The sequence below is a fragment of the Budorcas taxicolor genome, chromosome 11 (assembly GCF_023091745.1).
Source record: "Budorcas taxicolor isolate Tak-1 chromosome 11, Takin1.1, whole genome shotgun sequence".
In the NCBI taxonomy this organism is placed as follows: domain Eukaryota; kingdom Metazoa; phylum Chordata; class Mammalia; order Artiodactyla; family Bovidae; genus Budorcas; species Budorcas taxicolor.
In genome coordinates this window covers 73,575,696-73,647,784 of record NC_068920.1, presented here as the reverse complement: position 1 = coordinate 73,647,784, position 72,089 = coordinate 73,575,696, and positions in this window count along the sequence as shown.

The window sequence follows — 72,089 nt, the reverse complement described above, 5'->3', positions numbered from 1 at the left end:
GATTAGGTCCCATTTGTTTATTTTATTTCTTTTACCTTAGGAGGCCAATTCAACAAAATATTGCTATGGTTTATGTCAAAGAGTATTCCGCCTGTATTCTCTTCTAGGAGTTTTATGGTTTCCATTTTAGGTCTTTGAACCATTTTGAGTTTATTTTTATATATGGTGTGAGGAAATGTTTTATGTGTGGTTGTCCAATTTTCCCAACACCACTTGTTGAAGATACTTTTTTTTCTCCATTGTATATTCTTGCCTTCTTTATCATGGATTAATTGACCATAGATGTGTGGGTTTGTTTCTGGGCTTTCTAGCCTGTTCCATTGATCTATGTGTCTGTTTTTGTGCCAGTACCATGCTTTTTTCATTACTGTAGGTTTTTAGTATAGTCTGAAGTCTGGAAGGTATAACCTCCAGACTTTGTTCTTTTATCTCAAGATTGTTTAGGCAATTTGGGGCCTTTTATGTTTCTGTATGGATTTTAAGATTATTTATTCTAGTTCTGTGAAAAATGTCATAGGTATTTTGATAGTTCAGTTCAGTTGCTCAGTCATGTCTGATTCTTTGTGACCCCATGGACTGCAGCTCACCAGTTTTTTATTTTATAATAAAATAAATCCAGGAGATCTTCCCTGTCCCTCAACTCCTGGAGCTTGCTCAAATCATGTCCATCGAGTCAGTGATCCCATACAACCATCTCATCCTCTGTCATCCCCGTCTCCTCCTGCTTTCAATCTTTCCCAGCATTAGAGTCTTTTCCAGTGAATCACTTCTTCAAATCAGGTAGCCAAAGTATTGGAGCTTCAGCTTCAGCATCAGTCCTTCCAATGAATATTCAGGACTGATTTCCTTTAGGATTGACTATTTGGATCTCCTTGCTGTCCAAGGGACTCTCAAGAGTCTTCTCCAACACCACAGTTCAAAACCATCAATTATTCAGCACTCACCTTTCTTTATGGTCCAACTCATATCCATACTGGAAAGCCTAGCTTTGACTGTACAGACCTTTGTCAGTAAAGTAGTGTCTCTGTTTTTTAATATGCTGTCTAGGTTTGTCATTTTGTTAGAGATTATAGTAAATCTATAGATTGCTTTGGGTAGTATGGCCATTTTAACATTAACTTTTCCAGTCCAAGAGGATGGGATATCTTTTGATTTCTTTGTATCCTCTTCAATTTCCTTCATCAGTGTTTTGTAGTTTTCAGAGTATAGGTCTTTTGCCTCCTTGGTTAAGTTTATTAGGAATTTGCTTTTTGATAAAGACAGACAGTGGCATAGCCTGACCTCCTTCTTGTCTTGAAGATGGTTGTCTAAGGATAAAGTACCTGGAGTGTGATATCCATTTTGTGACCCTGAGGAGATGACCAAGAGAATCTGAGCGATACCCACATAGCACCTTGAGGTTTTAGAGCTACTGCACCAACCATAGACCTGCCTCCATTCACTTGCCTTTCTATATGGTGTAATTAAATGTCCTTAACGTCTGAGCCACTGTCAGATAAAGCTAATGGTATGGTTGGAAATTTAATAAAACTACTGAAGGTAATTCTTGAAAGAAAACATATATACATGGATTAGGAATAGGGATTAAATTATAATAATCTAGATTTAAAGGCCCAGATTATTGTTATAGAAACTGGGAGGACAAGATGGCATAGAAGGGAAAGTAAAAATGTACTTATTTTGTTATTGTTAATCAAAGAGAATTAACAACTACTATAAAATTATTTTCTTAGATATATAAATTCTTTCAAAAATTTAAAGATAACTAGTAATAGAATTAAAATAGAATGTTTAACACCCAAATTTCTAGAGGAAAACCAGGAGCAGAGAGAGAGGTACAGAGTTAGAAGGAAAAGAGAACAATCAGATGGCAGAAGTAAGCACAAATCTCTATATTCCAGTTTAAAAGGAATAGTTTTAATTACGCTTTTAAAATATAAAGTTCAACTAGAGCTGAGAAACTCACCTATCAGTGATATAAAATAAAAAACTGTAAATACAAACCAAAAGAAAACTAGTGACATGGTAATGAGAAAACTAAACTTTGTTGGAAAACAATGAATTCATATATAAACAAGATTATTTTGGTCAAAACTATTAGAAATGTAAGGAGAACTGCAAAGACAAATTGTCATCCTTTTGTGTGGGAGATTGTCACATTGATGGTCACCAACAACGAATACTTCCTGATACCTTGCTCTTGGGTTGTCCCCGCCCACACTAAGTCCAGGTTTGACCATGTGTCTTTCCTAGTTCAATGGAACTTTAGTTAACAGGAGGTTACAAGCAGAGACTTGAAAAACTCTTGTACATTAGAGCTTGCTGTCTTAGAATCATTCCACCACCGAGGGCAGAAGCCCAATCTAGTCTACTGGAGAATGAGAGGCCACATGGAGCAGAAACAAGCCATAAGTCCTAACGCAGTCCCTATCTGATCCACCTGTTGAGTTCAGCTGTAAGAGTGAGCCTAGCCAACTCAGAATCCTAAGAAATAGTTACATGTCATAGTTTAGAAACACTAAATTTTGGGATGGTTTGCTATGCAACAGTAGATAAGGAATATCATTTTGAAATTGGAACATCTCTATCTGTGGCACCTCAAAAGTAAAAGAAACCTAGCAGGCTTACAATGAATTTGGATAATCTATCTAATATAATTAGTTGATTTGATTAATTGATTAGCTTGATTAATATTAATTTAATGAAATTAATATCTTAATATAATTAATTTAATTTGCACAAATCAAGATTTTTTATTCTACAAGTCTAAATATATTCCTTTTAAAAATCCTTAGAAGATTTTTAAGAAATTGACATAATGCTGATTTTCAAGTGAAACATTAATAAACTCCATGAAGAAAAAACTTTTTAGGCTACAGTCATTAAATATAATTCAATTAAAGTAGAACTTAATGACAAAGAACAACTTAAGCATACAATGAAAACATTTTTTTCCTAAATTTCTCTTGGATCTAAGAGAAAGTTAAAATTATACTTCAAAATAGTGCTGAGCACAAAGTCAAAATATTTGGAATTCAGCCAAAGCTGAAATTTTTAGACACAAATTCTTTTATTATTAAGAAATAAACAAAATGTAGTAACAACTGAAACAGAAATTTAAAAAATAAAAATAATTCTAAGGAAAGCAGAAATGTGGTGTCACAACTGAAGCAGCAACTAATGAATTAGAAAAGGCAAAAACAGGGAGCTCCCTGGAGGTCCAATGGTTAGGACTTGGAACTTGCACTGCAGTTGCCTGGATTCAATCCCTCCTTGGAGAACAAAGATCTGCTGGACATGGCCACCACCCCCCTCCTCCCCTTCCCCCACCTGCGTCCCTTCCCCGCTACTCCATCCCCCCCACCTCGACCCCGGTTCTTCTTGGTCTCGCCACACAGCTTGTGGGGGATTAGTTCTCCAACCAGGTATTGAACCCAGGCCCTCAGCAGCAAAAACTTGGAGCCCTAACCACTGGACAAAAAATCAGAGGATAAATGAAAGAGAATCTTTAAAAAGAATAATAAAAGCATGGCAAGACTAATCAGGCAAGAATAATGGAGTGGGTTGCCTTGGCCTTCTCCAGGGGATCTCTCCAACCCAGGGATCAACCCACGTCTCTTATGTCTTCTCCGTTGGCAGATGGAGTCTTCACCACTAGTGGCACCTGGGGAGCCCTAATCATGAGTGCAGAGAAAATGAAAAATTTGTAGTGTTGGGAATGAGATGTGAAATAGAACACATGTAGAAAAGATTTTTTTAATCATAAGAAAATAGTACATATAACTCAATAAATTTGAAAAATCTCATTAAAATGAATAAATTTTCCGGGAAAAATAATTGCCAAATCAACCCAAGAAGAAGTCGAAACTGGAAAAAACTAATAATCAGAAAAAGAAATGGAAAAGTTTTAAAATAATTACGCCATAAAAGATGCCATTTCCACAAAGTTATAAAGTATTATATTTCTTTTAGACTTCAAAGAATTTGTTATGCCTTTGCTGTTTAAGTGTTCCAGAACATGAAGGAGACTGGGAAGTGTCCCAATTCAGTTATTCAAGCTAAAGCAACCCTAATACCTCAAACTAACAAAAGTAGCAAACACAAACAAAAAAGAGAAAAAAAATCTGTAAAGACCAATCTGACTTAACAGCAAAGATGGAAAAAAGTAAATAAATAAATAAATCCAAAATGTCATTAAAAACTATATATTACCAAGTAGGATTTGTTCTGGTAATTCAGGTAGTATTTTTTAATAAATAATTACATTTAAGGTTGACATATAATTGACATATAACATATTAGTTTCTGGTATACAACATAATGATTAGATATTTATGTTTATTGTGAATTATCACTACAATAAATTTAGCTCACATCCATCCTATCCATAGTTATAAATTCTTTTCTTTATATTTTAAAATCAAAGATAAAACATAATAATTTCTATAGTTGCAGGAAAAATCTTAGATATAGGCAACCTCATTAACATAAGGAATATCTATGTCAAATCAGCATAAGTAAAATTCTTCATATGAAAACATTAGAGGCAGGAATCAAACAAGGATGCTAAACTAACTACTATTCTGTAACATTCTCCATACAATTTGATCTGATGAAGAATCCTAAGGTTTTTGATGCTCATTAACTTTATCCATTCTTTCCCTATTGAAATAATACATTTATCATACCACTAATTTGTAATATTCCTGACCCCACCCACCCTCAGGTTTTATATTCTGCATTAATAATTTCTCTATCTCTGCTCTTCAAGTTGGGCTTCCCGTGGTGACTCAGAAGATAAAGAATCTGCCTGCAATGCGGGAGAGCTGGGTTTAGTCCCTGAGTCTGGAAAATCCCCTGGAGAAGGGAATGGCTACCCACTCCAGTATTCTAGCCTGGAGAATTCCATGGACAGAGGAGACTGGCAGGCTGTTCAATTTACACTCTTTGCATTATTTTAACTTATTATGTTTTTATGGATATTTTAAATCACAAATACACATACACAGGATTACCCAAATTGCCCTACAGAAGCATTTAACCAATTCATGTTTCTACCAGCTGTGGTAGATGGTTTCCTACACGGAATTTTTCCCCAAGCTAAGTTAACATAAATTATTGATTTTTGGAGCCCATATATCTTGCAGAATCTGATGAAAACTATGAACCATCACCCCTGCTCTCCTTACATAACTATATCTTTATCAATGTCTTTATCTGGACAAGGTCAGTTTTCATTCCAATACCAAAGAAGGGCAATGCCAAAAAAAAGTTCAAATTACCACACAATTGCGCTCATTTCACATGCTAGCAAGGTCATGCTCAAAATCCTCCAAGCTAAGCTTCAACAGTATGTGAACCAAGACCTTCCAGATGTACAAGCTGGATTTAGAAAAGGCAGAGGAACCAGAGATCAAATTGCCAACATCTGTTGGGTCATAGAAAAAGCAAGAGAATTCCAGAAAAACATCTATTTCTGCTTCACTGACTACACTAAAGCCTTTGACTGTGTAGCTCACAACAAACCATGGTAAATTCTGAAAGAGATGGGAATACCAGACCACCTTACCTGCCTCCTGAGAAATCTGTACGGAGATCAAGAAGCAACAGTTAGAACCGGAAATGGAACAACAGACTTGTTTAAAATTGGGAAAGGAATACATCAAGGCTGTATATTGTCACCCTGCTTATTTAACTTCTATGCAGAGTACCTGATGCGAAATGCCAGGCTAGATGAAGCAGAAGCTCGAATCAAGATTGCAGGGAGAAATATCAGTAGCCTCAGATAAGCAGATGATACCAGCCTTCTGCCAGAAAGCAAATAAGAACTAAAAAGCCTTTTGTTGAAGCTGAAAGAAGAGAGTGAAAAAACTGACTTAAAACTCAACATTCAAAAAATGAAGATTATGGCATCCAGTCCCATCACTTCATGGCAAATAGATGGGGAGACAATGGAAACAATGAAAGACTATTTTCCTGGACTCTAAAATCACTGCAGTTGGTGACTGCAGCCATGAAATTAAAAGACACTTGCTCCTTGAAAGAAAAGTTATGACCAACCTAGACAGCATATTAAAAAGCAGAGACATTACTTTGCCAACAAAGGTACACCTAGTCAAAGCTATGTTTTTTCTAGTAGTCATGTATGGATGTGAGAGTTGGAGCATAAAGAAAACTGAGCGCCGAAGAATTGATACTTTTTTGTGTGTATGTGTGATTTTTTTTTTATTTTGGCAGAAAAGATGAGTTATTATTTTCCAAATCCTGCTCGAGGGAACCACATGGGTGTCCCCATGGTCAGAGGCTCCCAACTCCCACATTAATCAGAGAATCTCTGCAGGTTTCTTTTTTGGTTTTGGGGCAGGGCTGGGAGGCTTGGTTTGTTTGTTTATGCATTGCTGCTGCTGCTGCTGCTAAGTCGCTTCAGTCATACCCGACTCTGGGCGACCCAGAGACGGCAGCCACCAGGCTCCACCATCCCTGGGATTCTCCAGGCAAGAACACTGGAGTGGGTTGCCATTTCCTTCTCCAGAATTGATACTTCTGAACTGTGGTGTTGGAGAAGACTCTCGAGGGTCCCTTGGACAGCAAGATCAAACCAGTCAGTCCTAAAGGAAATCGGTCCTGAATATTCATTGGAAGGACTGATACTAAAGCTGAAGTTCCAATACTTTGGCTACCTGTTGCAAAGAGCTGACTCATTGGAAAAGACAGTGATACTGGGCAGGAGGAGAAGGGGACGACAGAGAACGAGACAGTTAGGTGGCATCACCGACTCAATGGATATGAGTTTGAGCAAGCTCTGGGAGATGGTGAAGGACAGGAAAGCCTGACATGCTGCAGTCCATGCAGTTGCAAAGAGTTGAACGTGACTAAGCGACTGAACAACAACATGTCCTTATCTATATCTCTATTTGTAGACCAAATTGTGCATATGATTATATGCATTTATAGACTCTCTGAAACTTATGCATGTAATCCAGGTTAAGAACTGAAACAAATATTCATCTATATTTACTCTACCACCTTTTATATTTAATTCTTTAATCCAATTGACATTTTTTTGGTAATAATTTACAATACATCCATAAGCAATGTAAGGTATGGTCCAAATGTTGCCCCTCCCCCATAAATATATTACTCTACATGCATAGAGAAACAGATAATGGCTACAGCTATACTAAATGTTTCACACTTATGTCTGGGTGTTTAAATTGAGTGATTTTTTTTTTTTTTTTGGTCTATTCTTCTCTCTTCTTCTCTTGACTTAAACATTCCACAGCGAATTTATTTCACTTTTGTAATAAGAAACAAACTGATTTCTCTCAGGAAGGAAGGCAGTGAGCACAGTTTGACGGGTTTCAGAGTTGCCTAGAATGAGTGATAAGAGGGTGTCTCTCTTTTTTGTTGAGGGGGAGATGATTACGGGGGTCGGAGAGAGATGAAGTTTGAGCATCAACTGTTTGCACTGCTGTACCACATGGTGGAATGGAGGGCCTATCCTGCGGGCCCAGACACAGGGCCCTCAGTGTGCACTGGGGCTTGTGATGGGCAGATACCGCACTCCTGAACAAGGGCCCTGTGTCTGCCACCATCCAACACAAAGGACAGAGGTCCCCTGTTTACTTTGGATCAGAAACGTTCAAATGAGAGACAGCAAAAACATTTGAGTTTTCCCTCTTTTCAGTTTCTTACAAAAAAACAAATTGTAGTGAGTCGGGGATTTTCTGGCATCTTCCCTGAATAAAAATCAATCAGACTAGATTGCTGAGGAAGTCTTAAAGAGCTTCCCTTGTTTATTATTTGTTTTAAATTTATGGCTTAAAGGCTGGGAAGTAGCAGTGACTGACGAGGCCCCTGAATTGTCCATTCATTTCCCAGGAAATGGGGCATTCCCAGTGCCTCAGTCAGCTGGAACAGGTGACCTTTGACCTTTTGCAATAAGCTCATTCTAGGCTGGAAGCACCCACATATTCATGGCCATGCCTCCTCCTCCTTTCCTTCCACCCAACCCCTTACACAGTGAAATCCTCTTTCCTTTCAGATACTCATTCAAACCCCTGCCTCTTAGAAGATTAGACCTATGGAGGGATAGAAATTTTATCAGACAAAGGAGTCTTTAAATCATAAAAGTCAGGATGGCTCTATATTGAAAGACTGTGGCTGGGACTGTATGGCATGGGCTCTCGAAAGCCACAGTGGTATGGTGGGAATCATAGACTTTCATAATTTCTGAGTTCAAATCCTAGCTCCAGCACTAATGTCCCAAGGACAACTTTCTGAACATTTCCAATTGGCAGGTTTCTTACCTATAATATGGGGATGATCCTAACACTCAGCACATAGAGTCTTTAAGGAAGATTAAATGAGATGACCTGTGTTAAAGGTGTCATCAGAGCCAGTGGCATGGAAACCGCTCAGTACGTGGTGGATGTCACTGCTGTGACTGACAACTGTTATCACGTCGCATGGGATAGAAAGGTGCAGTGTCTGCCCGATTTGGGAAGATGAGGTCAAAATGGTACATGTGCAGGACTGGCAAAGTACCATTTGCAGTGACGGTGACTTTCTGTTCGCTGCTGGCTTGTTCTCGAGTAACTACCAATGATATCAGTAAAGGAGATGAATATGGAAAAAAATCCCCTTGGGGGTGGGCTTTTACATTCACATCTGATCTGCTCTGAGCTGGACTTGCTCTTCTAGCAGTAAGAACAGATTGAGAACAGCCACCCATGATGAGAGATGTCCCCAGCAGGGGAGTGGTATGCAGATAAACGGTATGGAAAAGGGAAAGGTGAGTCAAGCACATGTACCGTTAGGTCCATGTTGTCGTCCTCTGACCTGTCCAATCTAACCTATTACAAACATCGTCGGGGTAAATATCTGAACTGACGTGTACTTGTCACATTTCTGATCCTAAGGATTCCTTAGTCAGCTCTTCTAGGGATGCTACTCTGAGCTGAATCACTGAGGATTTGACACAAAACCATGGAATAGCTGTCCAGTAGGGGCAGGACGTGCCCACTTCTTTCTCTCTGATGAGTTTTATTGGCCATCAACAGGAACATAGAAAAAAAGTAAGGCAACAGATTCGAAGTTACAGCTGCGCTGTGCTGTGCTTAATCGCTCGGTCCGGTCTGACTCTTTGTGACCCCATGGACTGTAGCGCACCAGGTGCCTCTGTGCATGGAATTCTCCAGGCAAGAATACTGAAGTGGGCTGCCATGCACTCTTCCAGGGGATCTTCCAGCAAAGGGATCAAACCCAGGTCTCCCACATTGCAGGCAGATTCTTTACCATCTGCGCCACCTGGAAAGCCCAAGAATACTGGAGTGGATAGCCTATCCCTTCTCCAGGGGATCTTCCAACACAGGAATCAAACTAGGCTCTCCTGCATTGCAGGAGGATTCTTTACCAGCTGAGCTACCAGGGAAGCCCGAAGCTACAACTACCGTTACCCAAAGAAAATACCTAAAAGTTGAGCCATTGCTTCTCATATCACAATTTTCGAGAGTTCCAGTGGAAACAAACATTTCTCCTTAATACAGATAGATGAGCCATTTCTAGACTCTGAAAAATAATCAGAAAACCAAAGTCAGTAACAACTTATTTGGAGGTCCGTGCTTCAAGTAACAAGAGCAGTTTCTATGGCTCTATTTCCTCTCCTCCTCCTTGCTCCCCTTGCGTGCCCCTTCCCCTGCCTCCCTTCCCAGCCAACTTTTCCTGTTCTTTTCCTTATTCTGCCCATCTCTCATTGTCCATTTCTCCTTTTCTTTACTGGCAGTAAAAGAAACTGAGCATTCATATTATTTTTTTTTATTTTATTGAAGTATAGTTGATATATAATGTTGTGTTAATTTCTACTGTATAGAAAAGTGATTCAGTTATACATAACTACATATAGTCTTTTTCATATTCTTTTCCATTATGGTTTATCACAGGATATTGAATATAGTTCCCTCCACTATATAGCAGAACCTTGTTATTCGTCCATTCTATATGTAATAGTATCTGCTGATTCTGAACTCCCATTCTGCCTCACACTTAACCACAAGTCTGTTCTCTGTGTCTGAGTCTGTTTGTGTTTCATAGATAAGTTCACTTGTGCCATATATTCAGTTCCCCGTGTAAGTGATATCATATGGCTATCAAATGATTTTTATTTAATTTTAATTAAAGAGCACATGTTGATCTTTTATCTTTTCTAATTTCAAAAATCTAAATTTAGTTGGCCTTTATTCAGTGATTCGCATGATTCACTTACTTCTTTTGCCCTTTTAGTCTGAATGTCATTCTAAATTAACAACAGCAACAAAAATCCTTTGTCTTCTATCCTGGTCTGAAAGATCCTGTCATTTTATTTCTTACCGTCTGGATCTCTGGATCTTACTCTCTGAAACTTTTTATTATTATTTTTTCCTGTGAGGATTTGTATAAATGTTCGAGCTCACGTTTGCAAATATAGTAAGAAGTAGTTCTTCAGAGTCTGGTTCCTGCCCACAGCCCAGCCTTTTCTTGTGCCTGAAATGGCACCCCAGCTCTAAAAGCAGACGTGCCTGCCCACAGTGTCTCTTGCCCAGTCCTTTACTTACGTATCACTAGAGATCTGGTTTGCCAGCTATCGTGGGTCTCCAGATACCAGACAGGGATCTGCCAAGTGACCTGCTTCTCCAGTTGGGCGATACCTTGGAATTCCCCCGGACGGGACCTCCAGGTAGAGCAGGTTCTATGATGCTGTGATTGGATCACACTAAATAAGATAACCAGCCATTCTCTCTCATTGGTACCATTTACAAGGTGCTTCTGAATCATTATTTCATTTGATCCTTCCATCAACCTTGTGTGATGAAGCTACCAGTGTATCCCCATTTTACAGATGTATAAACTGAGACCAGAGAAATTAAGTGATTTGTATAGGGTCAGACACCCAAATTCTTGTCAGAGCAAGAATTTGAACTCTGGCCAGTGAACTTCAAATCCAGGGCCTGGCACAGAGTTGACTCAGTAAACATTTGGCCCTCTCATTATACCCACCACAAGCTAAACAAAGGTCATTGCTTCTCTCTGGCAGGGCCATCTCTCCAGGAAAGAGTGCATGTTTGCAAATTTAGCAATAAATAGTTCATCATAATCTGGTTCCTGCCCACAGCCTAGCCTTTTCCTGTGCCTGAAATGGCTGGTTATCTTATTCAGTGTGATCCAACCACAATATCATAGAACCTTACCACCACCAGGACCCTTGGCAAAGGGGCATTGAAGACACGGTCCTGCTATAAAAATAACTATTCAGATCTCAGAGCTCTCTTGGCCTCTTTGGAGTCTCCCTTCCAGCTCAGCTGATGACACCACTGTTTTATGCACTAGCTTCATGGAAAAGAAAGGAATTCCCCCATTTCTTTCAGAAGAAAATAGTCAGTAGTTACTGTCATGATATAATAGAAATGTTAACAATCAGATTTACGGAAGGACTAAGAGATCCTGGTGAATCGTCTCTGCCTCTGTCTCGCCCACATTCCACTCTGTCCTTCTGTAGTTTGCTGGGTGTTGGTGTGGGTAAGCTACATAGCAGTTTCTGAAAATAACCAAGAAGGCTTTTTCATTTTGAGTAACAGGAGAATCGGCATAATTGGAAATGAGAATAGAACTTGAACCAAGTCAAAGAAGATGGATTGTATGTTGAGAGCTGTTGAAAATATAAGAGCTGGTTGTATTATTTGTGTATATTCAAGCTTGGGAAGGTTAAATTCCATTATTTTTCCATTTGTTCTGCATTTTGATTCTGAAAAGAAATCTGACTTTGCCCCTTTTTTATTTTTTAAAACTTGTGAAAAGAAGAGAGAAAGAATGATTTTAAAAAATTGTTTGAGAACATTGAAATCAAAAGAAGGTATAAAGGCACTAGATAGAGAACCCAGTGACTAAGAGGTTGGGAATGATGAGTATGCCTCCCTTTGGGAGGGGTTCTACCTTTATAGATTTCCACACACAGAAATCTTAGCACTAAGCGTGTTGTCACATGTGTGGTGGTGCTGAATGATTTGAAAGAAATCATAGTCAGAACAAAGGAGATTCTGGAACATGTTTCATGTGTAGATCATTCTACACAACCAAAAATTTGGGAAACATATGCAAATTCCCTGGAAAGTAAAAACCAATACCTGTTGCTCTGGGGGTATCCAGGCTAGAGGAGAAGGCTGATGATTAACACCATCTTCTCTGGAGGGGCAAGACCTCCAGGAGACCATTGCTGAGGTACTATGTAATCCAGGCAGAGTTTGCACACCTGAACCCTTGGTGGAAGCTCTCATTGGTCAAGCTTGCATAGAAAGAATAGATTCTCCAAAAGAATGCATCACTGTTGCAGGACAATGTCAGTCAAAGTGGGAGCCTCTGAGCCTGAGGAATGGGCCCTGTGCTATTTTCCTGCTCTGCTTGTTATCAGTCCCACAGTAGCAGGGGTCATCAGGCTGAACTTCATCAACCTGGGCAATCTCTCCAGTAGGATTTAATTTGATTTAGGAGAAGTAAAAGATCTCTTCCTTCATCTAAATTCATAACAATAAATATTCTACCCATACCACAATTACAGCACACAAGGACTTCCAAAATTGTTGGTTTTATGTCTGTCTTTCCCCAGTATAAGTTTATGTACCTAGTTCAGTCTCAAACATAGTTGATTATCAATAAATATTCATTTAATGAATGAGTGAATTAATCTTTGAAAATTTCTTAAATCTTTCAATAATCCCCAAATCCCTTTTTGGAAAATTTTACAAAAATGAAATTGTAAAACTATCACCACACAATTTGTTTTTGAGATATTTATGTTAGCCCTGCAAGTTTGAAATCACAGTTTTTGAAAAACAAGCTTTTTTTAAGATAAGAATAAAAGTAAGAACGGGCTTCCCTGATGGCTCAGTGGTAAAGAATCCGCTTGCCAATGCAGAATGAGTGGGTTCGTATCCCTGGGATGGGAAGATGCCCTGGAGAAGGAAATGGCAACCTACTCCAGTGTTCTTGCCTGGAGAATCCCAGGGACGGGGGAGCCTGGTGGGCTGCCGTCTATGGGGTCGCACAGAGTCCGACACGACTGAAGCGACTTAGCAGCAGCAGCAGCAGCACTACTATCTATTTGCTGCTAGCTCCTCCTAGGAAATAACTGGGCAGGAAGTGTATGTATATGTGGGGGAGGGCAGGAGGAAGGAGAACCAGCAATTTTGTACTATATCCTGGGAGGTGCAATATTTACAAGGTAAACACTAGAGGCAAAGGTGGAGACAGGAAGATCTCTAATAGCAGTACACAATATCAATTGCAGTGTTGCAGGTGAGCAGTGGGTCAGAGGAACAGAGAAACGGGTGGAGGAATGTGCTATCTCAGTAGAATGAAACCATGGTAGGTGATGCCTGCTAGAAACAGAAAATTGCTCTGGATATTCTGCATGTCAAATTGTACTCCAGGTCTGAAAAAAAGATGCTTACCATGCAGTAGATTGGCAGTGTGGCCAAAGGTACCACAGTTCCACTCACTGATAACTAACATCTAGTCTGGAAAAACTTTGTCTTAGTTGGAGATGAGAACAAAACCAAATCCTACTGTTTATACCTTAAAACTAGGCTTGCGGTGAAAAATCCTACAGAACAAAGAAAAGGGAATATAATTCAGAAGACTGTTATAGAACCAGAAGAAAAACTCAGGAAGGTTACAACTTAATAATAAAATGTAAATAATAAAATAAAATCATATAAATAATAAAATGAAAGAAGATATACTATTTCCTATGGTGATCATTTAATTTAACTTATTCAGAGTGAAAGGAAGCACTATTAATAATTATCCAAGTTATGAGCCAATATTTCTTATAAAAATAAAAAATTCTAAATAAAAATTTAGCAAATAGAACCCAGAGAGTGTATTTTAAAAGATAATACATCCAGAACAAATGGGATTTAGTCCAAGGATGTAAGTTTGTTTTAACATTGCAAACGTCAACGTGTTTCATGTCCTGTTAACAGAATAGAGAAAAAATAAATTTCAATGAATGAAGAAAAATAATTTGATAAAATTGAACATATATTCATGGTAAATCTCTCAGAAATAGAAATTTCTCTTAGAAATAGAAGGGAACGTCACTGATCTAATTAAAGTGTATTTCAGAAAACCTACAGCTTGTAATAACTGATGCAATAATGAATGTTTTCCCTCTGACATTGACAACAAGGCCATGATGGCCGCTGTCAGCGTTTCTATTCAGCATAGCACTGCAAGTCTTGGGAGGAGGGGTGGCGTATAAAGCTTAGAATAAAACTTTCATTATTTGTAGATGACATGATTGTATACATATAAAATTCAATAGAATGTATACAAAATTAGAATTAATAAGTGACTTTAGCAAGGGAAATATAAAAATCAGTTAATTTCTATGTACTGGCAATACACAATTTTAAATGCAGCAAAAAGTGAATTAAAATCATCAAATACATAGACACAAATAAATATAACAGAAGATATTCAAGATATTGTATTGAAAACTATAAAATATTGAACAATAATATCTGAAGACCAAAATAAATGGAGAAATATACCATATTCATGGGTCAAAACACATAACATTGTTTAGATATCAATTCTTTCCAAATTGGGTGGTGTTCCCAATCCAGATCTCACATGCTCTTCTACAATGTGACTTTGCCACTTCCCTATCAATACATGGAGTCTAATTTTCTTTTCTTTGAAACTAGATTGGCTGTATGACTTGCTCAGTTCAGTTTAGTTCAGTCATTCAGTCGTGTCCAACTCTTTGTGACCCCATGAATTGCAGTACACCAGGCCTCCCTGTCCATCACCAACTCCCGGAGTTCACCCAAACTTGTGTCCATCGAGTCGGTGATGCCATCCAGCCATCTCATCCTCTGTCGTCCCCTTCTCCTCCTGCCCCCAATCCCTCCCAGCATCAGGGTCTTTTCCAATGAGTCAACTCTTCTCATGAGGTGGCCAAAGTATTGGAGTTTCAGCCTCAGCATCATTCCTTCCAATGAACACCCAGGACTGATCTCCTTTAAACGGACTGGTTGGATCTCCTTGCAGTCCAAGGGACTCTCAAGAGTCTTCTCCAACACCACAGTTCAAACGCATCAATTCTTCAGCACTCAGCTTTCTTCACAGTCCAACTCTCACATCCATACATGACCACAGGAAAAACCATAGCCTTGACTAGACGGACCTTTGTTGGCAAAGTAATGTCTCTGCTTTTCCATATGCTATCTATGTTGGTCACAACTTTCCTTCCAAGGAGTAAGCGTCTCTTAATTTCATGGCTGCAGTCACCATCTGCAGTGATTTTGGAGCCCAAAAAGATAAAGTCTGACACTGTTTCCACTGTTTCCCCATCTATTTCCCATGGAGTGATGGGACCAGATGCCATGATCTTAAGTTTTCTGAATGTTGAGCTTTAAGCCAACCTTTTCACCCTCCTCTTTCACTTTCATCAAGAGGCTTTTTAGTTCCTCTTCACTTTCTGCCATAAGGGTGGTGTCATCTGCATATCTGAGGTTATTGATATTTCTCCCAACAATCTTGATTCCAGCTTGTGCTTCCTCCAGCCCAGCATTTCTCATGATGTATTCTGCATGGAAGTTAGATAAGTGGGGTGACAATATACAGCCTTGACGTACTCCTTTTCCTATTTGGAACCAGTCTGTTGTTCCATGTCCAGTTCTAACTGTTGGTTCCTGACCTGCATACACATTTCTCAAGAGGCAGGTCAGGTGGCCTGGTATCCCCATCTCTTTCAGAATTTTCCACCGTTTATTGTGATCCACACAGTCAAAGGCTTTGGCATAGTCAATAAAGCAGAAATAGATGTTTTTCTGGAACTCTCTTCCTTTTTCCATGATCCAGAGGACGTTGGCAATTTTATCTCTTGTTCCTCTGCCTTTCCTAAAACTGGCTTGAACATCTGGAAGCTCACAGTTCACATATTGCTGAAGCCTGGCTTGGAGAATTTTGAGCATGACTTTACTAGCGTGTGAGATGAGTGCAATTGTGCAGTAGTTTGAGCATTCTTTGGCATTGCCTTTCTTTGGGATTGGAATGAACCTTTTCCAGTCCTGTGGCCACTGCTGAGTTTTCCAAATTTGCTGGCGTATTGAGTGCAACACTTTCACAGCATCATCTTTCAGGATTTCAAATAGCTCCACTGGAATTCCATCACCTCCACTAGCCTTGTTTGTAGTGATGCTTTCTAAGGCCTACTTGACTTCACATTCCAGGATGTCTGGCTCTAGGTGAGTAGTCACACCGTGGTGATTATCTGGGTCGTGCAGATCTTTTTTGTACAGTTCTGTGTATTCTTGCCACCTCTTCTTAATATCTTCTGCTTCTGTTAGGTCCATCCATTTCTGTCCTTTATCGAGCCCATCTTTGCATGAAATGTTCCCTTGGTATCTAATTTTCTTGAAGAGATCTCTAGTCTTTCCCATTCTGTTCTTTTCCTCTATTTCTTTGCATTGATCGCTGAGGAAGGCTTTCTTATCTCTTCTTGCTATTCTTTGGAACTCTGCATTCAGATGCTTATATCTTTCCTTTTCTCCTTTGCTTTTCACTTTTCTTCTTTTCACAGCTATTTGTAAGGCCTCCTCAGACAGCCATTTTGCTTTTTTGCATTTCTTTCCATGGGGATGGTCTTGATCCCTGTCTCCTGTACAGTGTCACAAATCTCCGTCCATAGTTCATAAGGCACTCTATCTTATCAGATCTAGTCGCTTAAATCTATTTCTCACTTCCACTGTATAATCATATGACTTCCTAGGCAGGGGTAAATGACAATGCAGCTTCAATATTTGCATTGCATTTCCAGTATTTACTGGAATAATGAATCTTTTAGACTTTAGTTGCCATGGGAAGTCATGCTGTGAGGAAGCCCAAACTGGCCTATGTGGAGAGATCACATAGACAGACCCCCAAAACTGACTAAATGAACGCCAGGCTAGCCCCAGCTACCTTAGTTCCCTGATGTTCCAGCGCCAGCCATCATCCAATTAGAAGTGAATGAGACCCCAGAAACATTGGATTAAGCCCTCTCTCCATTTCTAACCCACAGGATCCAAGGGAGACAATGAAATTACTGTTGTTATTCTAAGTCACTACATTGTTTTTAATGTTTTATTGAGGTATTATTGACTTATAGAATGCTATACACAACTCAAGTTTGAGGATTAGTATACACCTGTGAAAGCACCATACCATCAAGGCCGTTGACATGTTCATCACCTCCTAAAGTTTCCTCCCACACCCTTTATTATTATCTTGTGTGTGTGCATGTGGTAAGAACACTTAACATCTATTCTTTTAGCAAATTTTAAGTATACAATACAGTATTGTTAGTAATAGGCACATGCTGTGTAGTAAATCTCCAGAACTTATGTTGACTGAAAGAAAATGCTCATTGTAAAAGTTGAGATTTTTTGTTTGTTTGATCGTGCCAGTGGCTTATGGGGTTTTAGTTTCCTGACGAGGAATTGAACCCAGGGCCTCAGCAGTGAGAGTGTGGGGTCCTAACCACTGGAGTATAGGCGAATTCCCAAGGATTATTTTTTCATTTGAGGCATCACTGAGGACTTCAGTTCATGATACAGCCTCTCAAGTAGCTCTGAGGGACTGTTCCAAAGAGATATGGGACGAGCCAGTATCCTGGAGTTTTTGCAAAAAATAAATAAATAAATAATGAAGCAGGTAATCAAACATGAAAATATTGCTGCTAATTAAAGGGGGAAAAAAAGCCCAGACATCTAAAGTTAATTAATTTACTGTTTTTTATTAGTGTATGGGAAGGTGCAAGACTCTGGGTTTATTGAAATTATTCCTTTGATATGCGCCTTGGATATCTAGGGCCAGTCTACCTCCATCCTGAGTTTCCCTCAGGGTGCACCATTGTGAGTGGCTGCTGTGGCTGAAGGCTTGATGGCCACAACACCATTTATTTACTGAAATACTGGTAATGTTCTTTGTCCCTTGTTTTTTCTGTGATCCAACGAATGTTGGCAATTTGATCTCTGGCTCCTCTGTCTTTTCTAAATCCAGCTTGAACACCTGGAAGTCCTTAGTTCACACACTGTTGAAGCCTAGCTTGAAGGATTTTGAGCATGACCTTGCTAGCATGTGAAATGAGTGCAATTGTGTGGTAGCTTGAACATTCTTTGGCATTGCCCTTCTTTGCTATTGGAATGAAAACTGACCTTTTCCAGTCCTGTGGCCACTGCTGGGTTTTCCAAATTTGCTGGTATATTGAGTACAGCACTTTAGCAGCAGCATCTTTTAGTACAACTAAAGTTTTGTCCCCTTTGACCCTCACTTCCTCATTTCCTCCACCCCTAGCCTTTGGAAACCACCATCCTACTTTTTTCTTCTATGAGGTTGATCATGCCACATATAAGTGAGATCATTCAGTATTTGTCTTTCTATGTCTGGCTTATTTCACTTAGCATAATGTTCTCCAGGGCCACTCTTGTTGTCACAAATGCAAGATTTCCCTTTTTTCGGAAAAAAAAAAAAGGCTGAATTATACTCCTCTGTATGTGTATTAGTCTGTTTGGCCCGCGATAACAAAATATCAAACAGTGATATCATCTAAACACCAGAGATTTATTTCCCACATTATGGAGGCTGGGGAGTCCCTGATCAAGATGCTGGCAGATCCAGCGTCTTGTTAAGATCCACTTTTTGTTATAGTTGGCGTATTTTCACTGGGTCCTCACATGGAGGAAGGGGAAAGAGAGATTTCTTGGGTCTCTTTTATAAGGACACTAAACTCATCTATGAGGACTCAGCCCTCATAACCTAATTACCTCCCAAAGACTGCATTTCCTAATACCATCACCTTGGGAGTTACAGTTAACACATATGAGTGGAGGTGGGGCACAAACATTCCATCTATAGCAATATGCATATATCACTTTCCTTTACTATTCATCTGTCAGTGGACCTTTAGGTTGTTTCCATATCCTGATGATTGTAAATAATGCTGCAATAAACATGAGAGTACAGATATCTCTGCAAGATTTTTATTCCAATTCCTTTGGATAAATACTCAGAACTGGGATTGCTGGATCATATGGTACCTTTAATTTTTTCAGGAACCTCCAAATGTTTTCCATAATGTCTATACCAATTTGCAGTCCTACCCTCAGTGTGTAAGGATTCCCTTTCTCCATATCCTGAACAACATTTAGCTTTAAAAAAAATAATAATTAAAGCCATCATAGTGGAGTGAGGTGATATCTCACTATAGTCTTAATTTGTATTTCTCTGATGATTAGTTATGTTGAGCACCTTTATATATACTTGTTGGTCATTTGTAGATCTTCTCTAGAAATGTCTATTGAGGTCCCTTGCCCATTTTAAAATCTGGTGTTTTGTTAAGGAGGTACAGAAGTTTGTCATACATTTTGAATGATACATGATTGGCAAAGGTTGTTGCAAATTGTCAACTGAAAAAAAATGTACAATCTAAAAGTTGAGAATTATGTTTTATTTGGGGTATTACTGAGGACTTAAGTCTGGAATATCATCTCTAAGATAGCTCTGAAGGGCTGTTCCAAAGAGGTAAGGAAGGAGCTAGGATATATAGGACTTTTTGTTAAAAAAAAAAAAAAAGAAGAAAAGAGAAAAAGGAACAGTAGTTGAACATCAAAAGATTATTGCTAATTAAAAAAAGAACAGATGTCTCGAGTTAATGAACTTAGTACTGTTCTATGTATGGGAAGATGAAAGTCTGGGCTCATTGAAATCATTCTTTTCACATGTGCCTTAACTATCTGGGTCCAGTATTCTGTTTTTCTCCATCCTGAGTCCTCTCGGTGTGCATTATTGGAGGTGGCTGCAGTGACTGAAGACCTCTTGGTCCCAACATCATTTGTATACTGATATGGTAGGCAATATTTTTTTGTCCACACAAGACATATGTCAAGTTCCAGTCCAAGATGGTGACATAGGGGGCTCCTGAACTCACTTCCTCCCATGAACACACCAAATCTATATCTGCACGTGGATCATTTCCTTCTGAAACAAATCTAGAGACCAGCTGAATGATTTCTACATGTTGAGCAAATAAGAAAATACATGAAAACAGGTAGAAAAGACTGAGTTCTCTTGCCATGCACCTTATCTTCATCACAGCAACACACAGTTAGGAGGGAAACCCTGAGGAGCAAAAGGTTGTGACTCAGAATCTAGCACCACAACTTTTAAGGCTTCCACCTGAAGGGTGGGCCCCCCAAACACCTATTTTAAAAGCCACTGGGGCTTGTGTCCACAAAACCCACTTGATGATAGCAAACAAGAAACAGTTCTTAATAGGCTTAAGAGAACTCAACTGTGGCTCTCCCCTCTAGGGGTCATCACAGAGGTAGCAAACAGAAGGGCCCATCTCCCAGTCTTTCTCAAAAGAGGCATATTTGCAAAAGCTGATGCAGACATCCAGGATTCTAATTTAGCATACATTTATGATTCTACCCAGAGACAAGGAGACTGGCAGGTTTGGTTCCCACATTCTCCCTCTGGCCTGCTCCAGGTCATTGGTGTCCTACTGGAAGAAGATAGTGCAAATATCTGCCACATTTGCTTTTGTAGCTGCTGCCCAGATGACACCCTCATGATTACCCTGTTCCAGTGGCCAATTTGGCTTCATCTGTGGGTCCCACAGGACTGTAGCAAACAAAGAAACAGTTTTGAACCAGCTATCACCCCAAGGCTCAGCACAGAAGGACCAGATAGTAAAGCCCATCTCCCAACCTTTTCCTGAAAGAGACCATGCATTCTTTACAGGCTACTGCTTAAGACTCAGACTTCTAGTTTAGCACACATCTATAGGCTGATTGCAAACCTCCCCCGAGACCAGGGAAGCCAGCAAAAATCATCTCTGCATTCTCCCTCAATCACATTCCAATCCACTAATATCTCCCTGGAAAGAGTTTGTGCATACAACTGATGTCCCTATTTTGTGGCTGCCACCCAGGGAAAGCAACCCTTGATTGTTTGGCTCTGGTGCCATATTTGACCATGTTAGACCAGATGGGCTTAACAGGTAGTTACAGAACATACCATCCCAAAGCAGCTGAACACACATTCCTCTCAAGTGCACATAGAACACTCTCCAGGATAGATCATATGTTAGGCCACAAAATAAGTCTTAATAAAGTTAAGAAGATTAGAATCATATCTAGCATCTTTTCCAACCATAATGGTATGAAACCAGAAATGAGTTATACGAAGGAAACTGGAAAATTCACAAATGTAAGTAGATTAAACAATATGGTCCTGAAAAACCAATGGATCAAAGAAGAAATAAAAAACAAAATAAAAATGTATCTTGAGACAAATAAAAATGGAAATACAACATACCAAAACTTATGGTATGTAGCAAAAGCAGTCCTAAGAGGAAAGTTCATAGTAATATATGCCCACATTAAGAAAAAAGAAAGATATTCAATAAACAACCTAACTTTATAGCAACTGAAAAAAAGAAAAGAAAACCCAAAGTTAGTGAAAGGAAGGAGATAGCACAAATCAGAGTAGAAACTAATGAATAGAGACTATATAGGCAATAGAAAAGAACAATGAAACTGAGCTGGTTTTGAAAAACAACAACAAAATACATGAAGCTTTAGCTAGACTTAGAAAGAGAGAGAGAAGAATATTATTCAGCAATAAGAAAGAAGGGAATTCTGTCATTTGCAACAACATAAATGAATCTGGAGGGCTCATTCACTTATGCTAAGTGAAATAAGTCAGACAAAGACAAATATTGCATGCCATCACTTAAATAGGGAATAAAAAATAATGTCAATCTCACAAAAACAGAGAGTAGAAAGTGGTTGTCAGGGACTGAGGAGTGAAATAGGAAGCAACTATTAGAAAGCTAAACTTTCAGTAATAAGATAAATAAGGTCTGAGGATCTCATGTAAAATATGGTGACTATAGTTGATAATACTGTATTGTATAGTAATTAAAATTTGCTAAGAAGATTAGAACTTAAATGTCCTCACCAAAGAAGAAGATGGAGAACAGAAATAAGTGAGATGGTGGGTATGTTAATTAATTAAATCAGGAGGAATCATTTTACTCATATACACATGCACACACACAAAGGACAGGAAAAGACAAGGGTTTCCCAGTGCATTTCTCAAAGCTGGTATAACCCTGACCCCAAACCTGACAGACTGTGCAAAAGCAAACAAACAGAAACAGTACCTCAAATTTGCCCTATCTCTGAGTACAGATTCTTTAAAAATCATGAACAAAATGCTAATAAATTGAAACCTGCTATAAGTTGACCAAGTAGACCTTGTTGAAGTAATATAAGAATGATATAATTATGACAGATAAAAGCTTGATTTATCATGTTCTTAGGTCAGAGAGAAGAAAGCAGTGATAGTAATAGATTAAAAATAATTTGATAAATATCACTTATCTATTTTTGATTAATCCTTTAGCTAATTGGGAATAAGAAATTCTTTTTTAATATGATACAATGTTTAAATAAAACCAACTGCTAATATTATTTTTAATGTGAACACTAAAGGTATTCCATTAAAACCAGTAAAAGGACAATGCTCACTCTATTACTTTTACCATTTTTCTGGAAGCTGTAATGAATGAATTCGATTTTTCAAAAAGTAAGAAATATGACTTAGAAAGGGAGAGAGAAGATGAGCATTTTTAATATAAAAGCAAGTTTTCTACCTGGAAAAGTATTAGATTGATGGGGTGAGAATTCCTCCTTGTGTGCAGGTAATAAGAGGGTATATTGCCTATTTAGTATTTTAAAGCAATAATAAATTGACTTAAAGACTGCCTCTTTTTATTACCACTTTACACTGGAAACTCTAAACAATATCAGTGATAAAATAATCTTCTGTGAAGAAAATACTTTGCTAAGTTCTAAAGAGTTGTGGCAGTTATTTTTGGGTATGTGTATATATATATATAAAATACATATAAAATTATGTGTGTGTATTATGTCATATATAGTAAGTATATATACACACATACATATAAATATGCTTCAAACTAGCAGATTTTCATTATTTAATCTTTAATAAACTTTGTATCCTATGTGGAAATTAATTCAGAGAACTTCCAGTTAAACAGTCAGTCCTACCCACATGGATTTAGTCACAGATTGTTTGGAGAGGAAGTTTGTAACCGTTTAGAATCATTTGATCTTGCTTTAGGAGAATTATGAGTCTTCTATTCTGTGGTACTACTTAATTGGAAGAGTGGATTCACAACAAACAATAACGGCACAGTTGCTCTAAGAATATAGAAACAGGACTTGACTTCTTCCATCTGGCCACGTAACCATTGCCAGAAGCACTCCAAAGAGGAGATCTGACTGCCTGTATCATTTTCACCGAGACTGCAACGTGATTCTAGAGCAATGGCTCAAATCATGGCAGTGTTTGCTATCATTCACCTTTTCTACAAATTTTTTACAGAAAAAGAAAAACTTTAGGAAAGTTTTTCTAAAATGTAAACAGAAATGTATAACAAATTTCCTGGTGATGATATTTTAGTTACAGTATTGCAGCTTTTGGAATTGTAATTTCTACCAAATCTACCCTTGTCATTTAGACTTTTGCCAGCTATTTGTGTATCTGGTGCTCTATGTGGCAGAAACTTTTGAAATTAAAATTTACAACTTTAATCAACTATGAATCTAGCCATATTGCCCAATGAACATGAATATGCAAACATTAATTTTGATGAGGGCAGTGACAAACTTGTAGAAGTAAAAGCTCAAAACCATAAACTGTAATTCTTATACATTATTTCATCATTCATTCCTATGCCAGGCTGATTTGTAGGTATATGTTTTCTTTCCGAAGAACACATTAATGTAATTAAGATGTATTAATCTATTACTTTTCTGGTACAATAATATTTTATTTCAGGGCTTCCCAGGTGGCACAGTGGTAAAGATTCTGCCTGCCAGCGCAGGAGACACAGGTTCAGTCTCTGGATCCGGAAGATCCGCTGGAGAAGAACATGCAACCCACTCCAGTATTCTTTTTATTTATTTATTTATTTTAATTGGAGGCTAATTACTTTATAATTTTGTAGTGGGTTTTGCCATACAGTGACATGAATCAGCCATGGGTGTACATGTGTACCCCATCCTGAACCCCCCTCCTATACCCTCCCTCCCTATCCCATCCCTCAGGGTCATCCCAGTGCACCGGCCCTGAACTCCCTGTCTCATACATCGAACCTGGACTGGCAATCTGTTTCACATATGGTAATATACATGTTTCAACGCTATTCTCTCAAATCATTAGAAAATCCCATGGACAAAGGAGGCTGGTGGGCTACAGTCCATGGTGTTGCAAAGAGTCAGACATGACTAAGCAAAAGTAAGGTTGTTACTGACATGATCATTTATAAAAGCTTCAAAAAGGAAAATTTTTATTGTGCCCTCTGTCATTATTATAATTTGTTTCATTTCATGATTATTACTCAAAATAATTTTATAGTATACAAGGGAGGGAATAAAATCCCAGCCTGCTTCAGGTATCAAATATTCTAGATACACCATTGACAATATTTTGAGGGTATTTCACTCATAACTCTTCTTCTCTCTGAGAGAGAATCAAGCCCATTACATTGATTCTTTCACAGTCTTGATTATCTACACAGAGCTCTAATACTTTAAAGCTGGCATAGGTTTCACAGAATTCAGATCCTTGATTGTCCTTTTTGTATGTAGAAAATAGCTCTTGCTTCCAGGAAATCTTATAACCAACTTTATTGGGAGCAGTCTTCATGGGTCAAACACCACAGATGTTTAAGCCTTAATCCTCTGTGCATCCAGCCTCTGCAAGGTGACATACTGTCCGGGTCATTTTCCCAAGTGATAAATGTCTCATATATCAGCCTCTATCATTATAATTTGACTAATGAGTAACACAAGACAAATTTTCAACATAGCATAGATGCATTTCTGAATGGATAAATACTTGTTTGGAGAAAGAAATGGCAACCCGCTCCAGTATTCTTGCCTGGAGAATTCCATGAACAGAGGAGCCTGGCAGGCTACAGTCCATGGGGTCGCAGAATCAGACACAACTGAGCAACTAACACACACAAATACATGTTAAAGGGAGCCTACATCTTTGAACATCCCCCATATGTTTTCTTTTCAAAAACTTTTTCTTATTCTATATTGGAATATAGTGGAATAAAAATGTGTTAGTTTCAGGTTATAGCAAAATGGTTTAGTTATACATATACATGTATCTATTCTTTTTCAAATTCTTTTCCTATTTAGGGTATTACAGAATATGGAGTAGAGTTCCCTGGGTTATACAATAGATCCTTGCTGGTTTTCTATTTTAAACATAGCAATATGTACATGTCCATGCCAAACTCCCAATCTATCCCACCCCTTCTGTTACAAAACAGATTCACAGATTTAGAGAATGAATTTATGGTTCCCAGAGGGGAAAGGGGGATTTCTTAAATGTACATGTTGCACAAATATAGAATGACCAGTCGTCCAAATCTGCCTGCATCTGAGGGCACCGGGGATGCAGGATTTCCAGTGCCGACACCGAGAGAGTCCAGGTACATCCGGATGGATAGTCACATTAGGTTTAGGATTAGTTCACCTGTCCCGTATATATATTTATAAAATTTAGAAATGCTTTTGGTTGCTAGCTAATAGGAAACCCTCCCAAAACCATTTAATCAAAGCAGGTGATTAAATGAATTCCACATTCTCACATAACAGGCAGATAGAGGTGGACAGACCAGTTACTGTAGCTACCGCACAATGTCATTAATGCCCTAGGTCCCTCCTGCCTCTCTGGTTCACTGTGCTTCACATTTTTTTCTATTGATTTCATGATTACTAGAATGTCTGCATACCTCCAGACATCCTTTTCATTCCAATGCAGAAAGTGGGGGAGGATAGAAGGATGTACGGATGTGGCCGACTTCTTCCCCTGTCTCATTGGCTAGACTGTCCTGTGGACACCCCTGGCCACACAAGCAGCTGAGGAACCTGGAATTCATGTTATAGCCTCTAGAGCAGGAGGTGGCAAGGGAGAAGGGCTGGAAATGGGTTCTGAGCAAGCCAACATACAGGTAAGGTTTGCTGCACTATCAAAGCCATAAACATTTGTCTATAGGATCTGATTCAACAGCCTCCAGAAACATGAAGGATTGTCATGATCTGGAAAATGTATAGAGTAGGTTTCTTAGGACAAGCCATGTCTAAAGTATGACTCAGAAGAAATGTATTTACACATTTTCTTGCTCCCAGACTGATGTACGTTATCAGAAATAAAAAGTGCAGTCACAGAAGAAACAGCAGAAGAGTGGGTCATAGTTCTTTCAATTTGTCGGTGATCCACAGTGATGGGAAAATATACGCAGCAGTTCTGAGTTTATTCCTGAATGGAGAGACAGTAATCACATCCACTAGCACTCAGAACACTGTTTCCTGGGCAACACCCTGACTTCTGTGAGGTTAAAGCATAGGAAACTTTCAGCCATTTGTTGACTCCCGGAGCAAAATGTTCCTGTCCTCTCTGATTGTTAGAAAACATGCAATCAAGGGAGCCAGAGCGCTCGATTTGTTGGGAAAATATCAAAGTTCATCATTCATTTGTTCGCCAGCTTTGAGCACTAATGGACCAGATGCTGTTCTAGTTGCTCAGCACACAGCAATGAACAAAGCAGCAGACAAAATTTCTTGCCCTCATGTAGCTTACATTTCTAGTGATGAAATAGATGATAAATGAAATACATATATATGTTAGTAATAAGCACTATGGAGAAAAATAAAGCAGAGAAGGGGAGAGGGGATGAGGGGTGAGTAGTTATTGTTAAAAGGGTGATTTTCACTAAATGATGATATTTGAGTGGGAAATGAGGGCATAAGCCATACAAATATGTGGGCAGGAGGAGCCCCTGCTAATAGTATGTAAATGCAAAGATCCTGAAGCAAAAGCATGCCTTCCTCTATGGGGACAGCAGGTGAGCAGAGGGAAGCAGTGGCAGCAGAAGAGATGGGAGTTGGGGGACATTGTGCAAGACCCTAAGGATCATTGTAAGTGCTTTGCCTTTTATCTGAGTGAGATAATTCGAGCCACTGACGGTTTCAAGCAGAGGAGTGACGTGGTCTGATTTATATTTTAAAAGGCCCATTGGTTGCCGTGATGAGAGCAGGGATGCAGGAGTGCGTTACACGAGAGCACACACAGGGACAGCAGGCAGAAGACTCTTGCAAGAATGCAGGCGTGGGACTTTCCCGGTGGCACAGTGGATAGGGATCTGCCTGCCAGTGCAGGGGACATGGGTTCGATCCCTGGACCAGAAGATTCCACATACCATGGAGGAACTAAGCCCACAGACCACAACTGCTGAGCCCGTGCAGCTAGAGTCTGCACTCTGCAACACGAGAAGCCACTGCAGGGAAGCCCACACACAGCAACCAAGAGTGGCTGCCGCTCCCTGCAGCTAGAGAAAGCCCATGTGCAGCAACGAAGACCTAGCGCAACCAAACACATTTTTTAAAAACAGAAGGCAAGTGGAAGAAGGTGGGTGCTTGGACCAGGGTGATACCTGTGGAGTTGGTGTGAAATGGGGGGATTTGGGGTAAATTCATCCTGCTGGATTAGCTAACAGATGAGGGAGAGAAAGATTTTTGGCCTGAGCAAAAGGGAGACTAGAAATGCCATTCACTGACATAGGGAGGACAACAATAGTGGTGTACAGGCATTGTTTTAGTTGCCCAGGAACTAAAACAAGTTTTCTGTGGGGAAGGTCAATTTTTAACAAGCTAAGTTTTAAAGTAGATGTCTAAGCGAAGATGTCAAGTAGACAGCTAAATATACCGGTCTAGGCTGGAGGTAGGAATTCTTAGAACTTCAGGAAGAGGGTCTGCTTCATTAGCTGGGATTTTGTCCCACTTGTCCTAAAAACAAGCAGAAAAACACAAATTATCATCTCTGTAATTAAAACTTTCAGGGTTAAGTAGTTTAATTCCAATCACACAGCTGTAAATAACAGATTGCATCCATCTGGGGCTCCACCCGCGCGCGCTTCAAACCACAATTGTGTTAACCTTAACATTCACAGGCCTTCACAGGTGGCACTATTGCTAAAGAATCTGCCTGGCAATGCAGGAGACATAAGAGATGAGGGTTCAACCCTTGGATCAAGGAGATCCCCTGGAGAAGGGCATGGCAACCCACTCCAGTATTCTTGCCTGGAGAATCCCAGGGACAAAGGAGCCTGGCAGGCAACTGCCCATGGGGTCATGAGTGAAGTGACTGAGCATGCATGCAACATTCACAGGAATTGTTCTACAGCACAGTGAAATGTAATCCAGGCACACATGTCCAGTTTTTAACTAGTGTGGTATCAAGTGAGTTAAGTCAAAGTGATGCAGCTGAAGCTAAAAAATATCCTCAGGATCAATGAAAAGTCACCCATAAATGCTATAGGCCTTTGTTATAGGACCCAGGTTCAACAAATAAGCAAACTGAAAAAGTTTGAATATTATCCATCAATTTTAAAATTATTTCTGTGCCTTTTTCAGACTTTTTCCTTTTAAAGGAAAAAAACCCATGAAGGTCAAAGTCAAGGTCAGAAGGTTTCCAGCAGTCTTCAGTGGTTCTGATGCATATGCATGCAGGTGTCTCCAGTCTCAGCCTAACTGTCTCTGCCTGCTAAAGCCTGGTTTGGGTACCAAGGGCAATACTAGGGTTTCCTGAACACAACTGTAGCTCGTAATTAAGACAATGACAATTTTGGCAATCACGGAGGCTGTGCTGCCGCCTGAAACCTATGAATAATCATTTCACATTCCTAACAGCACTCTGCAAACTACTTTTTCACCACCTTTTTTCACCTTTGCCAACTTTTAATTTGCATTTCTTTGTATACTGGTGTAGTTGATAATTTTCTCAGTATACTCATTAGCTCTTCTTTTTACCTCTTTATATCCTGTCACTTTCAACCAAGGCACCCTGAAGCCATAGTTTAGGTACTGCCATAAAAGAATTAATGTATACATGTAGCTTTCTCTTGGAGAAGGCAATGGCACCCCACTCCAGTACTCTTGCCTGGAAAATCCCATGGACGGAGGAGCCTGGTGGGCTGCAGTCCATGGGGTCGCTAAGAGTCGGACACGACTGAGCGACTTCACTTTCACTTTTTACTTTCATGCATTAGAGAAGGAAATGGCAACCCACTCCAGTGTTCTTGCCTGGAGAATCCCAGGGATGGCGGAGCCTGCTGGGCTGCCATCTACGGGGTCGCACAGAGTCGGACACGACTGAAGCTACTTAGCAGTAGCAGCAGCAGTAGCTTTCTCTATAAAGCTCTCTGGGATGTATTGATAGCTTGCTGATGGCATGCAAGGAAGAAACTGAACAACAGAAAAATCCAGCTTGGCTCACCACCACAGAAAGGGTGGAGTTTTAAATCTCTGAGAAGAGTTCTGCATTAAACTGTCAATCTGAGTACCTGGTGCTAAGAGAGGAAGAGTTGACTAACAATCTAAATTTATGAAGCTGTTTTTCAGCTTGAGAGCTGATGCTTAGAGATGTCCTGATGGGACATTAAGGCATCCAGGGAAACTCCCCAAGCCAGTGAGTCCCTTGATGAAGTCTATCCCAATATCCCCTCGTTCTGTTGCTTCCATGCATGCATGCGTGCTAAGGTCACTTCAGTCATGTCTGACTCTTTGCAGCCCCATGGACTGTAACCTGCCGGGCTCCTCTGTCCAGGGGATTTCCCAGGTTGCCATTTCCTTCTTCAGGGGATCTTCTTGACTCAGGGATTGAACCTAGATGGATTCTCTACCACTGTGCCACCAGGGAAACCCCAAGTGTGTGTGTGTGTGTGTGTGTATACACATATACATATATATATATATATGCTTACAGTATTATGCTTGTAAATATATATATACAAATTCTATGTAAATACATAATACATAAAAATACATAAATGTGTGTACACTTAGTTGCTTAGTCATGTCTGACTCTGTGGCCTCATGGACTGTAGCCCACCAGGCTCGTGTGTCCATGGGATTTTCCAGGCAAGAACACTGGAGTGGGTGGCATCTAGGGGATCTTCCCCACCCAGGGATTGAATCTGTGACTCTTGTTTCTCCTGCATTGGCAGGTGGATTCTTTACCACTGAGCCACCTGGGAAGCCCAACATACATAAACATATAGATATAGAATGGGCTTCCCAGGTGGTGCTAGTGGTAAAGAACTCATCTGCCAATGCAGATGGCATAAGAGATGTGAGTTTCTGCTGGGCATACACACGGAGGAAACCAGAACTGAAAGAGACGCGTGCACCCCAGTGTGCATCGCAGCACTGTTTAATATAGCCAGCACATGGAAGCAACCTAGATGTCCATCAGGAAACGAAATGGATAAGAAAGCTGCAGTACACATACACAATGGAATATTACTCAGCCATTAAAAAGAATACATTTGAATCAGTTCTAATGAGGTGGATGAAACTGGAGCCAATTATACAGAGTGAAGTAAGCCAGAAAGAAAAACACCAATACAGTATACTAACACACATATATGGAATTTAGAAAGATGGTAACGATCACCCTGTATGCGAGACAGCAAAAGAGACACAGATGTATAGAACAGTCTCTTGGCCTCTGTGGGAGAGGGAGAGGGTGGGATGATTTGGGAGAATGGCACTGAAACATGTATATTATCATATGTGAAACGAATCGCCAGTCCAGGTTCAAGGCATGATACAGGATACTTGGGGCTGGTGCACTGGGATGACCCAGAGGGATGGTATGGGAAGGGAGGTGGGAGGGGGGTTCAGGATGGGGAACACATGTACACTCTTGGCGGATTCATGTCAATGTATGGCAAAACCATTACAATATTGTAAAGTAATTAGCCTCCAGTTAAAATAAATAAAATTTTACTAAAAAAAAGAGAGAGAGATGTGAGTTTGATCCCTGGGTCGAGAAGATCCCCTTGGAGGAGGGCATGGCAACCCACTCCAGTATTCTTGCCTGGAGAATCCCCATGGACAGAGGAGCCCGGGGAGCTACAATCCATAGGGTCACACAGAGTTGGACATGACTGAAGCAACTTAGCATGCACACATGAATAAATATAGAATATGTTGATATATGCTAAATATCTCTTTATTTATAAACATAAATTCCCCTTTAACCAGCTTATAGAATAATAAAAATATGTTTCCTGGTAAACTTTAAGCCATTGTTTAAAATCTGAGGATAGTTTTATCTCCAAACATCACCTGAGCATTGTAGTCAAATGGGAAGCATCAGTTCAGTTCAGTTCAATTGCTCAGTTGTGTCCAATTCTTTGTGACCCCATAAAACTCATAATTTCCACTCAAGGCTGACCCAGCAATGCTGGGTGTAGAGCTCTTGCTAAAGAGGAGAATCTGAAAACTTCACACCAGGAGACAGAGCTAGAGCTTCTTAAAAGCTTCCTAGGTTTGTGTACATCTCTAGGTATCTTTGGTCACAAGCCTGACGTTGGAAACCCTGGGATGTCATAAGGGGTTTGGTTTTTCAAAGTGGACTGTGTTGTCATGGAGAGGATATGGCAAGTCTATAAATTATAGTAAGGGGCCCCAAGCAGAAGGCCACCTTTCCTCTCTTCCTTCTTCCTCTTCACCACTCATATCTTCTGAACACTGAATTCTGAGGTTAACTGGTTTCCCATCAGTTGACCCCCTCTCAGTAGCAGAACCTCACTCAGTGTGTCTTCTGCAAACCACAGAAGACCTCCTTGTATTCCTCAAAACTTTTTTTGTGCTTCACTCTTTTTACCTTCACCTTCTCCTCCTCTGATGCTCTTCCTTTCTTTATGTAGATCTGAGTTTCTGACCTACAATATCTTCCTTCTCTCTAAAGAACTTCTTTTCACATTTGTTACAAGGCAGGTCTTTGGGAAAGAGGGATGGCTCTGAAGGGTGTATATGGGAAGGACTGGTGCAGAAGAGGATGGGAAACTGTTTACACTTGGCTTGGAAGTCAGCTTCATATTTGCTGTCCCGCATTTGCTGAGAGTTTAGGATCCTTCATTTCCTATTTTTCAAGTCTTTTAGAAGTCTCTTTATTTTATTAAAAAAAAAAAAATTCCTCGAACAGCTTGAGAGACAGGAAGGTAAGGTGGTTAGAGGCTGATGAAACTTTAGATTCAGATGGAAACCCTAGAGGAATTTCAAACCTTTTCCTGAGCTTTATTTTCATTTTCAGGAAGATTTCCTCAACACTTACCTCCACTACACCCCCAGAAATAGTCATTTCAAACTAGAGGAGGGATTGAAGCACTTTCTGAGAAATAGATTGGGTAATGGTAGTTTTTGGTAAATCTTTCAACAAGTTAGGAGGGTAAGAAAACTTACATGTCTTGATTTAGTTTAAATGTAATGGCTGCAGGCTTATTTATGGAAGAAGGATTTAAAAACATAACCAAAAGACATGTGTGGAGGTGGGCTAAAGTGGGTGGCTGATTAAAGGATTAGCTTGATGATATTAATATGGAAGTTGGTAGTGGAGTGGGGGAAATGATGGAATTAATTTAAAACGTATGGCAAGTGTAGTGTACTACAGATGTATTTTCACAGTTTGAGACTTCTGGTCCTGGTTAGGGTCGACATGAAAATAATTCCTCAGGAGGTAGTCATTCCTTCTGAAGCTCCATGTTTGTTGTGCATCCAGCAAACAGGATGCAAGTATCATCCCCTGAAAATTGTGGGGGAAAAGTGAACACTGGCCATGCCACACATTTCCATTTCAGGACCCACACAAGTGGCTGCATCTTTATACAACTCTCTTGCTTCCACTGCATCCCACCACGCCCTGGACATTGATTTGGGAAGGCTTTCACTGGCCTCCAATCACTGCAGAAAAGGCTTTTGCCTAAGATACCCAGCATCCGTTACAATTCACTGCAATCTGGGGCTGACATTATTCTTGATCATCCTCACTTATCACAATCAGGTGAGCAAGAAGAGGGGCCTCTTTTTTAAAAAAATTAAAAAACAATCTATCTACAATGTTCAAAGGTGGATCATAGATTCCCTCCTCTCCTAGGCATGGATGATCCCTGGTAGACTGAACTTGTGAGTGCGCACGCTAAGTCGCTTCAGTCATGTCCAACTCCGTGAGACCCTATGGACCATAGCCCGCCAGGCTCCTCTGTCCATGGGATTCTCCAGGCAAAAATACTGGAGTGGGTTTCCATGCCCTTCTTCAGGGGATCTTCCCCATCCAGGGATCAAATTGCATCTCTTATGTTTCCTGCGTTGGCAGATGGGTTCTTTACCGCTAGCGCCACCTGGGAAGACCCCGATAGACTGAACTGCTGCTGCTGCTGCTGCTACTGCTGCTAAGTCGCTTCAGTCGTGTCTGACTCTGTGTGACCCCATAGACGGCAGCCCACCAGGCTCCCCCGTCCCTGGGATTCTCCAGGCAAGAACACTGGAGTAGGTTGCCATGTCCTTCTCCAATGCATGAAAGTGAAAAGTGAAAGTGAAGTCGCTCAGTCAAGTCCGACTCCTAGCAACCCCATGGACTGCAGCCTACCAGGTTCCTCCGTCCATGGGATTTTCCAGGCAAGAGTACTGGAGTGGGGTGCCATTAGTCACATCAAAGGCTCATTCAAGAGCACATTGGCTAGCTTATTCAAAAGATGCTTGCAAAATACATGGAATCTAGAAGAATGGTACTGATGAACCTATCTGCAGGGCAGATTCACAGAGGTAGAGAATGGACTTCTAGACACAGCCAGGGAAGGAGAGGGTGGGGAGAATTGAAAGCATTGACAAGTATACATATATAAAATAGCTAACTAGGAAGCTGCTGTATAACACAGGGAACTCAGCTCTGTGCTCTATGATGACCTAGAGGGATGGGATGGGGGGCAGTGGGAGGGAGTCTCAAGAAGGAGGGGATATATGTGTACTTACAGCTGATTCACGTTGTGCAGCAGAAACTAACACAACACTGTAAAGCAGTTATCTCCCAATTAAAAGTTTAAAAAAACATTTGACGAGAGAATCAGCAGCACAGAGACTCAAGACTGGGGCACAAAAAGAGGAAAGGAGAGAACAATGTCTAGACACAAAGACTATTTTAGTCTCTCTCTCTCTCTCTCTCTCTCTCTCTCTATATATATATATATATATATATATATATATGAATATATAAGTGGCACAATTTATGATAAAATACATGTAAAAAAAAAAATAAAAGATGCTTGCAAGTGTGTTGGTGGAGACTGGCCAAGCACACAAGCACCCAGCCCAATGAGGGTGTGTTAATGTCTTTGACCTTCAGCCCTCTGCAGCCTCTAAACCTGGGTTAGCCTAGATTCTTTAAAACTGGGCCCAAAGGAACAGAGAATAGTGTTTTAAACATTAAAAAAAAAAAAAAGTATGGGGGCAATAGTAGCCTCAGAAATGGTCAAGAGACTTATCTTAGCTGTAGGCCCCCGTATAAAACAGGTCCTGCCTTAATATCAGGAAAGGGATTTTGACCATTACAGAGGCCCCCAAAGTAAAAAGAATGCTGTATCTGCAGGCACTCTCTGGTCCTGGCTTCAAGCACAGGGCTGAACCAGGGACTCTGCTGTGTGCCTGGTGATTATTTCCAGCTCAGGGGTTCAGGGATTCCACTGTTGCGGTGGGGAGATCCCTTTTACCAGCTGAGGCTGTGATTGTTCATCCAGAAGCCAGATGGTCTTTGCAGCATTTCTAATTCACCCGGAAGGGGATGTTTGTGTGTTGCCCTGAGATTTGCTGATGAAAGCAGCCAGAGGAGCACAAAGGCTCCCCAAAGACCTAAATAACAGGAACTCGGCAACCCACAGACTGCAATTGTGCCTCCACAATAATAGTAATTACTGCAAGATTGATAATTTCATTTTCAATTTCCTATTGCCACTTTTGTCTTGGGCAGCTCAGAAGCCCAGCAGAAAGAACTTGAGCCACTTTTGGGGTGTGACCATATAGTAATATTTTCATGTTTGTCTGTTTTAGCATTTATTGGTTTTTTTAAATTGCAAAATACCTGTTGCCTGTAAGAAATTGAGAAAAGGCAGAAAGTAAATTAAATGAGAATCCAACAACCCAGTGATCACCACTAGTGACACATATCATTTTATCTTTTTACAAAAATAAAAATGTGGTATGTGTTTAGTAAACTGATTTCTAATTTAACAGTATTTTTTTCAGTCTTTCCAAGTCACTAAATAAAATAAATTTAATTAATTTAAAACCATTAATTTTAATAGTTGCATAGGATTGTATTATACAAATACAATACATTAAATATTAATATATTTAAATACAAATATATATTAATATATTTAATCCATTCTCTATTGCAGATTTAGATTATTTCTAATTATTTTTGTTATTGACAATGAATTTTTTAGGTCAAAGCCTTTGTTTTGAGGCCAAAGTGCTTATTTTAATAAATGCTCTGGACATGGACACTACCTGTAGAATTTCTGGTTCAAAAATACGTGAACATAATTCAGGTTTTTTATATTTATTTTCAAATTATCCTTCAAAGAATTTGTGTCTGGTTATACTCGAACCCAGATTTCCCAGATAGCTCAGTGGTAAAGAAGCCACCTGCAAGGCAGGAGCCACAGGTTCGATCCCTGGGTGGGGAAGATCCTCTGGAGGAGGGCATGCAACCCACTTCAGTATTCTTACATAGAAAATCCTACGGACAGAGGAGCCTGGGGAGCTGCAGTCTATAGGGTTGCAAAGAGTTAGATGCGACTTGAGCACGCACACATGCTCAAACCAGCAGAGTATAAGAACTCATTTCCCCATATATTCTTTAATTCTAAGTATTATTATCATTAGTAAATATTTGTCAAATAGGTAGTTATACAATGGTATCTCATTCTTTAAAATTTGCATTTTCCTGGTCATTATTGACTGTGACCATCAACAATAGCATTTGCTTGTATTTCTTCTTTTGTGAATTGCCTGCTTATTTCCTCTGTTCATTTTTCTGTATGACCATTCATCTTTATCTTATTGATCTACAAAAGCATAATCTGTGCCATAAATATCAACCCTTCACTTTCCTTACAAGTTGGAAATATTCCACCCCCCCATTATTGTTTGCCTGTTAATCTTATTAAAGATCTGTTTTGATATACAGATTTTTAAAATATTGTCAGTTCCTTTATGATTTGTGTCTTTGGTATCATTCTTAGGAAGCACTTCTCCACTAAAAAAAAAAAAAAAAATATATATATATATATATATGTATATACATAACTGTTTTCCTTGAGGGTTTTTATAATTTCTCTTTTTACACTCACATCTTTAATCTGTCTGATAGTGATATTAATTTATTGTGTGAAGTAGAAACTTTATTTTTTCCCCAAATTGTTAGTCATTTGGCCAATTACTGAAGATTTTTATCTTCTATTTAACTGGTTTGAAGTGTCACCTATATCATATGTTAAAATTTTATGTATATTTTTATCTGCTCCTGGACTTTGCAACTTTTTTTTAATCAATCTATCCATCTTAGCTGTTGTTGACCCCAACTGGTGTTATTTTTTATCTCAACTGGTGTTATTTTTTGTAATATATATTGCTTTGTTGTACATTGTATTAAGTGAAAGTGAAAGTCGCTCAGTCATGTCCAACTCTTTGGGGCCCCATGGACTATACAGTCCATGGAATTCTCCAGGCAAGAATACTGGAGAGGGTAACCTTTCCCTACTCGAGGGGATCTTCCCAACCCAGGAATCAAACCCAGGTCTCCCGCGTTGTGGGCAGATTCTTTACCAGCTGAGCCACAAGGGAAGCCCAAGAATACTGGAGTGGGTAGCCGATCCCTTCTCCAGAGGATCTTTCCAATCCAGGAATTGAACCAGAGACTCTTGCATTACAGGTGGATTCTTTACCAACTGAACTATCAGGGAAGTCCTGGATTGTGTAGTTGGGGAAATTGCTTCGTATTTCATTTGAAGTTTATACTTGGATATTTTACAATTTCTGTAACTACAGTCATTGGGAACCTTCTTCTATGAGATGTTTTGAAGTAGTTATTGCTGATCTCTGGTAAAACCCTTGATTTTTAATAAATGCTTTAGGACATCACAGCTAACCACTCCCTTATAGTTCCAATATTCTTTCACGTTGCTGTTGGTAGTTCAGTCTCTAAGTCTTGTCCAGCTCTTTGCAACCCCATGAACTGCAGCATGCCAGGCTTCCCTGTCCTTCACTCTCTCCCGGAGTTTGCTCAAACTCATAGAAAGCAGAAAAATAATTTATTCCAAAAGGTGACAGATCAATCCTGAAGACAGAGTTTGGTGTGATTCCACCACATCAGGACAGATTTTCCCTCTAGACGTATTCTCTTTCTGATTGTCCCACTGGAGTGTGGAATAAACCCTTATCTGAACACTGTGTGGTATATTTAAAAATATATATGGTTTGAAAATTCAGTCATATTTTATTTAGATAATTTACCCTTGTGTTGATAAAAGAAGTCTGTAATTTTTATTGTCATTTTGGCCTACAGGGATATTTTAGATTTTCTTTTATAAATTGAGTTTTATTGATAACTTTTTTAAAACTTCAAAAAAATTTTTTTCTGAAAGGCTTGAAATAACTCTCCAGTACATTGTTTGAATCTGTCCTTTCAGAATGTTACATCTCAAGTCACTGGCAAATGTCCCCCATTAATGAAACATCTCTATCCATCCTTATATTTCACATCCCCAGGTCTAAAATCTTCAGAGCTCACTCCCAAATGTGCTCCCTAGGAGTCAGATCCTGCAATTCTTCTGGGAGCCAAAAGAAAATTCCTATTTGCAGGCTTGTCTGAGACAGGGATGAGAGTTGATATTACAAGGTACCTGCCTCAAGGGAAGTCTTTGCAGGGTTTTCAGGCAAGAGGAGACTGCTCTCCCTGCTAATGGAGAGACAACCGTTCTCCCACTACAGACAATTCAGTGGAAACTAGGGATTCAAGATTTTTAGGGTCATTCATACAAATGTCCCCATCCCAGTTCTCACCGATTTACCCTTTTTGTACCAGGGTCCTGACTCTAACATGGGGCATCTATTGTGGCTATAAGTTGTCTCTTTCTCTATTTTGCTACCTTTATAATTAAGATCCTGGACCTGATTTTTGACATGGTCTGCCCTATAGCTGGTTTCCCTGGTAGCTCAGCTGGTAAAGCATCTGCCTGCAATGCAGGAGACCCTGGTTTGATTCCTGGGTCAGGAAGATCCTCTGGAGAAAGGATAGGCTACCCACTCCAGTATTCTTGGGCTTCCCTGTTGACTCAGTTGAAAAAGAATCTGCCTGCAGTATGGGCTGGAAATGATGAGGTGTCTCTAACTGCTTCTTTAGAAACGACCTGCCTTACACGGCATGCTTTGTGTATTGAGAGTTGTCTCTCCTGATTCTATCATTTTCTAAGACTTTCAATGTAATTAACAAAAGTTAGACAAAGAATTAACAACAACAAAAAGAACCAACCTCCCCCAACAACAACAACAAAAAAAAACCCAGCTTTCCTGAAACTAACAAGTGATTGTATCAAGGTTATGGAACCCAAAGTATACAAAAGTCAATCACTTTCCTATATACCAGAAATAAATATGTGGAATTTGAAACAAAGAGCACAATACCACTTACATTAGGGCCCCCAAATGGAATATTTAGGTATAAATCTAAGAAAATAAGTACATAGTCTATATGAGGAAAACTACAAAGCTTTAATGAATAAAATTGAAGAATTAAATAAATAGATATTGCATGTTCATGGATAAGAAGACTCGATATTGTCAAGATGTCAGTTCTTCCCAGCTTTGTCTAGAGATTCAATGCAGTCCCAATCAAAATCCCAGCAAGTCATTTTATACAAACTGATTCTAAAGTTTATGTGGAGAGTCAAAAGACCCAGAATAACCAGTACAATATTAAAGAAGAACAAAGTTGAGGACAAATACCATCTGACATTAAGAATTACTATAAAGCCATAGTAAACAAGACAGGTGTTATTGGCAAAAAAAAAAAAAAAAAAAAAGGCAAATATATCAATCAAACAGAATAGAGAGTCCAGAAATAAGCCCACTGATCTTTGACAAAGGAACAAAGGCAATAAAAAGATAGTTTTTCAACAAACAGTGCTGGGAACAACTGAACACTCATGTAAGAAAAAACGATCCTGCACCCAGAACTTACATCTTTCACAAATATTAACTCAAAATGAACCACAGACCTAAATGCAAAATGCAAAGTTTGAAACTCCTGGAAGATAACATAGGAGAAAACCTGGATGATCTTGGGTTTGGTGATGAATTTTTGGATACAACACTAAAGCTATAATCCGTGAAATAAATTCTTAATAAGCTGGATTTCATTAAAATTAAGTTTCTGCTCAGCAAAAGACAATGTCAAGAAACTGAGAAGATGAACCACAGACTGAGAAAATATTTGCAAAGACCCACCTGATAAGGGACCACTATCTGAAGTATAAGAATTCTTTTTTGTTGTTGTTGAAGTATAAGAATTCTTAACACTCAACAATGAAGAAACAAACGACCCAATTAAAACATGAGCTAAAGATCTTAACAAATACCTCACCAAAGAAGATATATACAGATGGCAAATAAGCATATGAAAGATGCTCCACATCATATGTTACCAGAGAAACGCAAACTAAAGCAACAATGAGATATCACGATGCACGTTTAGAATGGCTACAAGGTGGAACACTGACACTACTGAATGCTGGCAAGGATGCGGAGCGACAGGAACTTCACTCACTGCTGGTAGGAATGAAGAAATACACAGCCACTGTGGAAGATGGTTTGGCAGTTTCTTACAAAAAAAATATTCTTACCATATGATCCAGCAATTTCACTCCTTGGTGTTTACCTAAAGAAGCTGAAATTTTATGTCCACAAAATAACCTGTGTATGTCAGCTACATTCATAATTGCCAAAACTTGGAAGCAACCAAGATGGCTTTCAATCAGTGAATGGATAAACTGGGATACATCTAGATGATTAAATATTATTCAACTCTAAAAATAAATGAGCTACCAAGCCTTGAAAAGATGTGGAAGAAAGTTAAATGCATATTACTAAGTGAAAGAAGCCAACTAGATAAATTTGGAATCTCTATGATTCCAAATATATGACATTCTGGGAAAGGCAAAAGTATGGAGGCAGTAAAAAGATCAGTGGTTGTCAGGGCTGGGGGTTGAGGGGAAGGAAGAATAGGCAGAGCACAGAAATATTTTCAGTACAGAAAATTCTCTGTATGATGAATTCATTATAATGAATTCACTGAATGTACAATACCAAGATGAACCTAAGGTAAACTATGGGCTTTGAATGATTATGATGAGCCAATACAGGTTAAGCAATTATAACAAATGTTCCACTCTGGTAAGTGATGTTAATAATTGGGGAAGCTATGCATGTTCTGGGGCAGGGAGTATATGGGGAATGTAAGTATCTTCCTCTCCATTTTGTTGTGAACATAAAACTGCTTTATAAAAAATAAAATCTTTAAATACATACCCACCAAATCAGGTGGTACAAATATTAAGTTGATACAAATCCAAATATAATAGTAATTCCATTAAATATGAATGAATTAAATCAGTTCAGTATCAGATCAGTCGCTTAGTCGTGTCCGAATCTTTGAAACCCCAGGAATCACAGCACGCCAGGCCTCCCTGTCCATCACCATCTCCCGGAGTTCACTCAGACTCGCATCCATCAAGTCAGTGATGCCATCCAGCTATCTCATCCTCTGTCGTCCCCTTCTTCTCCTGCCCCCAATCCCTCCCAGCATCAAAGTCTTTTCCAATGAGTCAAGTCTTCGCATGAGGTGGCCAAAGTCTGGAGTTTCAGCTTTAGTATCATTCCTTCCAAATAAATCCCAGGGTTGATCTCCTTCAGAATGGACTGGTTGGATCTCCTTGCAGTCCAAGGGACTCTCAAGAGTCTTCTTCAACACCACAGTTCAAAAGCATCAATTCTTCGGCGCTCAGCCTTCTTCACAGTCCAACCCTCACATCCATACATGACCAGTGGAAAAACCATAGCCTTGACTAGATGGACCTTAGTTGGCAAAGTAATGTCTCTGCTTTTGAATATACTATCTAGGTTGGTCATTACTTTCCTTCCAAGGAGTAAGCGCCTTTTAATTTCATGGCTGCAATCACCATCTGCAGTGATTTTGGAGCCCAAAAAAATAAAGTCTGACACTGTTTCCACTGTTTCCCCATCTATTTCCCATGGAGTGATGGGACCAGATGCCATGATCTTCATTTTCTGAATGTTGAGCTTTAGGCCAACTTTTTCACTCTCCACTTTCACTTTCGTCAAGAGGCTTTTTAGTTCCTCTTCACTTTCTGCCATAAGGGTGGCATCATCTGCATATCTGAGGTTATTGATATTTCTCCCGGCAATCTTGATTCCAGCTGGTGCTTCTTCCAGTCCAGTGTTTCTCATTATGTACTCTGCATATAAGTTAAATAAGCAGGGTGACAATATACAGCCTTGACGTACCCCTTTTCCTATTTGGAACTAGTCTATTGTTCCATGTCCAGTTCTAACTGTTGCTTCCTGGCCTGCATACAGATTTCTCAAGAGGCAGGTCAGGTGGTCTGGTATTCCCATCTCTTTCAGAATTTTCCACAGTTTATTGTGATCCACACAGTCAAAGGCTTTGGCATAGTCAATAAAGCAGAAATCAATGTTTTTCTGGAACTCTCTTGCTTTTCCCATGATCCAGCGGATGTTGGCAATTTGATCTCTGGTTCCTCTGCCTTTTCTAAAACCAGCTTGAACATCAGGGAGTTCACGGTTCACATATTGCTGAAGCCTGGCTTGGAGAATTTTGAGCATTACTTTACTAGAGTGTGAGATGAGTGCAATTGCGTGGTAGTTTGAGCATTCTTTGGCATTGCCTTTCTTTGGGATTGGAATGAACACTGACCTTTTCCAGTCCTGTGGCCACTGCTGAGTTTTCCAAATTTGCTGGCAAATTGACTGCAGCACTTTCACAGCATCATCTTTCAGGATTTGAAATAGCTCCACTGGCATTCCATCACCTCCACTAGCTTTGTTTGTAGTGATGCTTTCTAAGGCCTACTTGACTTCACATTCCAGGATGTCTGGCTCTAGATGAGTGATCACACCATCGTGATTATCTGGGTCGTGAAGACCTTTTTTGTACAGTTCTTCCGTGTATTCTTGCCACCTCTTCTTAATATCTTCTGCTTCTGTTAGGTCCATACCATTTCTGTCCTTTATCGAGCCCATCTTTGCATGAAATGTTCCCTTGGTATCTCTAATTTTCTTGAAGAGATCTCTAGTCTTTCCCATTCTGTTCTTTTCCTCTATTTCTTTGCATTGGTCACTGAAGAAGGCTTTCTTATCTCTTTTTGCTATTCTTTGGAACTCTGCATTCAGATGCTTATATCTTTCCTTTTCTCCTTTGCTTTTCGCTTCTCTTCTTTTCACAGCTATTTGTAAGGCTTCCCCAGGCAGCCATTTTGCTTTTTTGCATTTCTTTTCCATGGGGATGGTCTTGATCCCTGTCTCCTGTACAATGTCACGAACCTCATTCCATAGTTCATCAGGCACTCTATCTATCAGTCCAATGTAAAAACTGAGATTTTCAGACTGAAAATAAAATCAGAAATCACCTGGGGGTAAAAAAGCAAAGCCTGAGACTAAGGTTTAGGTATAATTATTAGGGAATGTATTAATAGCTCTAGGGCTTGGAATGGAAATGAAGAAAGAATAGCGAAAAGAAATAGGCAAAGAGGAAAGTCAAAACAAGGATGTGAAGAGTAGACATATGTGTATGTATAACTGACTGATTTTACTGTAGAGCAGAAAGTAACACATTGTCATTCAACTATACTCCAATAAAAATTAGTTTTAAAAAAACAAGAATGTGTTATCAAGGTGACTAGCTGCTACAGGGTGTTCGATCACAATGGATGATCTAAGATGCTTTATGATAAGCAGCTAAGATCCTTGGGAAAGAAACAGGGGAGCATTTATCCATTAACCACCGCCGCCCACCACCTTTTGCTGAGGGTTGTTCCAAATGGCATTAACAGCTTCTTACGCATGTTGAGCAGGCAGGGTCCCACTGGTACCGTACACTGAGGAAAGAGCTGGGGCCGAGAGAATCCCAAGTAATTCCCAAGAGGTGTCCAATAGACCATCCAAACATTGGGACTGGAAGTTTTCTTCTACAAGTTTAAAATTTTCTTTAAGGATTAGTCATCAGATTTATATCTCCCATTTAGTTCATTTTGATAACTTACATGTTTCTTTGAGAATCATCCCATTTCATCAAGTTCCTCAAATAGGCACCATAGTTTTTTTGCTTGTCTGTTTTTGATTGTTTTTGGCCACACGACATGTGGGATCTTATCCTCAACCAGGGATCGAACTGGGCCCCCTGCAATAGAAGTACAGAGTCTTAACCACTGCACTGCCAGAGAAGTCCCCTAGGCTAGAATAGTTTTTCTCTCTCTTTTTAAGTATACTTTTAGGAGGGTGTATAATATGTTGTTTATGGTTTTATGTTACAGAAACAAGCTTGGATTGAGTTATTAATGATACCTCTCTGTTTTTCAGTGAATTAATTTTTGCTTTCATTATATTAGTACTTTTTAACAGGTTTACTTTACATTTACATTAAAAATTTTTCCTTCTTAGTCTAAAATATGTCACTTACAAAAACAGAATATAATGAGGGCTGGATGGGGGAAGAGGGAAATGGGGAGATGTTGGTCAAAGGGTAAAAGTGTTAGTTATGTAAGATGATGAAGTTGTGGAGGCCTAACATACAGCATGGTGACTATAGTTAATAATACTGTATTGCATACTGTATACTCGATATTTGCTAAAAAGGTAGATCATAAATGTTCTCAACACACATACACACAAAAGGAAAAGAAAAACTGGGAACTATGTGAGGTGATAGATATGTTAACTAGCTTGCTTGTGGCAATCATTTCACAGTGTATATCAAAATATCAAGTTGTACACCTTAAATATGTATAATTACTATTTGTTAATTATACTTCAATAAAGCTGGGGGAGAAAGAGAATACACAGACAATGAAGGCTGTTGGGTAGAGACCAGCAACTAAAGAGATGAACACCTTGAAATACAAGGTTAAGAAAAAACCAAACAGCAAAAACTTTTCTTCTTGAAATAAATGCTTAGCTCACGTAGTTTCATTATTCCTTTTAAAAATAATGTGACAGCAACAGCATTTTAGAATATGGTTTCTTTTCTGAGTATAGCTTTGTCACATGCCAGAAGTTTTGAAACCTGGTATTATTATTACTGTTATTTTCAAAACTATTTAATTATATGTTTTATTTCCTTTGTTACCCAAGAGTTATTTACAAGAATATTGCTTAACTTCCTGGTGTTTGACATTTTCCTTACTAATTCTTTGTTTTGCTGGATTATGGTCAAAGAGAGTTTAAATCTAAGAATTTATGGAAATTTCTTTTATGACCTAATGTATAACCTCATAACCAGTGGCTATTTTCAAGGTATATGAATCAGGTGTTTGTGGACTATAAATGCCAGAAAGCTTATTGATTATATTATTTGATTCCTTTATTTATGTGTCCACTTGATTCATCAAAGTGAATAAAGAAATGATAGTCCTAACAATTTCTTCTTGATTTCTAAGTTTTCATTTTTAATATTTGGACACTATTTTACATAGAACATAAACATTCATGAGTTTTATATCATTTTGTGATTTATATCTTATATTGGTATAATAGTCTACATAACTTTTTTCTTTAATTCTTCTTTGATATTAATATTGCCATCTATATTTTAGCTTTGGCTTTGTTTCCATCAATGTTGAGCATTAATGTTGTTGTGAATAAAGTAATTCACAACATTAATGTACTATGTCTTTGTCATCTTTTAAAAGAAGAACTTTACGGGTCACTTAATTTTAGACTTGCCTTTTGTCAACAACATGTATTACTCAGATTTCTGTGGAGAAAATAGAAACCACCTTATGTGTTTCAAGTGGAAAAGGACTTAATCCAGGGAATTCTGTGCTTGTGGAGGCCTTTGGGGTGTCTGGAGGAGTGGAGACTGGGGCCTCCCCTGGACTACTGATTCCAAGTCACTGCAGGGAGATCAGGAAGCTATTGCTGCTGCTGTCAGGACAACTGTCTCTCGCCCATCTGAGTTAGCGACCAGATGCTGGAACACAGTTCCCACCAGCTTAAAGCTGTTCACATTACCTGACAGCAGGAACATGGCCTCCACCTCACCTCCACCTACCAAAGCAGCACAACTATTTCAAGGGCATCTTATTGGCCTAGCTGACTTATGACCCTCATTTTGACAGTCTTCAAAAAGGGTAATTTTTAGATTTACAACCTCTCCAAATGGAAAGTGAATGGAATGGAAGTTAGGAAAGCCAGTCTAAAAATCTGCCATACAATAACAGAGCGCTGGATTTATCCTTTGGAATTATGAGAGACCTTCTGTCTCAGATGAGGGGGTGTAGTAGCTCAGACACATTTATTCTAACAGATACTACTGATCTAACTTCTTTACTCTTAGGCTGACTTGCATTTCTACTCTTCTTCTTTTCATACTTTTGAACATATGGATCAACTTTCATTTGCTTTTTTACTAAATAGTAATTTTTAAGTCTTATATTCCACTTCATTCTACTGCTGATTATCTTCAGATTAAAAATATTAATACATAAAGGAACATGTTTCATTCATATACATATATTTAGGTTAAATATGTATTTATATATTCATACACACACACATATATATGGGCTTTCCTGGTATTTCAGCTAGTAAAGAATCCGTCTGCAATGCAGGAGACCCCAGTTCAATTTCTGGGTTGGGAAGATCCCTTGGAGAAGGGATAGGCTACCCACTCCAGGATCCTTGGGCTTCCCGGGTGGCTCAGATGATGAAGAATCCACCTGCAATGTGGGAGACCTGGGTTTGATCTCTAAGCATGGCAACTCACTCCAGTATTCTTGCCTGGAGAATCCCCACAGACAGAGGAGCCTGGTGGGCTGCAGCCCATGGGATTGCAAAGAGTCAGACATGACTGAGTGACTAAGCACAGTATATACATAGATATAGACTGCAAGGTTAATCATAAATTCGTTTCTATTGATAAGTGTTCTAGTCAGGGACTTTGTTGGCAAATAAGAGAAACCTTCTACTAAGTTTTAAGATTTTAGTGGAAGGCTATTTGGTAGATTATAGAATTGGTGGGAGGCCTGGACAGTAAGGCTGGGCAAATGGGCAGGAGGCTAGGAACCTAGAGCCAGGCCATACCCAATCTGTTTAGCATCCTGCTGCCATCCCCACAGCCCCAGGGCACAGGCCTCCTGACTCCTCCTCTAGGTTAAATCCTGGGCAGGGCTTCCTGTGAGCTGATTTTAGGCCACCCACCTGGGCTATCGAAGATGAGTACTTGGCTTTTTTAACATCAGTGGAGAAAGGCTGGCCTTTGAACCTAGGAAGGTGTGCGCCCCTTTGGGTGTGCACTAGCACTCCCCAAAATGACTGCACACACCCATGATTGTGAAATATGAGAGATGTAGTCTGTTTCCCTTCTTTCTTCTCTTTTATCTCTTTTATCTGATCAAGAAGCCCTTATTGACAGTCTTCTATGATCAGAAGCTATTGTAGGCACAACATATGGAAATCAAGAAACCAATTCCTGTCTTCAAGGAATATATCATCTAGCATGGGAGAGTTAGATGCTTAAAGGTATGTTTTAATGCCATGAGAGACAAGTAGGAACATGTATGTTCACAGAATGGGAATGCAGTGGAGGAAAAGGATGTTTAGTCCAGTCTGAGTGGGAGAGGACTAGCTGATTTCAAAAGAGGAGCATTTCCAGGTTTCCATGGAGCAGAAAGACATGGAATCCAGAAACATAGGACCCCATGGTGCACTGAAAATAGACACACTTTGCTGTGGCCAAGTGTGAAATGCAGGGTGGGTCTAGGGTATCCAAGGCAGGAGAAGTGGATGGAGCACCTTGCGCCAGGGGAGGGAGACCCAAGGGAACATGGATCCTTGCCACCTCCTTCACACTGGGGCCTGGTAACTCTCTGTCTCTGAGGTATGATAAGTCTTTGAACTGCATGTTCAAAGTATGACATACCATGACAGTTCAAAAGTATGACAGAGCTTCTAACCCAGCTGGAGCCTGGAGGAAGTGGTGGCCAAGGGATAGCGGGGCTGCTAGAAGGGCGCGCACAGGACACTGCACTTCTGCAAAATTGTGAGGGTTTCCCACAGTTCAGCAGACCGCAGAGAGGGTGGCTAGGTTTGGGCATCTTTCAGGTGAGGGGACTCCAGTAATATTTTCTGAGAGGGGGACCACCTGATTCAGGGAATTTGCATGGGGGAGGCCTTATAGGCCCCAGAGAGGACAGCATTTGGATGTCTGACCCACAGACGCTACCAGAGGCCCATCAGTTGCTACTTTTCTAGTAGCAATATCCACAGAGGGGCCACAAGAGAGACCTCTCCTCTTGAGTGGTCAGGCCACTCAAATGGCTGTTCTCTTGTTCTCTTACATCCCTACTCTACCAGTGCCTGCTTCGCCTACACCCTACTCACAGGAATGACCTTTCTGCACACTTGCCCCAGGCCGAGCTAGTGATAGTTCTTATCAAAGAGGTGGTGAAGGGCATGCCCCTCTTTCAGTTTCTCGGATAACCCAGGACCAATCTGACATCATGTAACTGACATCTTCATATAACTGGCCGTCTTCCCATCCCTCTGGGAGCAAAGCCTGCCCCCATGTCTTGCCTCCTGCACACATAGGATGTCACTCCAGGACCTGACTTCAAATACACGAGCTCCCCCATCCGTTAAACCATTGGTGACTCTGTTGCTGACTCTGGCCTCTTTCTTCTGTCTTAAAGCTGGGCGAGCACAGGACTTGGAGGCCTGTGGAGGACAGTTCAACACCCACCCCCACCCAAGCCTACCCTCTTCTCTAAGCTGCTGTAGCCACAACTGTAGTCTGTCCTGGAGTTTTTGGTACTGGAGTGAGACTGTTTCAGTCATGAAAAGTGATAAAAAACAGTTCTGGAGTCTTAACAAGCTGTCAACAGAGGAGCTGCTAGCCAGTGGGGAAGTATGACAGAGTACACAGTTAGAGAACAGTTACTGAAAAAAAAAAAAAAACACCCCATGCCTGTACCCGGGGAGCTGAGCCTTCTCAATAAACGTGTTTGGTCTGCGGTTGCCGGTGGCTAATGAAGTGCTGATGAGAGAGCTGGTTACTCAGCATGGACACTGTATGCACGCTCAGTCGCTCAGTCATGCCCAGTAGTGTCTGACCCATGTGACCCCACGGACTGCAGCCCACCCGGCTCCTCTGTCCATGGGACAATCCAGGCAAGAAACTGGAGTGGGTTGCCATTTCCTTTTCCACAGGATCTTCCCAAGGCAGGGATCGAATGTTCATTTCCTGCAAATGGATTCTTTACCGTTGAACCACCTGGGACAGGCAGTGTTTCCTAAAATTCTCCCAAGAATCTCTTCCCCCTCGCAGCGGCTGCTCAAAACTCCCCATCCTCTTTCTCCACCCCCTAAATCTTTTTCCTCCCTGTGTTTTCTCATGCAAACCAATCTACCTCTGCCATCGGCTCGTCCCCACCCACCAAACCTGTCTTGTGGGGACCTGACCTCCGCCGGCTGAGTCACACCCGCCTCAGCGCTGGCCTGACGCCAGGCCCTCATCCCGCTTCCGGCCCCGCGGTGAGCTCCAGTCAGGTTCCCTGAGGGGAGCCGCTTTCTCTTCCGCCTTCTGAATTAGATTCCCCAACAAGTAATCAGGCTTCCTGGGGGAAACTGGAGTTTGCTCGGGAACGTGACCATTAATTGTTGCTGGGGTAGCTGAGCCCGCTGTTCCTGCCTTTGCAAACAGCGCCGGGCCGTGCCCTGGAATGAACTGCTGCAGGGGCCCGAGGTCCTGACCGCAGACCCTGCTCCCGTCCCTCTTCCCTTTGACACACAGCGGTGAACTCTGAATTCCAGCACGTCTCCGCTCTGCTGTAGAGCCTTTCTAGGGCGGCAGGCATTCCGCCAGAGCCCGTCTCTGTGGCTTTGTGCCCACAGGTAATTATTAGGGCATGGCCCCACACACCCTGTTAACCTCTTTGACTTCCAGTCTCGGGGGTCCGCCAGCCCTTCGGCGTTTGGAGGCTTGTCTAACCGCGGCATGGTGGTGTGAGGTACAGTAGGGGGTCTGCTGGGTGGCTGGTCCCTCGTGACCTTCTGCTCTCCAGTGGCCAGACCTGGGTTCTCAACATGTCCAGTCATGTCTGCCACTGACCTCTTCATCCATGGAAGAGTCTAATATCTGTGCATTTATATACAATACTGAACAAATGCTAATTCCTAGCCCGTACTTGCTGAGAGACTTTGACTCTCAGCCTCGCTGCCATAAAGTCACAGAAGTGTGGCTCTCCATGTCACAGATCTGGGTCCATGCCCCCATGCCCTAATTCTGATGGTAGAATAGCCATTTCCTTCTTTTTGAAGGAGACTTTCTAAGGATGGTGTCACACTTATCAGACCAATCTCTGCTTCCTGGTACCATGAGCATAACAACTGGATGATCATTGTGAAAGCTCATTCTCAGCACAGTTCTACAGAAGTAATTTACCTAAAAGTCCAAAACCCACACACACCATCCAACATGACTGAAACGTTCCAGGCTTCCTTACAGATCATTGTCATGGTATCAGATCCAAATAAATATAGATCCCACCTTTAAAAGAATTGACAAGTAATGCAGGTCTTTGCTGAAGTATTCTTCTAGACCCAGAGGATAGGGTTACACAGGACAAAAATATCTCCTAAAATCCCTAAACTATGATTTCTCATCATTTCTTATGGGAAGTGCTCTAAATCTAGATGTCTCCTGTTTTTCCTCCTTTCTTTGCCTCTCTATCCCTTTGTTTCTCTCTGCTTTTCTCTTTGTCTCTCCCTCTGATCTGTATGATTACATCTCCTTAGCATTTCATCACATCCAGCTGGTCTGGTCAACAAAGCCAAATCATCTTCCCGAGACTCCTCACAAGGAGCACAAGAGATACACTTTTTTCTGCAGTTACTTTTCAATTCAATTTTTTATTTTGAGATAAATGTAGATACACGTGCGGTTGTACAAAATAATGCAGAAAGATCCCCTGTACCTTTCCCCAGTGTCTTCAGTGGTTACTCTTTCTAAACCGTGTAGCACAATTTCACAATCATGATATTGTCATTGATAGAGTCAGGATACAGAACATTTCTATCACCACAAGGAGTCCTCGTGTTCCCCTTTCATAAACACACCTACTTCCTCCCCAGTCCTCTCATTAGCTCCTGGCAGCCACTAATCTGTTCATTTTTGTCACTGTGACATTTCAAAGCTGCTGTGTAAATGGAATCATATAGTTTGTAATTCTGGGAGATTGGTTTTTTTCACTTAGCAAAATTCTTCGGAGAGTCATCCATGTTGGTGCATGTGTCTGTATTAATAATTCCCTTTTATTGTTGAATACTTATTTTTGCCCACTTGAGCTGCTATAACAAAATATCATAGACTGTAAAAAACAGAAATTTATTTCTGTGGAAGTGGGAAGTCCAAGGTCAAGTTGCCAGCATGGTCTTGCTCTCACAAGGGCCCACTTTCTGGTTCCTAACCAGTGCTTTCTTGCTGTGTCCTCACATAATGAAAGGGGCAAGGGGTCCCTCTGGAGCCTCCTTTACAAGGCACTAGTCTCACTCATAAGGGTTCTATCCTCATGACACACACAACTCCCAAAGGCTCCACCTCTAGTAGTACCATCATCTTTAGGGGTTAAGATTGCAGCACATGAAATTGTGGAGCATGGTACATTTCGATCACAGTACTAGTGCTCCATGGAAAGGATTTATCACAGTTTGTTTAACCATTCACCAGTTGAAAGACATCTGGGTTAATTCCAGTTTTTGCCTATTAGAATAAAACTGCTATAAATATTTGGGGCCAAGATTTTGTGTGACTCTAAATCATCATTTCTCCAGGAGTGCAATTCCTGGAGCATACAATATTTGCAGGTTAATTTTTAAAGAAATTGCCAAACATTTTTCCAGAGTGGCTGGACCATTTTCTATTCCCATCAGCAATATATCCATTTTCTTTACATCCTCACCACATTTTATGGTGTCATTACCTTTTGTTTTAGCAATTCTGGTAAGTATATAGTGATATCCCATGGTTTTAATTTGAATTTCCTGAGGGCTAATGACATTGAACCGGAGAAGGCAATGGCAACCCACTCCAGTACTCTTGCCTGGAAAACCTCCTGGGCAGAGGAGCCTGGTAGGCTGCAGTCCATGGGGTCGCTGAGGGTTGGACACGACTGAGCGACTTCACTTTCACTTTTCACTTTCATGCATTGGAGAAGGAAATGGCAACCCACTCCAGTGTTCTTGCCTGGAGAATCCCAGGGACAGAGGAGACTTGTGGGGTGCCGTCTATGGGGTCGCACAGAGTCGGACACGACTGAAGCGATTTAACAGCAGCAGTGACATTGAACAACTTTTCATGTGCTTATTTATCATCTGTACATCTCCTTCAGTGGAACATTTCTCCAGGTCTTTTGTTCATTTCTAATTGGATTGTTTAATTTTTTTACTCTTAAGTTTTAAGAGTTCTTTATCTAGTCTAGATACAAGTCTTTTGTCACATAAGTGGTTTTAAAATATTTCCTCCTTCCCTGTAGCTTATTTTTCATCCATTTAACTTTGCTCGATGAAAATAAATTCAATGTCAAATTTATCAATTTTTCCTTTTATCAGTTGTGCTTTTGGGGCTAAGTCTAAGAACTCATTCCTTCAGTCTAGATCTCAAAGATTTTCTTCTGTGTTTTTCTTTCCTAAGTTTTACAGTTTTGCATTTTACGTGTAAGTCCATAATCCAGTTTTGAGTTAATTTTTGTATAACATGTGAGACTTAGATATGGATTTTTTCTTTCTTTTCTTTTCTTTTTTTTTTTTGCTTTGCTTTTTATATCCAATTGTTCCAGCATTTGTTAAAATGGCTATCTTTCTTCTATTAAATTGCTTTTTCATCTTTGTCAAAAATGAGCTGGGCAAATTTGTAAGGGTCTATTTCTGTGTTCTCTGTTCCATTGATCTATGTGTCTATCCCTTCAATTCTATCTTGAACTTTGAGTACCTCTTAAACAAAAGTGGAAGAGACATTCTTGCCCTGTTCCCAATCTTAGGAGAAAGCATTAGGCCTTTCCCCATTAAGTAATGTTTGCTGGAAGTTCTTGTAGATGCTCTTTGTCACATTCCTATTCTTCTCCATTCCTCCTCTACTCCTATTTTTCTGAGAATTTTTATCAAGAATGGGTACTGACTTTTATCAAAAGTGTTTCCTGCACCAACTGATATAATCATGTGATTTTTCTTCTTTAGCTTCAGTAATTTGATGGATTATATCGACTGATTTAAGATTTCAATGAGTCTTGCTTGCAACCCTGGAATAAATTCCACTTGGTCATAATTCTTTACAGGGATTGCTGAATTTAATTGTGTTAAGAACTTTTGCACCTACATTTTTGTGGGATACTGGTCTGTGTTTTGCTTGTTTTATACTGTCTTTGGTTTTGGTATCAGAGTAATATTAGCTTCATAAGATGAGTTGGGAAATGTTTCCTTCTTTTGTGTTTTCTGGAAGACATTATGTAAAATGGTATTAAATCTTGAACGGTAAAATTCTCTAGTGAAATCGTCTAGACTTGGAGACCTTTTTTGGAGGAGTTTAAAAAGTACAGATTCAATTTTCTTAATGGTTATAGGACTCTTCAAATCTATCTTTTTATTGGTAAGTTGTGATAGTTCATGGGATGGTCCATTTTACCTAACGTGTCAGATTTGTGCATGTAGAGTTATTTGCAGTATATCCTTAATTTTTATGTCTGCAGAGTCTGTAGTGATATTTCTGTTTCACATCTGATATTGGTAGTTTGTGTCTTCTCTCTTTTATTTGTCAGTCTTGCTAGAAGTTTGTCCATATTATTGATCTTTTCAAAGAACCAGCTCTTTGTTTCATTAATTTTATTGTTTTTCTGTTTTCAAGCTTCTTTCTTTCTTTCTCTTTGCTTGCCACATGGGGAGTGTTGGCTCTGAAACAAAGTCCAGACTCCTAGTCTTCTGAGTCTGGAGACATGGAGGTAAGGATGAGGGAAAAGTGAACGCAGATGGGAAACAAGAAAGGAAATACACAGTTGGCAGGCACCACCCAGATTATCTTGATAGTGTGGGTGCTAGGTCTTCTGCTGGTGTATTAGCTAGGAGGTTGGTTGAATAGGGAGCTTGGAGACAGTGCTGAGGACTTGGAAAAAGAGGTGCTTGACCATGATGAGGTAAGGGGTCATGAGCTGGACGTCAGGACTCAGCTCATGTTGGATACATGGAACTGGTAATGGCAACCTACTATTAAGAACCACCGTGGTTTTCCAGCTGAACTAACAGGTCAGTCTCAGCCATATGGTAATTCGTGACATGTGGGCCAAGGCAGATATAAACTCTCAGCAAAAGAAAGAAAGAAGACATTTTAGTGATGATCTTTCAACATAGAGAAAAATGTTAATGTGGAGTTTGGTCTGTAAGATATTCATTTGCAAATACCACTGGCAGCAGGCTTGTATAGCTTGTGTTGTGTAATTATTGTGAAAGAAAGAAAAGAATTCCATGAATTGCCTATATTTCAGTGTTTGGGCACAGAATCAACTGAGGTCAGGTAATAATAAGCAGTCTTGCTCCTAGCCTTATTCATCTAATCATCTCTTATTCTGCTGAGACAATGCTCCTCTTTATGCCACGTGGAGGCCTGGATGCTGTGATTGTAGGAACTCCCGCCAACTCAGCACTTGGCTTGGTGAACTGAGGTTTCTCAGGTCACATCATCAGAGACGGCTAGTGCCATGGACACATCCACTGTCTTGCTCCCCACACGATGGCCATTGAAAATCCCAGGGTGGGGACTCACTGCAGAACCCCTATTCAGTTCACGCGTAGCCCCAAGGAGGGCAGGACTGACGTCAGCCTGGGAGGTGAAGGGCCCAGACTCAGAGAAGGCACGCTGTGTTCCAGGACATGACAGTTACTATGGAGACAAGATGTATGGCTTCCCTCTGCTGTAGCATGGCTGAGCTGCAGAAGCAGTGAAGATAAGTCTTCTGAGGAGTTCATGCATTGTTTAGGAGGTTGCCGAGGAAGGCTGTGATGGCAGAGGGAGAGGGGAAACAAATCATATATTTTCAAGCTGAAGGCTCCATTGCGCAGCCAAATTCCTTTTAGAGAGAACCTTGAGCCTGCACACCCGAATAAATCCAAGAGTAAGGGAAGTCTGGGGTGATCCGTTTGTCCCCATCCAGTGCAAAATCCTCTATTAGTCCCAAATTACCTCGGATCATCTCTTCCTTCCACTGTAGGAAGGAACAAGAACAGACATTTATTTAACTGCTGTGGACATGAGCTTCCCTGGTGGCTCAGTGGTAAAGAATCAGACTACAGTATAGGAGATGCAGGAGACGTGGGTTCAATCCCTGGATCAGGAAGATCCCCTGGAGGAGGGCATGGCAACCCACTCCAGTATTCTTGCTTGGAGAATCCCATGGACAGAGGAGCCTGGCAGGCTACAGTCCATGGGGTCACTAAGAGTCAGACACAACTGAAGCAATGGAGCAAGCATGCACGCACGTGGACACACTCTTGAATAGACCTTCTTTAATCTTCCCAATAACCTGTGAAGCAGATCTGAGCAACCCCTTTCACAGAAGGGAATGTACAGTCAAGCAGCTTGAGGAGCTTCCTATGACCACTGCAGTCTCAGTGGTGGGGCTGGGATTATTAGAACCTAAGCTTTGTGACCTCGAAACCTATACATACTCTTCCCACTATATCCAAAGAAATCCATCAAGTGATGTGCTTGGTGTTTCTTTCTGCTCAGAGTGCCAATTTAGACATCATAAAAATTTGCAGATCTAGACTGAATGACCTCAGAGGGCAAGTGGGTATTTGCCCAGCGGCCTTGGGGGTGGGAAGAACAGTTTTCACTTTTATAGCTTTTGAACCAGGCACAGCTTGTTGTCTTTGAACTTACAGTGCTCACTGCCAGTAACACCTATTTTTACACTTGTTCCTGCCCTGACTCTGGTAAGACCTGGCAGACTGGACCTCGGTCAACTACATTATTTATATAAACAGGGAGTTGATGTATTGGTCTTTTTTCTGAGTCCAAAGTCAGGACACATGATCTGACCAAGACCTTTTTCTGATTTATAAATATATATGAAGAAAAGGAATAACAAGTAAACCCACTTCTTTGCACATTTAATCAATGGTTTTGATGGAAAGGTTCACAATTATGAGACATCCTGGATGAATCTACAGTGATAGCATCATGCTGAGAATGAGGGAGCAGTCAAGATATCTGTGTTGAGCAGAATTGATTTGAATTGAGCTACACAACTGCCTGGCACTGGGAATGCCCTTGCTGGCTCTTCCAATCGATTTCCTGCTCCTGCTGCAGGTGAAAGATGGAGGTCGGAAAACGGTTTCTATGAAGAACGATAAGTGAATGACATGATGGAATTTTTTAAACAGAAATGTTGCCCTTTCTCTCATAAAGTGAACTTCTTTGAAGCTACTAAACCTCTTTCTCCAAACCCCAGGGTTGGTGCTAGTCTCCAGCTCTCCGTGGGTGCCTGGTCTCCAGCTCTCTCTCTTTGGGCACTAATCTATCTATAACCCTGAGCAAAGAATTCATGCCGCTGACCAGGCCCACAACCTGTGTGCCTCTTCAGGCTTCTGCTACTCGGGCCCCTCACGGCTGAGATGCCCCTGCACCAGCCTTCTCCCTGCCATGTCTGTTCAGTTCCCTCTGCCAACGAAACCTTTCACATCTGCCCCACCCACACCACGCTGTGATTTCTTCTCTGATTCTTTCCTCCACCGATGCTGCCCTTCCCAACCTTTTCCAATAATTATCCCTTGGAATATTGATCCATTATAAACTAGTGTCCCCATCCCCGTGTCTTCAGGCTGTTCACATCTTCACATGACCTTCTTTCCATGTCCTGACTCAAGCTTGCTCGCTGTTTCTCTTTCTGGGAAAGCTGGGGTCTAGCACCACCAGGGGTAGCTGGGGAGGTTAGAAGATCTACCTCCAAAGGGGCACCTGGGATGTGCTGTATCCATGACTGAGTGAGGCATCTCGGTGGGTGGACCTGAGGAAGCTTCTCTGAGGACTGTGTCCTCCATGTGGTGCAGCAGGATGGGAGAGAGGGTCAGCCAACCCAAAGAGGCCCTATCCTTGGGACAGGAGGAGAAAGGTAGCGTGAACCTGACAACTGGCAGCCTCACCTCAGTAGCAGGTACTGCTGGGGAGCAGGAGGATGTCAAGACCTCATGGCTAAACTGCTCCTCAACAGAAGCTAACGAGGCTGGAAGATGGCCAGGGACCATTCCAGCACCTGTCTTTCAAGGTCACGATCATGTCACCTGCAATAGAGATAGTTTTAGTTCCTCCTTGCCAATCTGAATGTCTTTTTTTTTTTTTTCCTCATCTAATGGCCCTTACTAGAGTTTCCAGGACAATGTTGAACAGAAAGGGAGAGAGCTAACATCCTTGTCTTATTCCTAATTTAGCAGGAGAACTTTCAGTCTTTCCCCCATTTAAGTATGTTGTAAGCTGTGGAATTTTCACAGATGTCCTTTATCAGTTTGAGGAAGTTTCTTTCTATTCCTAGTGTACTGAACATTTTCATAAAGGGTATTAGATTTTGTCAAATGCTTTGTCTGCATCTAATGAGATGATCATATGGATTTTTCCTGCTTTAGTCTGTTAACCTGGTATATTACATTGACTCACTTCCCTATATTGAATGATATATCATTCCTGGAATAAATCCTTTTTATATGCTGCTGGATTTGGTTTGTTAGTATTTTGTTGAAGATATTTGCTTCTATATATTCATAAGAGATATTGGTCTGTAGTTTTCTTTCCTTAGGATATCTTTGTTTGGTTTTGGTATCAAGGTAACACTAATCTCATAGAATGAGTTAGGAGGTATTCTCTCCTCTTCTATCTTTTGGGAAGAGATTGTGATAAGTTGGTGTTAATTCATCTTTGAAAATCTGGTAGAATTCACTGGTGAAGCCATCTGGTCCTGGGATTTCCTTTGCAGAAATTTTTTGATTGCTGATTCAATCTTTTTCCTGTTAGAGGTCTATGCAGATTTTCTATTTATCGTTGAGTAATTTTTGGTAGTTTGTATCTTTGTAGGAATTTATCCAGTTCATCTAGGCTTTCTATTTTGTTGGCATACAATTATTTATAATAGTCTCCTATAATTACTTTTGTTCCTACAAGGTGAGTAATAATATCCCCTCTTTCTTTCCTGATTTTAGTAATTTGAATCATCTCTCTTTTAACTTGGTTAGTCAAGCTAAAGGTCTGTTGATTTTGTTGATCTTTTCAAAGAATCAACTTTTGATTTCATTTATTTTCTGTATTGTTTATTCACTGCTTTGTTTATTTCTGTCCTAATTCTTATCTCCTTCCCTCTGCTTACTCTGGGTTTGGTTTGGTCTTTTTTCTGATATCTTAAGGTAAAATATTAGGATTTGTATTTGAGATCCTTCTTTTGTAGTGCAGGCATTTTCAGCTATAAGTAGCTTTCCAAGCACAGCTTAGCTTTCACAACATCCCATAATGTATGTTGTATTTTCATTTTCATTCATTTCAAGGTATTTTCTAATTTCTCTTATGATTTTTTCTTTGACCCAATAGTTATTACTTAATTTCCACACATTGTGAATGTCCCAAATTTCCTTCTGCTAGTAATTTCCAATTTAGTTCCATTCTGGACAGAGAACATACCTTGTTTGATTCCACTCCTTTTATGTTTATTGGGCTTTGTTTTGTGGCCTGCCATATGGTCCACCCTAGAGAGTGTTCCATGTGCTCTGAGAAGAATGTGTGTTCTGCTGTTGTTGAGTGGTCTGTTCTACAGATGTCTGTTAGGCCTAGTTGGTAGCATTCTTCAAGTCTTCTGTTTTCTTGATGATCTCCTGTCTTGTTGTTCTATCCATTTGTGGAGTGTTTTACAATTCCACCCAGCAATTCTCCAATTCTGAGTGGACGCTGACTGGGTGTCCCACACATTTAACTCAATTCTGACACTAGCAACCTGGAGATCATGTCAGATTCCACAAGTTAAGGGATCAGTCTTTACTGCTCCTACTTCAGGCACCAATCACAAGTCCAGGTTGTTACTTCTGCCTCTGACCAGCTATAAGTCAGAGGTTCCCGCACACCTCTCCTTGAGTTTGTTTAATTTACTAGATTGGCTCACAGAATTCAGAGAAACATTTACTTACACTGACCAATTTATTATAAAGGATACAGAGGAACAGCCAGATGAAGAAGTACATAGGGCAGAGTTTGGAAGTACCCCAAGTGCAGGAGCTTCATTCTCCATGGAACTGAGGTTGCCACTCTCCCACCATGCGGATTTACTCACCAATCCAGAAGCTCATCAAATCTTGTTGATCCAGAGTTTTTATAGAACTTTAATCTCCAGCACCACCCCCTTCCCTGGGATCAATGAGTCGGGCTGAAAGTCCCAACCCTAACCACTTGGTCTTCCTGGCAACCAACTCCATCCTGAGGCTGCAGGAAGTAGGAACTGCACCCTAAGTTACCTTAATTAACATAAACTTGGGTGTTCTCAAATTAGGCTCCTTATAATAACAAAAGACACTCCTATCAGGAAATTCCAAAGGTTTTACCAGCTTTGTATCAAGAACTGAGGAAAAGGAGCAAATCTAATTCTTACTGTACCACACCATTATTGAAAATGGGGTATGAAGTCTCTAAGAACTTCAGAATTGACTATTTCTCCCTTCAAATCTGTCGATTTTTACTTCATGTGTTTGGGGGCTCTGCTGTTAGGATCACATATAAATGTTTTACGGATTGTCCCTTTTATTACTATAAAATGTTCTTTGTCTTCAACAATTTTTGTCTTAAAGTCTATTTTGTCTGATATAACCACTCTGGCTCTCGTTTGGTTGCTATTTGAAAGATATAACTTTTTCCACTCTTGTACTTTCAACCTATTTGTCTCTTCGAATCTAGGCAGCATATAGTTGCATTCCCATCTTTTAGCTGAAGAATTTAATCCATTAGCATTTAATGTAACTACTGACAAGGTACAATTTACAGTTCTCATTTTATTATTTCTTTTCTACCTATGTCATTTTTGTCCTTCTCTTCCTCTATTACTGCCTTCTTTTGTGTTAAACAATTAACATCTTAATTTATAACAGTCTACTGCAGATGATGATTGCACCTATGAAATTAAAAGACGCTTACTCCTTGGAAGGAAAGTTATGACCGACCTAGATAGCACATTAAAAAGCAGAGATATTACTTTGCCAACTAAGGTCCATCTAGTCAAGGCTATGGCTTTTCCAGTGGTCATGTATGGATGTGAGAGTTGGACTGTGAAAGAAAGCTGAGTGCCAAAGAATTGATTCTTTTGAACTGTGGTGTTGGAGAAGACTCTTGAGAGTCCCTTGGACTGCAAGGAGGTCCAATTTTAAAATATTGAAAATTTAAATATAAAAAATTTTATTGTAGTAAGGCTACTACATGAATTCTAGTCCATCCTAAAGGAGACCAGTCCTGGGTGTTCATTGGAAGGACTGATGCTGAGGCTGAAACTCCAATACTTTGGCCACCTCATACGAAGAGTCGACTCATTGGAAAAGACCCTGATGCTGGGAGGGATTGGGGGCAGAAGGAGAAGGGGACGACAGAGGATGAGATGGCTGGATGGCATCACCAACTCGATGTACATGAATTTGGGTGAACTCCGGGAGTTGGTGACGGACAGGGAGGCCTGGCGTGCTGTGATTCATAGGATCACAAAGAGTCGGACACGACTGAGCGACTGAACTGAACTGAACTGAGTTCAGATTAATACCAATTTAATTTCAATAGCATCTAAAATCTTTACTCTTATATAGATCCAATCCCACATCTCTTGTATTGTTACTGTTGCAAATTATATCTTTATACATATTGTGTCTATCAATATAGATTTATAAGTATTGTTTTATGCAGTTGTCTTTTAAATAAGAGAAAAAAGAGTTACAAAGGAAAAAAATACATTTACTGTCTTTTATATTTACTTATGTAGTTACTTTTACTAATGATCTTTATTTCTTCTTGTTGATTTCAGTTACTACCTAGAGTCCTTTAGTGCCTGAAGAACTTCCTTTAGTATTTTCTTTAGGGCAAGAATGTTAGTGACAAATTCATCATTCTTGTTTATCTTGAAAGGTCTTAATTTCTCCTTCTTTGTTTTTAAAAATTCTAAATTAAAAGTTAAATATTAGAAACATTAAATTTTTAAAATATTGAAAATTTAAATATAAAAAATTTTATTGTAGTAAGGATACTACATGAATTCTAATCTCAACAATTTTCTTTTCGTCTTTGGCTTTGACAGTTCAATTTTATGCCTAGATATAGATCTCTATGAGTTTCCTATACTTGTATTCACTGAGCTTCTCCAATGTGTAGATCAATGTTTTTCATTAAATTTAGGAAGTTTTCACCCATTATCTCTTCAAATACTCTGCCACAGTCAGTCATCAGCCCATCTGTCTACTTGCATAAGAACAGGATTGACAGGGAACCCACTAATATGCTCATTGTAATTATCTTTAGCCTGAAGAGATTTGACCAGTTTTTCTTTATTCTTGTTTTTGAAACTGTCTTAATATTTATTTCATTCTTTTCAGATATTATATCAGGCTCAGACAATACATTAATATCAAGCTATAATCACTGTTTCATCATAAATGCTTACAAAAAGTTTTTGACATCATTTCATAATGAGGGTTGAGCATCTTTTCATATATTTGAGAGTACTTTGTGTTTCCTTTACTGTGAAGTGTCTGGACAAATATATTTTAAAAATAAACAAAATTTGAGTGCCATTATTGAAAGTGGAGTAAGGACCTTGGAAAATTCACCCCTTCACAAAAGGAACAATCAAAAGTGCAAAAAGTATTAGAATAAATACTTTTGAAACTCTGGAAATTAACTAAGGGCTTTTGGGAACTCTGGGTGAATTTATGCAAGAAAAACTGGCTGAATCTTAGTAAGATCAGTAAGCTTTGTGGCATCTAAACTTACCCTGATTGTCTGTCTTTTTGTGATGTTAGCAGTCATTTATAATTAATACCCAGACCCATTTATTCAATGGGGACTATGAAATGGTGGGGCTTCCCTGGTGGCTCAGAGGTTAAAGCGTCTGCCTGCAATGCGGGAGACCTGGGTTCAATTCCTGGATGGGGAAGATCCTCTGGAGAAGGAAATGGCAACCCACTCCAGTATTCTTGCCTGGAGAAGCCTATGGACAGAGGAGCCTGGTTGGCTACAGTCCAAGGGGTCGCAAAGAGTCGGACACGACTGAGCGACTTCACTTCACTTCATGAAATGGTGATATTCTAATTCCATCATGCCTCTTAGCTTATTAGCTGGACTATTAAGAATACTACAAAGAGAAACTTCTTTTTATCAACTACTGATTACCTTGTAAAGGAAAATAAAAGAAAAATGCTTGATATTTTTCCCATTCATTTACTGGATTTTAGAGTGATGAGTTGATTTTCTAGTATCTTCCAAAAAGGAACAATGAAGTTTTGCTTTGTTTGGTTTAAGTATCATCAAATGAACTCATGATTTACAGCTTTACCCAGCTTTTCTCCTTGTCCTCAATGGGAGGTTTGGTCTGAATTACACAAATTTGCTCTTTCTCAAATTGGAAGTCCTGTTTGCTTTTTTAACTGAAAACATACCTGGGTTTAATAACTCTTGTTTTCCAGAAGCTCTCACCCTTTGACATAAAAGTGGGCTTAGAGGTGATGTGGAATTGGAAGAAAGACCTAGAGTGGTGAAACATTGGAGAGTTCTTAGGGCTTCCCTGGTGGCTTAGACAATAAAGAATCTGCCTGCCATGCAGGAAACCTGGATTTAATCCATAGGTCAGGAAGATCCCCTGGAGAAGGGAATGGCTACCCACTCCAGTATTCTTGCCTGGAGAATCACATGGACAGAGGAGCCTGGTAGGCTTCAGTCCATGGGGTCGCAAAAAGTCAGACACAACTAAGAGATGAACTTTTCAGTTCCAGCCCTGACAATTTTACTCCCCCGACTTAATCCCACCTGAGATTCAGCATAGCTGCAGGCATGGCTACAGACATGAACACCACACTGTGTTCCCAGCAGTGTCTCAACACACCACACTCCAGGGGACAGAGAGGCGGGGAGCACTTGACCCTGCAGGTGGGAAGACAGACCCGGATTAGAGAACCTGAGTGAGGCTCCTAACCTCACCAGTCCTTGGTGACGCCTGTAAAAACAATGGTACCTGCCCAGTGGTAAGGAGATTATAATTCCAGTGCCTGACACATCATAACTTTTCCATTATTTTTTCAATTATTATTAATACTTGTAATGATTCACATTGTTATAATTCTCCGTGGTTCTTTAGGCTTTACCTCAAGGCAATCTGCTTGATCCCATGTTATTTTATCCACTTTTGCCTTGTTTACTATGCCTAACCTTTTCCAGCTTGGTGAGAGAAAGGGCATGGGCTTTGAAACCTAAATCATTGTTCCTGATTATACAAGTGACCTTGGGCAGGTTTAGAAGATTACACTTCCATAAAAATCAAACACCTTGTACATTTGTTTTTCAAGTTAAATTAAATGAGATGAGTTGATCAAAGGTTTTATAATCTGTGCATGAGATATATTCAGTTCAGTTCAGTCACTCAGTTGTGTCCGACTCTTTGTAACCCCATGGACTGCAGTACACCAGGCTTCTCTGTCCATCACAAACTCCCGGAGCTTACTGAAACTCATGTCCGTTGAGTCAGTGATGCCACCCAACCATCTCATCCTCTGTTGTCTCCTCCTCCAACCTTCAATCATTCCCAGCATCAGGGTCTTTTCAAATGAGTCAGTTTTTTGCATCAGGTGGCCAAAGTATTAGAGTTTCAGTTGCAGTGTCAGTCCTTCCAATGAATATTCAGGACTGATTTCCTTTAGGATGGACTGATTGGATCTCTTTGCAGTCCAAGGGACTCTCAAGAGTCTTCTCCAACACCACAATTTAAAAGCATCAATTCTTTGGCGCTCAGCTTTCTTTATAGTCCAACTCTCACATCCATACATGACTACTGGAAAAACTAAAGTTTTGACTAGATGGACTTTTGTAGGCAAAGTAATGTCTCTGCTTTTTAATATGCTGTCTAGGTTGGTCATAACTTTTCTTCTAAGGAGCAAATGTCTTTTAATTTCATGGCTGCAGTCACCATCTGCAGTGATTTTGGAGCCCCCCAAAAAAGTCTGTCACCGTTTCCATTGCTTCCCCATCTATTCACCATGAAATGATGCGACCAGATGCCATGATCTTAGTTTTCTTAATGTTGAGTTTTAAGCCAACTTTTTCACTCTCCTGCTTCACTTTCATCAAGAGGCTCTTTAGTTCTTCTTCACTTTCTGCTGTAAGTGTGGTGTCATCTGCATGTCTGAGATATATTAGGTAGTCTCTAAATGCTAGTTTATTTTCTTGAACCAGATTCTTTGTTTTCAACTCGAAAATCATAAATTATTTTCAGACAAGCAAGACTTATTGCAATGATGAATTCCATTGCCAAGGGTAACTAGAACTGTGCACACAGAAAGGGAAGAGTCTACTGGTAAGAAGTCTATGGTCAAGGCAAGGTTAGAGTAGCATGGAGGGCTACCAGATGGACTGACAGCTTAACGTTCAGGCAAGATGGACAGGAACCTCCTGATCAAAGCCTTGAAAGGACTGAGATTCCTGGAATCCTAGCAAACCTTGGACAATAGAACACAGAGGAAACAGATTCGAGTTACACCAGGTTGAACTTTGGAAGTCACACTAAGCCTCACAACATAATATGTTGTACATAGAACTGTTGAACACAGTTAAAAAGAAGACCAAGAGAAGACAACAAAACTTCCCCTAAAGAAACAAAACAGGATGGTGGATTATTAGGGCTCCATGCTAAGTGCCCACTTATTTTAACGCTACTCTGTAATATCTAATCTTGGTTCAAAGTCTCCAGCATTCCCAGGGGTTTCTATTGGGCAATCATAGAAGAAGGGAAGGTCCTCCTGGCAGTGGGCACTGGGTGGTGCTTAGGAATGAAAGACAGGAAAGAGTGGAGGGTGTAGTCATCATTTCCAAGACTGCAGCATGGGATGATGGCACACAAACACACGCTGGGGAGAGAGGATATAATCCATCATAGAGAACAAAGGAATTTCAAAGTATTTTCTAATTAGGAAACATTAGAAGAAAAAAGGGAGATTGAAAAATATCGAAAAGTTCTTTCTTCTAGACCTTCTAGGCAATTTTGGTTTGTTTTTATTGCTATGAGCAGTTACAATGGATCTGTGAACTCTGTGACGTAATCTGCTGAAAGGAACAACTGCCATTAATTTTAATTTCCCTTCATGGTGAATTTCAATTAGTTACTTGTCTGAGTGATAATCTACTCTCTAGACAGCTTCCAGATATGAACAGCATTATCTTTAATGTTCCTTAGGTAACAGAAATTAGTAAATTTAAAACGTGCCTTTGTAAAATCGAGGCTAATTAAGATCTAAATCTAAACGCCCCACCACCACCGCCACCAAATTTTTGCTTTCTTTATTAGGATTTCCTGTCTCTGACAAACATACCAAAAACAACAGAAATAGAACCATTTTCTCTTGGATCCTGTCATTTACATAGCAAGCAAGTAGTGTGTGAATTACAAAATGCCTACTCTTCTCCCAAGAGGCTAATTTGCAAAGCTCTGGGAGTAGGAGGCAAAAACGGTAAGGTTATGCAGGAGCAATTTCCTTTAAAAGATCTGGAGAAATAAAACTTACTATAAATACTGTTAAAAATCAAAATACAGGTTAAAATGCTTTAAAATGTAGATACAGAAGAACACTTACTTAACATGGTAAAAATAATAGGAATGTGAAACCAACAGCTACCATATTAACAGGAAAACTTATGAGACACCTCTGTTAAAATCAGGACAAAACAGGGTGTTTTTCTGTCAAAGTTTTTCAGAGGCTTTAGCTACTTTCCAAAGCAGATCGAACTTACCAAAAATTAATTTGCATACTGATCGAATACCGAATTTTGGAAGTTTTACTTGTTGCCTTGGCTTCTTCCAAGCTGCTTGCTGTTGGATGGCCGTGGTACTGCCCCTCCCTGCATGCATCAGAGCCATTACGATTCCCCAACACCTTTTTTCTGTGAAAGCGAGTTTATAATGATTCATGCTGCATGAAACCGTCTAAATAGCTTGTGAGGATTTCGCCATAAGTTTTAGTTTTTCCTCTAGCTTTGCATCCCGGTCTCTCCATCTCCTTTGAGGTCTGGTGGGGTGAAGGAGACACTCAGGATGGACATCCATCACCACCTCTAAAGGCTGGAAGATGCTCCCAGATCACTGCCCAGAGCCCTCTGTGGCCACGTCCCTAAGGGACAGCCCCGGAAGTCCAACAAGAACTCGGCTCCGGCTCCTCTCCCCAGCGTGTGCACAGAGGGCAGTTACCATCCTCATTGACTGCAAACCATCGAACAGGTAGAGGGATCGGTTTGTTGATTTTTCGTTACTTAATCTGGAGCTGCCTCCTTCTCCCTCATGAAACTGAGGGAGGGAAAGTCGGCCCATTCCTGCCAGAACAGGAAAAAACAAAGGAGGGGTGAGGGTCAGGTGGGAGGCGCCGAGATGTGGCTTGCCCCTAGTGCCTGGCGGCACCCACCCGAAGCTATGAATCCCACACCTTGGTGACAGCTCGGGACTGACTGTGAGAGAAGCAGGGAGAGGATGTGGGGTGGGGCTGGGGAGGGGGTGACGCTCCAGAAGTTCCAGCCCCTTGCCATGCGTGCCCGCGAGAGAAGAGAGAATGAGGAAGGACCACAGCGTCCAGAAGCGGGTGCTGACTGCTCTGATCCTGCCGCATGGGAGGAAAGTGAAATTCTGCAAAATGAGAAGAATTAACTGTGTGGTTCTGGTGGAAATTGATAGAATTTGGCCAGAAGATCCAGGGGAAGCCTGGATTTTTTATTTAAAAAAAAAAGCAAAACCAACAAAATGCTTTTTTTTTTAGCTACCATATTTAGTAAAAATTTTAAAACAGTAACCGTGAAAGGGGCAGCCAACAGGTATCATGAGCCCAAGCCTTCTGGAAAGCCTTGCACCCACACCTTGAGTCAGCAACTTTGTTTCTGTAATAAACCCACTCCAACTCTGAAATTTACTTTAAGAAAACAACTGAAATCTGGGCATAGCTTTTTAGCCTATTCTCTTGTATCTATTACCCACAGATAGGAATAATAATTTTCTCTTCTCCATTCAAATATCCACGCTCCATGTCTGGTTCATGTTTATGGCATTGTTTTAGAGCATCTAGCTCCAGGTTAACTGATTATAATTGTTATCTGTAACACCACCCACTTCTCTGCTCACTTGTCTGCCTACTCCCTTCAAATTCCTTCAGAAAGGAGAAGGTGCTAATTTGATTGGCCAAATCCCAGGAAACTGATAGTGTACCCGTCTCTGTCTGTTAAAGGTACAGGCAGCCATGCTGTCTCTCACTCAATGCACTAGAATCTTAGGCTGCACTCTGCCCTGCCCCCCATTGAGGACTGGCCTGAGCAAGCTGTTCATGACTTCCTATGCCACGGAACTCACCAGAAGGGGACAAGACCTCAAGACTGAGCCTCAGGCTGAGGGAGCATCACAGCCTAGTTGGAGCATCTAAACTGCCTGCTCCAACTGGGCTGTGATTAGAAAGCTCTGCACAGGAGGTCATCAGACTCTGGTCCAGCTATCAGATGACACAAGTGTCCTTTTGTTCTTCTCAGCATTTGGATGCACTCTCAGGAGGCTCACAGCAGGAGAAGGATTGGTGAAATGGGATTCAGGCTTTCTTTGGATCTTCTGGCCAAATATTAATACCATCAGTTTCCTCCAGAACTGCACACTTACTCTTCTCATTTTGGTTCAGCAGCCACAATTTTGTTCTCTGTGAGTCTCTTTCTGTTTCGTTCATTTGCATCATATTTTAGATCCCACATATAAGTAGTATTGTGTGGTACTTGTCTTTCTCTTTCTGACTTACTTTGCTCAGTACAGTAACCTCCAGGTCCATCCATGTTGCTGCAAACAGCATTATTTCATTCTTTTTTTTTTTAATAGCTGAGTGATTTGTATGGTGCATTGTGTTGTACAGGAGGTTTGACTATAAATCAGTACACACTATCCATACAGCTTGTGGACCCTGGGGATGCCTCTAGATCTGTCCTTATCTCTGCAGCCTTATGCCTGCATGAGGCTGGCAACCTAGGGTCTCAACTTTCTGCTTTAACCAAATTCTAGGAGTCTCTCTCCTCTTTATCTTCCCTCCCTCCTCCTTTTGGCTCAACACACATTAGCAGAATGAATAGGACACATTCCAACCCTCTGTGTAACACTCATAGAACTCTTTACTCCAGAAGTACTTATAAGGGCCAATTAAGTGGCACAATGTCACCAAAATTTGCTCCTAATTTGTGCAGAAGGAAGCTGTCTGGCCATTAAGCTGGAGTTCCATGATCTTCACAAGTGAATCCCCTCAGTCATTTCAGTCAGCTTCAGTCCTGTCCATGGAGACATGCACAGTGTGTGCCAACCACCTCACAACTCTGGCAAGATTTGGGCATCCAGATGTTACAGAAGCCCTGAGAATCTTTAAGCTACCTCCATATTCTGCTGGTGATTCAGGAAACCTATAGGAGATACTGCCAAAGGCTCTGGAAACCCTTAACATATTTGCAGATACCAGCTGCTTCAGCTAAAGGCTCTAATCCTGTATTAACCGAAGTCTGGTGACTCAGCTTGTGACGGGTTCATTAATATGGGGTTCTGCTCTGCCTTAGGAGAGTAAGGAAAGCAATGAAACAGGTGAAAGGAAGCCAACAGCTTCAGGTGACATCTCGTATCCCAGTTTGGCAGCCCTTGCTGAGTATCCAGTGGGGGTCAGGATTCCCCTTAGTTCATTAATTAAAGTTGGAGGGATCCTCACAGAGTTCTTTCTTGGGGGAGGAGCCAGGTGTGAGCTGTACATGGCTTGCTACATCCTGAGTTCAAGCTACTCGTCTGGAGTATGCATGCATGCTAAGTCGCTTCAGTCATGTCCAACTCTGTGGGACTCTATGGACTGTAGCCCACCAGGCTCCTCTGTCCACCGGCTTCTCCAGGCAAGAATACTAGAGTGGGTTGCCACGCCCTCCTCCAGGGAATCTTCCCAACCCAGGGATCGAAACTGTGTCTTTTACGTCTCCCGCTTTGGCAGGCGGGTGCTTTACCACTAGCACTGCCTGGGAAGCCCCGCTCATCTGGTATGAACCCTCTTTGAGAATATTCTACTAACTCAGCGGAATGGACTCATTAACCTTGCTCTCAGAAGCCGAGTCCATCTGGACAGGTCAGCCTGACGTCACACCTGGAAGCAGACAGTAAAGCCCAGGGTGTTTTGCAGGTGCTCCGGGTTTGCAATTACAGTATGTGTCTCAGGGTAGACAGACCTGAAGTGCTGAACCCGATACTCGGCAGCGCTCACTCCCAACAGCTGACTGGCCTCTGGGCCTAGGAGATGGTTCACCTCCTTGTCTGTGAAACTGGCCCAGTGTGCATGTAAGCCACAGCCCCCAGGCTGGGCAGAACATAAATGGTTTGCCTTGGGCACAGGGTCCTGGAGTGTCTGGCGGCGAGGGGCGGGGGTAGGGTGGGGGGTGCTCCTTGCTAAGGCCACCTGTGCTATTCCGTTTTTGAAAATGGAAAACTAAGAAAAAGAGCCCTTTACTCCTCACAGAGCCTGAGTATTTCCCACACTTGAGCCTACCAAGTTCCATGGGCCAGAACCTGGGTCCGCCCATGATGGAAACACAAAGCCTCCCTCCTCGGAGAGGACATTAAATGATGGTGGGGATTATACTTACAGTGTCATAGTTACTCTAAATGATCAGGCTAAGCCTGTGCATCAGTGAAGATCTTGAAGATCACATTTTCTCAAACTACGGGGAACTGACAGTTTAAAGGTATCAATGGGACAAGCAGGCACAAGACACAGAACCATCCTTGTAGGTTTTGATGCTGTAGCTGCTGGTGAAGGAAGAGGTATCCATGTCTGCTGAAAGGTGATGACTTGCTGAAGTCTGGGGAAATGGGTACGGAGTCTTGAAAGTGTTTGCAGAATTCTAAATCCAGTCCCAGCTTGATGCTAACCTTCAATAAGTCATAGAGTGACTTAGGGCATCTGTTTTCCACATCTTGGAGAAGGGCTTGATGATACCTCCTACTTGGGTGTGCACTGAAGTATTTAATTAATGTTTGCAAATCACCTTGAGATGCAGTTGTACAAAGCCAGCTTGTTTATTTTGGCAGTAAAAAAGTTAAGTGCTCTTTACTAATTAACATCCTATTAGTATAACAGTGAAGTCCAGGAAGAGTTACTCAAGATCATGTTTATTTTTATCTCTCTGCTTAGGTTGGTTTCCAAGCTAAGGAAATCTGAACTTAATGGTGTGAAGCAATGATTTACTGAAACCTCCCCTTCAAGCCAAACTCAACCAACAGAGAAATATGCGAAGATGTGTGCATGCCAGGAAATGCCAGTTAAACAGGTGCCTGTTGGGGAAATATAACCAGAAACCCCAGGCAAATGTTTCCGGCACTGAAACTCACCTGGACTCAGGAACACACTTCCTGTGAAGAGTGTAGGCACAATGAGAGTGCCCTCTGCTGGCAGTAAGGAGTATTTCCCATGATTTGTCTGCCAACATCGAAGTGTGCCATGTAAGTTGCTTTAGTCATGTCTGACTCTTTGCGACCCTATGGACTGTAGTCTGCCAGGCTCCTCTGTCCATGGGATTCTCTAGGCCAACATGTAAGAGCCTACAGAAATAGAATTTGAGAGAATTCAGTTCAGTTCAGTTCAGTCGCTCAGTCACGTCCGACTCTTTGCGACCCCATGAATTGCAGCACACCAGGCCTCCCTGTCCATCACTAACTCCCGGAGTTCACCCAAACTCACGTCCATCGAGTCGGTGATGCCATCCAGCCATCTCATCCTCTGTCGTCCCCTTTTGAGAGAATTAGTAAAGTTTAAAGGAAGCTTGGGCTTCCCAGATGGCAGTAGTGGTAAAGAACCCTCCTGCCAACACAGGAGACGTGAGAGATGTGGGTTTCATCCCTGGGTCAGGAAGATCCCCTGGAGAAGGAAACCCACTCCAGTATTCTTGCCTGAGAAATCCCATGGACAGAGGAGCCTGGCAGGCTACAGTCCATGGGGTTGCAAAAGAGTCAGCAACGACTGAAGTGACTTAGCATGCATGAAAAGAAGCTTATTAGGCCCACTTCCATTTTTATAAATGGCAATAAAGTCCAGCATAATCATTATAAGAAAGTAAAATTACTACACAAATACAGGCCTCTGTTATATAGCATACCTGGAAAAGTTTAGAAGGAAGCAGAGGTTGCTATTTGAGGCAGAGAGGGTAAGTTGATGATAAAGGAGTGGGGGTGGGGGAAATACTGGAGTGATTCCCTTGAGTAGATGAGAGAGGGTGGGATCTGATGGATAATTAGGGGTATGGGTCTGCTGGGGTCATGAATTTTCACACTCTTTTCACACTAGAGGGAGGGCGGACTGCAAACAGGTAGGTAAGTAAGTATTACAGTGAAAGTTGGTGGAGAGGTTCTTTTGATTTTATCACTGAAATGGGAAGCAAATTCATCAATGGAGAGTGAGTTTGCTGGAGGAGAGGGGGAGAAGTTTGAAACAGTCATCCAGGAAAGTGAGAGAATGATTCCACCAGCGAGACAAAGCCAGACTGCTCAACAGTGGTGAAGAGGGTGCTGCCAGGAGTTTAAGGGGCACTCAGGAGAGAGGCCACTTCCACTTACGGTGCAGAAAATTACAAATGTCACCCACCCTAATCTGCTGCACGATCACAATTTTTTTCTAAACCATCAGAAATCTGAGGTCACAAGGAAGCAAACTACAGGAACTGCAAGGGGGAATAAAAGGCCTTTTGAGGAGAGATGGCTCTCACTAACTGTGTTACCTAAGGGTAGGCCATGGGAGGAGGTGGCCAGCAGGTACCAGTACGGAAGAAGAAGTGAGCTTAAGTTTTAACTAGCAGCTTAGTCTGGGTGACAGTGTCTGTTCAAAACAGCTGGGTGCTGCAGACGTAGGGAGAGTTTGCTCTCACTCACGAACTTTCCCCATAGGCCTCCAGTGGGTGCTCCTCAGAGAGATGGAAGACAGGCAGGAGATGCAGAGCCCCTCTCCACGCTACAGGCACACCGAGCACCACCAATGGCTATGTGTGGACAGGTCCCCACATTGCTCTTCTGAACAAGAGGATAAGAGTCAGCGAGTAGTGCAAAAGAAACATTTAGATAGAGAAGAAGAGATACTGGTAAATCACTGCATAAAGAAATGAAGTACATCAAAACACAGATCCAAAACACCCAGAGAACCAAGAAGGATAAATACGAAACAAAACCGGTATCACCTAGACACCTCTTAATTTAACTGACTATGAGGTGAAAACCAGTGTTACAGAGAGAAGCTTAAAGGCAATCTGTGGAGTTGGGGCTGGGTGAAGGGGAGGCCCAGAGGGAGAAGAAAGGCACATAATATTCAAAGAACAAAGAGAAAATTATAATGGACTGTCATCGGGAACTATGCAAGCAGAAAACAATGAAGCAGCGTCTTTAAAATACTGAAAGAGCTATTGATCCAGGATTCTACACCTAG